Source organism: Brachyistius frenatus, unplaced genomic scaffold (genome assembly GCF_029030835.1).
Source record: "Brachyistius frenatus isolate BFR_SWC_R1_liver_20210118 unplaced genomic scaffold, ASM2903083v1 Contig_46, whole genome shotgun sequence".
NCBI classification, from domain to species: domain Eukaryota; kingdom Metazoa; phylum Chordata; class Actinopteri; family Embiotocidae; genus Brachyistius; species Brachyistius frenatus.
Genome location: NW_027210645.1, coordinates 2,585,467 through 2,657,555, shown reverse-complemented (window position 1 = coordinate 2,657,555; position 72,089 = coordinate 2,585,467). Strand labels below are relative to the sequence as shown.

The window sequence follows — 72,089 nt, the reverse complement described above, 5'->3', positions numbered from 1 at the left end:
TCCTTCATTAACTTGCCAGACGCTGCACTGCGTTAACCAGACGTTGCAGTTTTCAGTGTTTGCTGTTTGGTGCTAGGCAGGTAGCAGCCGGCCGGTTTATCAAGACTAGAAAAACAACTGCTTGCTGCTGAGTCCCAGTTTGATGAAGAGTGGGAGACTGAACCAAAGCAGTAAGACCCTGTGTCCATCAAAGCGTGTCCGCCCGGCTGAAAACGTCAGGCGTGCTTCTGAAAACGTCCAGCAGGGAGCGCTTGTGAGCACTTCGGCGGTGCACTGTTTTTTTCAGCTGACCCTTTGCTTGCTGCCAGACCAAATATCCGCAGAAGTAAAGGTTAATTTATGCGTTGCAAGAACCCAATTTTTCAGATAGTTTGTGTTGTCAACAAATACTGGGTGTAAAAAGGTCAGAACAGAGTAGAGCCCTCGCTCTGGATGAAGGCAAGACTAAAGTTTGTAGGGAGCGAGGATGGGCCCGGGGGCCTACGTGGGTTCATGAGAATTTGTGTCTGAGGAAACAGCTCGGCGAGTACCATCATTTAATCCAGGAGCTGCTTGGACGAAGCCCGGTTCAATGAGTGCTTTGGTGTGAGCAGGAAATCCTTTAAAGTGTTAAAATTTGACCTTTCATTTCAAGGAAAGACACAACTTAACGCGAGGCCATCAGCTCAGAGCAGCACCTCTCTTGTTTGTCTGAGGTGTGTGCAGAGGTTAAAAAGATTTAACGTTCACCTTCATTGTGATCGGACATCTGGTTAAAAAGTGACAGTGACGAGCGCAGTGTTTTATCCAAAGTTCAATATTTTAAACACACAGTGACCGGAAAAAAAAAACCCACAAAGTTCAGTGCTCAGTGCCTCGTCACGCTGCCAGCGTTCCTGTTGAAAAACAATTTGAAAAATATGCTCATGAAAATACGCTTTGGTGGATACGAGCCCGAAAGCTGTGAGCCGTGAAACCAAAACAACAAGCTGAAAGACGTTAAACATGCACAGTGGCACTGTTTGGTGTTACCGCAATCATTTTCGGTGACCCCTTTCACATTTCACGCAGCCATTTGAGGCTTTGTCAAAATAAACTTTTTGAATAGTGCAGCTTTATAGAGTAAATCATGACTACAGCTGCTGCTGCTCTACTTTTCACAGACCGAACCTTTTGAGCGTGTTGCTCCCGTCCTCACTCCAATCAGTGATGTCACAGCAGGGGCTTTGCCTTTGACAGCTGATGGAAAGCCCCAGCTGTGACATTGATTTTGGGGTGTGGTGAAAAAGGTGCACCGCGCTTCAAAGTTGGGGCCCGGGGAGAGGAGTGCTGAGAGTTTTCTTGTCTGTGTGAATATTGTTGACGAAGCAGTCGTTAATAGACAGATCAAATACATCCAACACCTCCAGGATTAAAGTAAGCATTTTAATTGAAGCCCACTTGCACTGAGATTGATATTTACATCTTTTTTTTTTTTTTTAATTTATTTTTGTACTCGCTTTCTGGTTAAATACAGGTTAACCAAGTGAAGCGTAATAGTGTCGCTTGTGATTTTCAGCCAACGGAGGGGGAAGTTGTGCGGATGCCAGGCCGATGTTGGCATGGCAATCAATCAGATGGGTGTGGAAAATCATTGCGATATGTTATTATTAGAACAAAATAGCCAATTTGTCACTCCATTATTCCGACACACACACACACACACACACACACACACACACACACACACACACACACACACACACACACACACACACACACACACACACACACACACACAAGCACAGAGAGAGGTAAGTCCTTTTTTTTTTTTTTAAAGATGCCTGTGTTGTCTCGGTGTTACACGCTGTTGTTTGCACAGCAGAAATGAGATCATTCCCGGATCCCCCCGGGGTCACACTTCCTCAAGAGAAGGGCGAGAGGAAAACATGTGGATGAGAAGCAGCGCGCTCAGACTGGGTTTTTTTTAAAGTTTTTTTTTTAGTTTTTTAAATGTGGCTGACGAGGGAGGAAGGAGGGCGAGTGCGTGTTTGGAGAGTAAAGCATGAAAATAGATAAGAAGGGGAGAGCAGAGAGAGGAGGAGGAGGAGGAGGCAGAAGAGTGGCGGTAGAGAGAGACAGGCCGCTTGCCCTGTTGCACTTTTATCAGGCCTGCATTGGAGTCGCCAGGGGGACGGATGCACGGTGTAGTAGACACAATTCACCATGCAAGGACAACTTGTCACCTTATCGTCCGTCTCTGCCCTTGTGTGCGCCTGTTCTCTTCGCCCGCAGCTTTCGTGTCTCTTTATCCTCTCGTTTGCTTGAATCGTTTAACCCCTCCACGTCCCTCCTGTCTGCAGACAACAGTGCTGCCTTGAACCCGAATAAGACACCCTTATTCGAGTGTTTCTTGTATTTTAATAAATATCCTTGGTTTGGTCTTGCACCCGTGAAGACATTCATGGTTGAATGTGTGTCCTCTCTCAGGCGACCTGCATACGTAGTTTACAGGTCAAGCTTTGGACGTCCATATTTTGAAATCCTCCTGAAAAAGCAATATGTTTTCTGAGTCCTTATCTGGCCTTAAAAAATGCTAAGAGCCGCAACACGTGCTGGATGTAACATGAGTGCCCCCTGGTGGTCACATTCAGCACCTAAAGGAGGTGGTTGGTGCATAATCTAGTTTTAGTCTTGTTTTTTTGTTGATTATTTGTATCAGTCCATATTCTGGGTGTCATTCATTACAGCTGAACTTGAAGTGGGTGTTTCTGAACTACGACCCCTGACCATGCAAATTCAACAGATGAAGCACAACGCAAACTCCTTCTCAGCTCCTCCGCTCATCACTCATGTCTTCCCCACTTGAACAGGGCTTCGTCTCCATATTAATTTGGCTGGAATCAGCCGCACTCGACTACCCCGAGGTTACAGAGCTGCACTATCACCGGAACTTTCTGATTAAAGTCCTCCTCTGTCTCCTGCTTTGAAGTCAGTAATGATATTCAAGCCGACCTGGATGACACTGAATGAGAATTATAATGAAGGTGAGATCTCAGATTGGCTGGGGGAGTTTAAGGGGGGTGTCACTATGAACCAGGACATTTAGAGTGGTGCGTTTGAGTGCACACATTTAAGATTAAAAGAGAGGAAATATTTTTAAAAAAATCTACTAGGAATACAAACAATACTAAAATGATTATAAGAGTCAGATATTTGACAAAATGCCACATGTTCACAGTGTACAGTACTCTTTGAGGAGAATTTATGGACTTACTGTGATTTCAAAAGAGGAAGGGCTAATGGATAATGTGACAAATTAGTAGAAATAAATCTTTAAAAAAAACAAAAACATTTTGGGGTTTGTTAAATCCAAAATTCATGAAAATATGGTTAGCAAAGAAAATATATAGCAGCTTTTAAAAAAAAATCCACTCCACCGAAACAATATTGAGTAAATGCGTCGACATGAAAAGCAGAATTGCAGTTATATTTTAATTCTATTTCCTGTCACAGTATTTCATTGGTTGAAAGTCACTGAATACATTTACTCAAGTACATCTCTGTACTTGTACAAGTATTACCATTTTCTGCTGTTTACTTCTCAATATTTGTCTTTAATTTCCACTAGATTGATTGTATGTCTATAGTTAATAGTTACTTTATCAGATTATGTTTTTACCCACAAAACATGACCAATACTGTATGTTGCATTATTACAGATTAAATAAGAGCATATTAAACCGATAGATTTGCTCCCTTGCTTCAAATGCTGCTATCGTGCTATTTCATCATTAATAATAACACAATAACACGGTGCATAAAACAATATGCCAGTTAGAGAAGAAACCGTTTTACTTTTTATACTTGAAGCATACTACGTATGTTGCGTGTATGTTACTAAATACACTTCTATTCTTTCACCACTGTGGATGAAATGCTTTTTTTTTTTTTTCCCACCACTGCCACATTTTCACTTCTCTGTTGCCATCTGCAGTGTGCAAGACCAAATGACATCTTAATATCGAGCCCCTCTTCCCTCTGACTGGTAGGTGGCAGCAGATACCAACATCTGAGTGTTACACTCACTGGGGCTGATTTCCACTGCTGTTTATATTTGTAATTACAGAGTCATTAAACGCGGAGCCTCCTCCCTCAGCTGTCGAGGCAGACTATTATCTGCAGATCAATAATGCTGCGTGTGTGTTGAGGGTAGAGCGAATACTTGGGGTTGACTGCGAGTAATGGGCCATAATTAGGGGTGAATGTTGACACACTCGCACACACACGAGGACGTGCACACACATGCAATAGCCCGAGGTAATTTGGCGGCACTAAATGAGATTATCAGTAGCGAGGTGATTAATGAGCATCCCTACTGCAGAGCTTTATAATCAACAGTCACCGCGCTGCTGTGATTCACACTAGCTGGAGCTCTGCGCAGGTACACCATACCCAGCACCTGCTGCTGCTAACATCAGCCTCTCCCCGCCACATCAACCGCACCAGGCTCCACGAACAAAGCTGAAATCTGAAACTGATCTCTGGGGTGCCGGGGAAACTTTTAATTGCATTATTGGGTCGTGATTGAATCCACTCACGTGCCCCAGTGGTGGATTTAATTCAGTTTATCTCTCTGGAGCTTAAATGAAAGTGATCGGTGTGTTGAAATGAGGGAGGCGGCTGAAATTTGATCTTTTTATGGTGAATCAAACAATTGAAATGCCATCCCAATCACAAAGCATACAGTAGGGGGACCTCCAACTGTAGCATTATAATTCATTTTAGCGTTCATTTTGAGACATCAGTATAATGACAATTTTTTAAAAAAAAATCATCACTGACAAGGCAGATCATCTCGACATAAACTCTTTCACTGTGTCCATTTGTGACAAAAACTGCACATTTTCTGATAATTTTACTTTAACTTAACATTAAAAAAAAAAAATTGCCTTTTGTGCAAAGTGAAAGAAAAACATTGTCGTTTCTACAGTAAATTAGAAGATTTATGGGAAATGTGTTATTTCATTTTGAGGAACATAAATACTATCCCAACAAAGACACAAATGTCCAGTTCTTATTTCACTTATCGGCTTCTACCTGTAGTGTTATTGCATGAATCCACTGCAGCGAACAAGCACGGATGACCTGTAGCCTCTACGGGACATAAATGAAACAAAATGTGGCATTTTACAAACATTACAGGGAATTATAGGGTTACACTTTTTGAGCAAATACAGTTTTCAATTTGTCTCAGGATTAACGTCAACAGCTATAACAAAAAATCGGAGGAAATTTTCTCACACCTGGTGCTTCGAAAGAAATTACAACTCCAATAAAAATAGAAAAAAATACACCGCACTCTGTCTAGGTTCCTACGGTAACCTGTTATTAAGATGCAACATTTAGGTCAGTTTTTGTCATATTTCAAAGGTCCTCTGATTGTTAATTAGGGTGTCCTCTGTGTGCTCGTCTCTACGAGCAGGAAAGAATGGAAAGATTGAAAAGCCAATCCGTTCCAAAGTCACATGCAAAGTGTGTATTCACTTCCATAAGGCAGAAGACAATTGTCACAGAGGAGAAGGAGGAAAGGGCAACAAACTCATACATCTTCCGTACTACAGTTAATTTCAGGGTTTATGGGAAAGTGGTGTTTATTTTGAAAAACATGAACTAAAAATATAAATATTGTCAGGTCCATTTCTGTAGCAATCTATATCATGTGTTGTTACTGATCCAATTTAGGACTGATATTTTTAAATGTCTAATATGGCCGAGCTTAGCCATCATATTTTCCTCTCAGCTCGTCCTCAGCGGTGGACTGAGCTGTTTCACCATCTCTGTGTGCAGACACCTAGATCAGATAATGCTCTCTAACTCTCTATAGTGAGCTGTTTGAAGAGGCTCCAGTGAACCGCAGCCCTCCCCCAGCCTTCGCCTCTTGTTCCGCGAGAGCGGTGCAGTGTGTGCGGGGTGACGGGGTCAGGGTGACTGGGTCCCCTCCATCTCCATATAGGCTGTAGGCTACAGCTGCTCCTATGAGATTGGCACCTCAAACACGCAGACTGTGCCTTAGATGTCCGCTGCATGTGTGTTTGTGTGTGTGATAAGGGCCAGAGGATAGAGACATCTTCATGGTGTAGGAGTGGGAGGATTATCCCATCACCGCTGTATTAAATACAAAGACGGGGATGGTAGGCCAGTTAACCAGGTGCTGCAGTACCCACCCTGACTGTGACCTTTCACCTTTACGACAGCAGGCCTGGATCTTCACTCTCTTTAAAATCCTCTCATCATGTAAGTTTTCACTCCTACACTACATACATTATACAGTACCTTTTCCTATCACTTTCTAAGAAGGCATACATTATAACAGGGATTTTAACAGAGTCATTGTTTTAATGTTACTAATCTACCAGTCCCTCCAGGAGTTATTTTGTGATTGCTATGACCAAAAACGTTTGATTTTACAGCAGCTTTTCTAAAAAAAAAATTATGATGCAATTTGCAGAGATTTATGTCTTATATTTTGGCTGTAAAATTGCGGTAATTGGCAAAAATTGCAAGTCAGGGAAAAGTACATCAGTCAATTACCACACTACCTACTAAACAAAAAGTCGTATGTAATCACTTCCCGTGATGATACAACTCTTTCACATCATAGAAATATGTGGAAATATTTTAATTCTCATCTTTTATGTTTTGTATTTTCTGACAAAGAACCATGAGCTTAAAGGTGCAAAAAAAAAAATAGAATACATAGGGTACATATTTATTAAAAACTAATTGCTTTAAATGCTTATTCAATTATATTAATTGAACCCATATAGGATGCACTAAAACAAAGTGTAATCTCTTACTACTCTAAAGATGTATGAAACTCATGTATTTGAACACATACTGTATTTTAACACGATTGGTAGCATAATTCTTAGGTTTAGACCCCATTTCTCACAAACCCTGCTTTTTGTTTTTCCAGTTATCCAACATGTGGTTTGTTTTGATGAGAGGAGAGGTTGACTGTAAATGAGGACTTATTTTTTCAATGAAGCAAGTTTTGTTTTGAAAGGCTGACTTTGTCCTGTAATGCCTGCAGCAAAGCTTCTGTTAAGGACCGTAACTGCAGAGAAATCACAGGAATTTAGCAAAATTGCAACCTCCTGCAAATACTGTTGAATTTGCATTAGTTATTGCAATCGTAATATCTATTTAAGTCTAGTGGTATTCGACATTCATCCTCTCAACAAATCCCCCACGAACATGGATTGATCGCGCTAACAACTATCACTTGTATATCTAAAACCTGATATGTTTCATTCCTCCACCACGTGACCCCTGTTGGTGTCCAAAAAACATTTACAAAACTATCAGTAGACCACGTGTTACACTTGCGACATGTTCCTGGACACAGGCACTGTTTATTTTGAAAAATCTACACACACATCCGGTTGGTGTAAATTCTAATGGAAGTGTGTTTTAATCCACAGTTGAAAATAATCCCCAACAAAAACACCATTTACGTCCGTTTGAGTAATGTTTACTAGAAACTACTAAAACTACTACCTTCTTAACTTTACCTTATTTATTCCTTGTTCTAAATCTATACAATATTAATAACTGATTTATGAACTACTTTTAAAACTATTGTTTTCAATTTACAAACCATTCATGAAGTAATTCTTATTAGAAAATGGTTCATTTGTGTCTTTTGTTTGTAATATTAAAATGGAATTGAAGAGATTAACATTTAATTATGAGCTTTTGACAAAACCTCACATACAGCAAATCATAGTGGGATGGGAGATGATCACAAATATATTTTTGTTAGATTTAGTAAATCAGCAGCTTTAATTGTTGTAGTTTTGTTCCTGCAATCCATCACACATTTCATCATTGCAACAAAGTATGTTTCAATGTAAAACACTATAGTGTGAAAAATGTATTCCAACCTCACAGTGCTTTAAATAAAGGTCAAATTAGTGATCAAGACATGAAAGAAGCATCATTCAGAGGCCAAACATATTCTGCTCAAACCTCAATATTTCAGTTCTCCCAAAACACTGCTGACACTGTCACAGTTTCTAAGTTGTGCTGGCCTGCAGCAGAGCCACTAAGTGATCCCAGCTCCAGAGCAGCGAGTGAGAGTGTACAGTCTGTGTCTGTGTGTGTGTGTGTGTGTGTGTGTGTGTGTGTGTGTGTGTGTGTGTGTGTGTGTGTGTGTGTGTGCGTGTGTTCTCCACATTTATCATCCCAGCGATCAGCACACGACTAATATTTACCCCGACCTCATCACTATTTATCCGCTGATGCCTCAGCGTCGCCGGGTTTTGATTGTTTATCATCCTAAACAAACATGTGGTGTTGAACAAAAGAATGCATACGGTGGGAATATGGAGCGCTCTGGTGCTGCTTTCTGAATCAGTAACATGTGAGAGGGACTGCTGTCCACACAGGAAATCTGCTGATGCCGGTGTCTTCCTAAATCTGTTCAATATGCTTCCTTAAATCACAGAGTGACAGTCTAATGACACAGCATCATCAGCGCTGTTGTCACTGCACAAATATGTGCTGTTGCATGTTGTTTACAGTCATACGTTGATTGTTTGATCCTGTGCGGGTGGAAGTCAGATTCTAAAAATACCACAGGACACTTCATAGAGCATATACGTGCATTTATTTACCATATACAGTGTCGTACTGTCGTGGTCTTGCTCTTTCCTCCTCCAGCTCTGCCCGTGCAGATTGCCATTTAAAGTGGTTGAATAATTGAGGAGTAACATTTGCGTCAGCCATCCTGGGGTGTGTGTGTGTGTGTGTGTGTGTGTGTGTGTGTGTGTGTGTGTGTGTGTGTGTGTGCGTGCGTGCGTGCGTGCGTGCGTGCGTGCGTGTGTGTGTGTGTGTGTGTGAGAGAGACAGTTCTTCGAAACAGGTCACAAACACCTGCTGCAGTGGCTGCAGCTCAGCAGCCATTAGTTGTGTCATTATCATATCACACAGAGTAGAAATTACACCTCTGTATGCAGAGTTAATTTAATACAAACTGAGGCTTCAATGGGACATTACCATGGATATTCTTTTGTAATGAATAAACAAACAAACAGGCAAAAAAAAAAACATCAGTATTCTCAAATGCATTTTCTTTAAGATCCCAAAGCAAACACATACAACAGGAGAAGGAAATCGTTGTTATATAAAACAAAATATTATTTAATCTTACTTTGTCACTCAACCCAAAGCACCTAGTTTCCTACTGAAGGAATAAATCCTCAAAGGAGATCTTTTATTTTCTATCACATCATTTTTTTTTTTTTTTAAATATTCAAAATAATTTTCTTAAACTTTAAGGGAAAAACTTTCCCCTCAAGCTTTTGACAAATGTAACTAAAATAGAAATAAATTGTGCATCTATGTGCTACTATTTTCAGCTGTTGAGGAATACATTCACAGAGTCAGGTTGATTTATTTGGAATGGGCACATTTTTGTGTTAATAGTTTTTGGACATGAGTAGAGGTGTTACTTCACTTAGGAAGTTTATTGTTTATCAGTTTATTGTTGCTTGTGATCTGTGTGATTTGTTAAGAAAACTTGAATGTTGCCGGCCTTATCCTTCAAAGGAAATATAAGCATCCTAGTTAAAAACGTTCAAAAATTAACAATAATCATCATCAGAACGTAAAGAAAAAAACAGGTCTGACGTTATGTGAAAGACGTCAATGCACGCTCAGCAGCTACCCCGTCCCGTCTCGTAATACCACCCTGCACCTCAGGGGGGCGATAATGAGTCACTGTAGCATCCATTTCCCTCAGGCCAACATCCTCTCATGTCAATTAATAGAACAGTAAAGGCAACGATGGCTGAAACCCTGGACAAGCGCCCATTACCACCAGCATGACCGGCAAATGGCAAAATACCACTTTCGGTGGAAAAGAAGTGATAGAAATATAGGCAAAACTAGAGTTAGCATTGGTGTTGCTCTCCCTGTCTAGAGAATCGTAAGTAATATTAATGTAACTCATGTTGAATATCAATTGATAGCTTACATAAGTAGCTTACGTTATAACATTACTGACATTGCTATTATGTAAATTTAGCTTTTTGTTGATACACGGTTCAGACTAGTTTTAATAGCTGGATGTGACTAGCTCGGGCTCATTAGCTGCCAAGCTGAGGCAACTTTATGTAGCAAATAAATCAGGCTTACTGACCTTGTTGGGACTCTTCAAAACAGCCAATGCAGCTAATGACAACACAAACTATACCAGTAGTGTTGACAGGATGTAAGATGTGGCTGTGGCTGGAAAAGATAACCAAGCTGGAACGTAAATAATAGGCCACATCTGGAACTCTTAAGATAGCAGTTTTATCTCGAATGTATTACTTTTCAGCTTTCTAACTTTCCAACCTTGTCTCAAGTCATAACAGTAATGACAAGTGATTGCAGCATAGTCAACCGATCACCAATATTTCAGTCAATCCACGACTGTCTCTAAAATCTAACGTAACAATAATCAGTTATTAAAAAACAAACAAATAAAAATCTACTAACAGCTGGAAGGTAAATTGCAAAATTCAACCAAACAGCTGAAACTCTGAGAGTCAGACTAAAGGCAGACTGGTCGCTAAAGTGACTCACTATCGCCTCCTAACATACAAAGTGGTATTACAACCCAGGAGGTAATACTGACATAAAGCACCTTTAACCCACAGATAGTAATTTAACTGTGACTTATTTCCCCTCTGTACAGGATTTTGATGGTGGTAATGTAGTCATTCAGAAATGATTCATTTCATCATGGGATTATTTGAAATTTATACAATTATAAAGCTCTCTAATTTCCCTTGATCCCCTTCAGTGAAGTTCCTTCATCCCTGAATCCCAGTTTGAAAAATGTAATTACACGAATCCACAAGACTTTCTGTTCATTATTCAGCGAGTGTATGCCGCCATTTTGTGTTTCTCTTGTCACAGTTCATAACCCTCACCTCTGAACCTGAGCGTCTCTAAGGTAACTGAGGCCAACCCCGAGGATTAATCCCCAAAATGGCTGCCTCACCGAGCTGTTTATCCACTGACCTTTTATTAAGAGAGGGTCCCTAACCTGAACGAATACTGTTTCACTGGCAAACACAGGCAGACCCAATTAATCAAAGCCCTGTGTGTGTGTGTGTGTGTGTGTGTGTGTGTGTGTGTGTGTGTGTGTGTGTGTGTGTGTGTGTGTGTGTGTGTGTGTGTGTGTGTGTGTGTGTGTGTGTGTGTGTGTGTGTGAGGGTCAGATTTCAGGCCGCACACCTCACGAATGTGTTTTCACACTGCACAGTGTTTCTTTAACCTCTCGTAGACTCCTCAAGGCCTCACCAGGAAAGGAATCACAACAGACTTAGGTTACACATGTCCTACAGGGTGTGTGTGTGTGTGTGTGTGTGTGTGTGTGTGTGTGTGTGTGTGTGTGTGTGTGTGTGTGTGTGTGTGTGTGTGTGTGTGTGTGTGTGTGTGTGTGTGTGTGTGTGTGCTGCAGGACCCTTAAAATTTAACAAGGATTATCTCTATATTTTCCTTTCATCACTTTTCTGACGGATCCCCAAATATGTTCAGAATCAAATCGGGACAAGCGGCGCCCTGTGCGGATGTTTGGCCGGTAAAGCCCCTTCTACCTGAGCGGGTTTGAGGTTGTTGAACCTTCACTCAACAAGGGACAACACCCTTGCCCACACGCACCCGAATGTCCTCTTTAAATCATTACAATAATCCCCTTCAGTCCAGTCTGGGAGCAGCGCTGGGACTGTTCGAACTTTCGATTAAACCAGACGCTGGCTAACTGCAGCTCAAACAAGGGGCCACAGCAGACCACCACTGTAGAAAAAATAACGCATAGAAGAAGAAAAAACATGTGGGGGCTGTGCACACCTTTGCACACACACACGCACGCACGCACGCACGCACACACACACACACACACACACACACACACACACACACACACACACACACACACACACACACACACACACACACACACACACACACACGGGTGGGAACGTAGTTATTCTTCATGAAATGTACAGTTGAAAGCTCCAGCAGAAGCTAAAGCCGAACAGTGAGCGTGCATAATGGCATTTCCATACTGTGTCACACAAATGTATATTGACAATGCACACGCACACACATGCTCAGAGATGCGGGGCCACTATAAAAAGCTCTTTATATCTCTCCCATTCAAATCGATTTGTTTACGGTCGGCTGCCAAAGGGACCAAATCTAACTGTTTCCCCTTGAATACATTAGACTGCGAGTGAGGTTAGGAAGCGATAATGACTTCCCCTGCTGCTCTCCCTCTCTTCTCCTCGTCCTCTCTTCACCCCCCCACTCCTCGTCTCTCCATCTCCACTCGTCTGCATCTGTGCCTCAGATGGGGATTTTGACTTGTACTCGTCTGATTGAAGCCGGACAGACTCCATCTCTCTCTCCACCCCTCCTCTCTTCTGTCTCTCTTTGGTCCCAGCCACAAAACTGCTAAGTCAAAGCGCTGCTGTCTCTCTGCTGTCTCTCTGCTGCCTCTCTCTCTCTCTCTCTCTCTCTCTCTCTCTCTCTCTCACTCCCTCTCACTCTCCCTCTGAAGGAAAAGGGCCTTTATCCTTCAGGCCAGGACGCTGTGGCTGCACACATCAGGGCTGTGCACTGAATAGCTGAGGGGCCAAGAACCCTGAACACATAATTTCATCTGTCAGAGAGCTGCTTTCTCTCCGTTCTTATACACTCAAGTTACAGTTTGCACCTGCACACACTGTCCTGTTACTATTCGATTATACTTTTTTAAAATTTTATTTTAAAGCTCCACATCACATATTTGCTAGCAAAGTATGACACCTCCTATTCTTAATTAAACCCTTAATTCAGAAAAGGATAACATTCACAAAAACACTTTAAAAAAAAGAGAAATATTAGGAAGCTGGGAGCAAGGCAAGACAATAGACTAACAACATCAAAGTATTTTAGGCAATTTGCAAAGGTTTTTAGAGAACAATTATTCTGCGTTTTACACATGATTGTATTCTTAACAGGAAACAACATTGAGGTTAAGACATGTATATGAAAGAGTTTCTTTCCTCTCTCTGAAAGAATTAGAGGTTCTTTTGTCAGCATAAACCACCCAGGCGGTCGCCTCAGATGCCACCAAGTGGAGGTGCGCCAAAGTGGAGGAAACCATATTTTGTAATTGCATCTGATCTACTTCTGAAAGTCTCTTACTAACATCCAATACATATAAAACCACCATTGAGAGATAGATTGTAGAGGGAAACTCTGCAGGAGGCCGACTCTGCTCCATGCAAACCTTAAAATATGTTCCACACTGAGATAAATCGCAGTCAGGATACAAATAATACCATTTGTGCGTAGGTGTGTCCTCAACCCAAGTAAGTAGTCTGTATTTTGTTCATGCTGAGGTCAACTAAATCTTGTCCAGATGTTCCTGCTGAAGATTTACACTGACATCCTCACACTATGGGGTTTTTCAGAAAATACTGTGTGGAAATATAGGAAAGAAGCATGTCATATTTTGTACATTGTAAAGTGTATAATTCTGTAAAACAGAACTAAAACCAATGTTTTATAAAACATGGTCATGACTACCATAAGTGGAATTTACCAGCAGTGGCTGCACCCCAATAGAAGAATGTTTTTATTGTGCAATGTCCAAACTTTAACCACAATAATGTAAGAATCATACACAGAGATGAATAATCAGATTATAACATCCTGACTGTAGCTAAAACCAAGATGGTAACTGGGACATGTAAAGATAATGACAGATGATGAAACAGAAGTTCAATAAAGTTACATTTGAAACGGAATCATTTTAATTGTAATAAAGTATTCAAATAAAAAAAAATAAAAAAAATTAGACCCTCAGGGGTGCCAGCGGACTTCTTGCCTAGGGCACCAAAATGTCCAGAAAAGGCCGCGGACACTTACATCAAGAAAGTGACATTTAGAGCGAATGGTTTGACAGTTAGATTTGACAGAGGAGGCTCGGCTCTTTGAGGGAGCTCTCAGAGAGTCTGAGCAGCTCCGAGGATTCTGCTCAGAGAGTCAATCCCCTACTAATAAACACGTAACATGGACATTAGATCATAGTAGATCCAAACTATGTTTGGATGCTAGTTGTGAGCTTGTGGCTGAGGAAGTGATTGTGGAGTGTTTGGAGTGAAGACTATGAAATAGAGAGAAGATATCGAGCAGCTTCCACAACTCTAGATTAAACTACTTTCATTCCAAAAAAGTCTTCCTTTTTGTTGAAAGCCACATTAAATATATCTATTTCAGCTTGGATGAAATTGTCCACTTATTAAAACTGATATTATATATTTATGTTTTGACAAATCCTAAGATCAAAATCAACAGTTCATAGTACGGTGATTAGTGAACTTCTCAAGCCTCTCTATGACACTACCTAAACTCACTGTTTATTATTGAAGGAAACAAATCATTAAAATAATGCGTTACAAACTTGGAGTTAAGTTTTTTTGATCAAGGCTGAGCACTATAGTTTTTGGCAAATGTTACTCGGACCGGAGTCAATAATGTACATGCTAGGGACTATTTTCAGAAGTCTGTTCGGTTTCCCAGGGCTTCACCATAAACTGTGTATAAAACTTGATATAGCTTTCGGGTCTGAAAAGTGAGGCCAATGAAAAAGCCTTGAGTGCCTTAAAGTGTAACACCATTGAGGGCCACCAGGGGCTGGCTCCAAAAAGCCTTTGGCTCCATAGACTCCCATTCAACTTGTCTCATGAAATACAAAGTTAATAAAAAAAATTCAACTAGTGAATATGATGTTATTCACTAGATTCCGCACTTTTGATCAGTGGTACATCTGGAAAAAATAATTAGATATTAGTCCTCAAAGCGATGTATATTTGGAGGCTTATCTGTTTGATTGACAGTGCTGTGGTGCAGTCAGTTTCCCGCTCTAAGTGGGCGGGTGTAGTGTCCTCAGTTTCTCAGTCAGACCGAGTCAGATCCACTGGCTCCTCCCTAGCTCGTCCAAATATGGTCACTTCTGGCTCCAAAATAGCAAGATGGCGATGGCTGAAATGCTGAACTTGAAACTTCAAAACGCAGCTCACAAACCAAAGGATGACATCACAGTTGGTCACTGCTTGGGCGTCACTTACTGCGGTTTTGTCAAAGTCCGCTGGCCTTAGGTTTAAGCACTAAAACTACTTGGTTAGGTTTACAAAAATAGCATTGTTTGGGTTAAAAGAAGTATGTTAGTAACGTAAATAATGTCATGTAAGGTACTTTGTGTATGTTACGTACGTTACATATGTTCCTTATATAGGTTACTTTAAATAAATACACATTTACATTTGCTTCCGCCTAAACACAAACCGTCTCCTGATTTAACTTCCTGTGTTGGATCCATCCAGCTACCCCGACCTCCTCCCTCCACGGACTTTTTCAGTCTAAAGCCTACCTCATCTGACTTCCTTCTTCGAACTGGACATCACAGCAGCGATGACAAAGGGCACCTTGCGAGTATATTTGAGACGCGAGCGGTCTTTGACAAAACGTTATTGCCAATATATAGTATGTGCAGGATATAGTTTTAGAGACCTTGGCAACGAGAACGAGCTATTGCAGCAGCAGGGCACTGCATGTGATAGTCAATAATTTTTGGATCACAGTGGAAGATGGAGGTATGCCACGCCTACACCATCACAAAACAGAACTTATTACGTTCAGTACAGCTTTAAGCTTTTCGCAAGATTTGTTGACATATAGTGAATTGTCCCATTTTCCATCAAAATAAAATATCGGTGGGATATTTTGGCAACTGGATATTGTATTGTATTAAGCAGCATATATATGAAGGAGGGTTTAATTTTTGGTGTGTTTATGTGCAGGTAAATACACTGCAATATGGTCATTTTGGTGATCCTGACTCTTAAAATCCAGGAGCAAGCAACACAAGGAGAGAGGCAGAGAAAGATTGAAAGAGACAGAGAGGACTTATTGTACCAATGTTAGCAGATGTACAGCAGTGGGATGTGTGACCAAAGCTCTGTCAAGCCTGCGGGTATCAACACAATGGGGACAGACTGTCATCCCCCCCTGGCTATTAATATTACATTACTGTCACTTCAGACCAATCTCTCAGTTAAAGAGAGAGTGTGTGTGTGTGTGTGTGTGTGTTGCGTGCGTGCGTGCGTGCGTGCGTACGTGTGTGCGTGCGTGTGTGTGTGTGTGTGTGTGTGTGTGTGTGTGTGTGTGTGTGTGTGTGTGTGTGTGTGTGTAGGAGCTGTGGAGTGTGTGTGCAAATAGAAAAATAGAGTAAAATTTGCAGCAAAAGCCAGATTATTCTTTGATCCATTATGCAGGGAGGTAGGAGCTGGGCCTCCATAAATGAGTGTTGAATTATGTAAAGCAGCGCGTGTGTGCGTGGGGAGCCCTTCGTGGGGAGGTGACTATCAGAGGTGGAGATCAGGTGGGACGCGGTGGTGATGATGACACGCGTCGGCCGCTGAGGTCATGTCTGGTTCTCAGGGAAGCACGAAAACGCAAGAAAATATCATGTGACCAACATGTGGATCTGGTTTGATGCTGGATTACTGCCTCTCGCAGAGCTTCTACACGCTGTTTGTGTTACTCGGTCTTTTGTTCTCGCTTCTATGTGGAGTGCAGATCGCGTGTTCATGCTGTATTCCATGTTCTTTTTTAGAGTTGACCAGTTTGTAGACTGATTTATCTGTTGGCCGATACTGGCCTGTCATACATGTATTGACATCGGAGTTTACATATGGTGTCTGACAACTTTTTTTAATTTTATTTTTATTTTTAAACAGAACATTTTACTGAAAAAGATTATTGTAGTAAATTAGAAATTGCTCTAGTTGTGTGCGTGTATTTTAATTTATAGGTTGTTTTTTTTTTACAATTATTACATTCTCAGTATAATATAATCTATACTTGAATGAAGTTCATCATTAAGCTGTATAATATTCCGCCTCCATTACGTGTTTTTCACAAGAGTTTCATCACCATATTTTGTTTGATATATAAATATCAACTTTTTTTACTTCCCAATATCGGTATCGGCCCCAAATATCCAGCATCTTTTCGGCTCTAGTTTTGAGGACAGATCCAAGCTTCCCATTCATTGTCTAAACTCAATGTTTTAATTGCTATATTTTCAAGTAGCTTCTTAAAAGCTTATTTTGGTTATTTGCTCCCTTTTAATTCCATTTTTCTGCATCTTTTAGGTTTAATAAATTCCCACTGTTAGAAACTCAACCCAGGATTACTCAGGAATTAATAACGAACACCATTAATACATATTTATGTGGAGTCTGTTCAAAATGCCAAATTAAAATTCCATTTAATGTGATAAAACAGTTTAGACAAGCTGTCAAGGAGGAACTTCAAACGTGTGGCGCCAGAGAAAATATCATGACCCAATACTTACATAGCATTTAAACATATATAAAGTATATCAGTGATGGCAGAAGGATTATATTATATTTCATAGTATGCACAAGAACCTCCTGCCAGCTTGTATGCTACCTACATATGTATACGTCCACTCAATGAGTGAGAGAGCACGCAAGATAGAGAAAGACTGATTCATGTTTTTTACAGACACATCACCATAAAACTCTGATCGGACTATTTGCATCATGACGTTAGTGAGTGGAAGCAGCCAAAATATAAGAAAGGATGCGCTGCTACGTTTTACTTACTTTGTTTGTTCTTTTACTAAAAAAAAAAAAATGCTTGTGCTGTTACATCACCAATTATGTTTCCCAGGAACATTAGATTTTTATTTGTCTAAAAATATCACCACAGTATATTATAATAACTGCAGAGGATGACCGTGATACCAGTTGGGAAGGTATAACTGAAGCTTTTTGGTCCCCTCCTCCTGTTTCAACCTATCTTTTCCATGTAAATCAATGAAATCGATGTCTTGCCGAATGTGACCTGATCACCTGTCACACACGGTGAAACTGTCAAAGCTTTTTAGTTGTCTTGATGTTTTCTTGCTCTGGTGCTTTGACTGAGGAGACTGACGGGTCACTGCCACCTGCTGATGCTACTGTACCTGCAGACTGAAGCTGGAAGCTGCAGCTGCTCCCACCACTCAAACACTGGATCGATTTAGAAGCATTTGGGGCGCCTGCCACTAAAGCTATTGTGAAATGTGAAGACTTTGAAAGGATTCTTGGGGGAATGGAGAAAAGCTAAAAGGAGAGAGGTATAGTTGGGTGAAATCAACACCTATCTTAAAAATGATTCTGTATGTGTTTTTCTTGCAGTCCATATGGGTTGGTAAACCAAATTCCAAAAAATCATAGAAATTAAGAAAACTTCCAGCTTTTTTCTTAATTAAATTCTAAAATCATTTTGACCTTATCCGAATCCATTCGTGGCGACACAACGGCTGTAAAATATTGCATAAGGACTGCCAACTTTTTCGGTGAGGATGTTCTTGATTGTTTGTTGATGTTTCAAAATTAAAAAAAGAAAAAGTACTTGTTGAAGTTACACAGCAACACAAGGTGTTTTAAAAAATTAGACTCCCCAAAGAAATCCCACAGATCTTTAAAAAAGAAATGGCATTACAGCACACGCAACTTTTCAAGAAAACTTGCAATACAGATAAGCAAACAGACTGACACACACACACACACACACACACACACACACACACACACACACACACACACTGACACCGAGCTTTGTGGGGAATATGGCTGGAATGCGAGATCGTCAACAGAGCATGTGGAAAGGGAAGAGGAGGCAGCAGCCTGCCAGAGTGTTGTTATTCAGGTCCACACGCCTCGGCATCTGTGTCAGCTAATGAGAGAAACTCAGCTCTGTTTCATCTAGTCTCCCCGGACCAGGAATTAGCATCTCCAAAGACAGACGCAGTGAGAGGGACGGAGGGAGGGAGGAGAGAGGGAGGAAAGAGTCGCAGAGAAAAAGACGGGGAGAGACAGAGAGAGAGAGAGGGAAAAATGTGGCAAAAAATAAGTGTGATCGACAGAAAAAGGGGGGAGGAGGGGGAGCTGGCTTCCGAGACAGGGAGGTGAATATAAACACAAACTCTCTGTCGCTCTGTCCCTCACACACATGCTGCAGCATATTGACAAGGCAGAGTTAAGTGAGGTGGCGGAGTGTGAGACAGCCCTTAATAGGTCCCTGATGGACCCCTGAGATGAGAGGCCAGCCTCACAACACAGAGCAGGGAGAGAGGTGGGGAGGCGGGAGGAGGGGAGGGGGTCGAGGGTTGCAGGTCAGAGGTCAGTCAATCATTACCACCACCACCGCCCCCACCCGTCCCTCTCCCACTTGACTGAACAGTGCCTAATGATTATTAACACGTTAAAACACTTAAGGAGCAGTGGGAGCAAACGCACCCCCAGAGAGAGTCAGAGATGAGAGGGAAGGAGGGGGAGGGAGGCACAGTAATGATGTGCTCGCGCATGATTTGCCGGATAGATATCGCTAATCACTTCGTCCCTATGGTGACACCGTTGGGACGCGCTAATACAGACTGTACTTCCACACAGAAACACTGATATCAACCTAATAAATATTTCTCTTTTGCATTTTATTTTTTTCAAAGGCATGGTGCATATTTAAACGGCTGCTCATTAGCATTTGTGTGCATGTGTGTGTGATCTAACTGTGTGTGTGTGTGTGTGTGTGCATAGTCAAGTGCATTTTTGCAACCTGAATTTTGTTCTTGCGAGTGTTCATGCAGCCGGTTTGTGTGTACACAAGTGTGTGTGTGTGTGTGTGTGTGTGTGTGTGTGTGTGTGTGTGTGTGTGTGTGTGTGTGTGTGTGTGTGTGTGTGTGTGTGTGTGTGTGTGTGTGTGTGTGTGTGTGTGTGTGTGTGTGTGTGTGTGGAACAGCGGGGAGCCCTCTCATCTGTGCTTAGCCCAGTAAATGGTGAGTGATTGAAGGGTTTGATGTGGAGTGATTCAGCTGGGAGCTCGTCTGTCTGCGTTGAGCCCCACAGCTCATAATCTCGTGTAGCGACGAGGCTCTTCGCCGCTCCGAAAGTGAAGCCGGCAGAAATATTTTCCCAGTCGCCGAGGATGAACTCAAACCAAAGAAACCACCCACAAGAGTTTCCCAAAAGGAACGGTACCCTTCAGCGCAGCGAAATGGGCTAATGAGATGAGAGTGAGAAGAAAGAGAGAGCGAAACAGAGAAAATGGTGAATTCTTAGCACTTAGAAAACAAAGATTGTAATGAAATCCTTAGAGAGCGTTACAGAAATACAATCTATTTAATAATTTCCTTTTCAAACATTTCAGAATCAGTGTAGCTTACCTGCTTGACCTTTTACTGTCACCACCTCTAGCAGTTCCTGATGCTGTCCTGCATTTAATCAGATTTGTTGAAGTACCAACACTTCCTTCACTGATCCAAGTTTACTCACTGCAAAGGCAATTTCTGAACCCCAGTGAACAATGAAACTGAGAATAGTTACAACAATGGTCATTCTGTCGTAATATGGAGAAAGAAATCCGCTGTGAACCAGTATGAAGATGAAATAGCACTAAATTATTTGAGCAAACTCATTCAGACTCCTAATTGCTGGTCACACCACAAAGTAGTGTAAGAATAGTATAAAATTCAGCCATGCATCTGTGCAACAAAGTGTAATAAATACTACAATATCCATGAGCTTCAGCTGCTGTTGCCATGAAGAAGAATCCAGTCCGAGGTGAACGAGAGGTTCAAATGCGGCTTTGAATTCAGAGCGCTTTGGTGTCGGGAGCAGTGTTTGAAGTGGAAAAAAATTAGTGCCAGTATACTCCCCATATATTCACATGTTGGAGTGTGTATGAGCAAATCACTGAGTTTCACATTTTGAATTTCTACTGAAAGATACTCAGACATTGCTGACGTTCCTAACATGAACTCATTTAATTAAGGAGACAATCATTTCAATTATTGGCGTAAAAACACTAGGTCAAAAGCTACAGGTATTTGGCCGGACCGTGTGTGAAAGACGCTTAAACGGCTTCATTTGAAATGTGGGCTTTACATTTGAAATAAGAGCCTTTAATATAAACGGACACAGTAACTTGCAGCATTGTTTTTGATATTCACAGCAGACAATGTAACATCAACAGGTTCTTCCCTGCTAACAGTGGCGCGAACGTTAGCTTGCTGCTCTAGTCCTGCATTTAGTACTGTATTTGTATGTAGTGCCTTTGAAGCTCTGCTGTGCCATCGTCTGACTCTGTTCTTGTTCTCTTTGTGCCCAACATTACTGTAAGATTGATGTAATGTTACTTAGACTAGCTGCTAAAGGTTGAACAATTCAACTTTATTTTTTTCATTATGACAGAATCGTATATTTTCTTACATGCTGTTGTTGTTGTTTTTCTTTTGTGTTAGTGACTTAATGGAGAGTTTCAGTCTTACCAGTCGAAGCCATTCAAATATGACTCACTTTGGGGCTTTTACCTCCAAAAACAGGGGTGTCAAAGTAGCGACAGCAACTCCACCACTCTATACTGTTCTCTGTACTGGTCACTTACTATACACTTGGCATTTCATCTAATAAACAGTTACTGAATCTGAAAATAGCCTCCAAGCTGTCAGGTCAGTGAGCTTGGTCACTAACGAGACAGTAAACTCACATAATTAATTCAAAACACCTCTTTGTACCGCTGAATCCTGTATCGTAGCTGTTTACAAACCATCCCTCTTCAGCCCTACAGTTTACACTCTGAAAGAGATGTCACACAATAACAACAACAACAACAACACACAGTTAAATTTCTAACTCTCCAGCTTTAAATTCCCCAACATGTCAATTGTGAGTGTGAAGAAAGCTCACTGTTGATCACAAGAGCAGATTCGATGACAAAGTTCACCGGAGTTAACTTGAACAAATTTGTGCAGGTTTACGTCTTTGTGGCTGAATTCACAAATCTATTGGAAGTAATTGATTGATGTGCTTTTACTTCTCGACTGACGCTCACTCTCAGCTCTTAAACTCTGACACACAAACTCACAATTCAACTCACTGAGCTCAAACTTGAAACTACATTTCCAGTTGCTTTCACACATGAACTCACACTTCGCCTGCTTTCACCAGCAAGTCAACGTGTCCAGACGCAGCCAGGGTGAATTTCTGTGAACAGATCCGGTAGGTTTCAGTGTATTATTCCTCCTGTATAAAATAGTAAATAGAGCCGTATATATGACTCAAGGGTCAACCTCTCCATCTGTCATAACAGGCAGCATTTCGGGACTGACATGAAGCATTTCATCTGTTCCATCAGACAAGGTGTGTGTGTGTGTGTGTGTGTGTGTGTGTGTGTGTGTGTGTGTGTGTGTGTGTGTGTGTGTGTGTGTGTGTGTGTGTGTGTGTGTGTGTGTGTGTGTGTGTGTGTGTGTGTGTGTGTGTGTGTGTGTGTGTGTGTGTGTGTGTGTGTGTGTGTGAGAGTGTGTGTGTCCCCGGGGGGTGTATTGTGTCAGTGGGGGGTCAGCTGAGCGGCTGCTGGGGGAGGATCCGCCAGTGAAGTGGTCAAGCAGCCCCAGATGGGTTTCTAATAGTCTTAATCCAACAGGTCATCGTGCTGGGCTCTGCCTCCACATAAACCTGGTCTTCCTCTCCTTCTGCCTCCCCTCGCTGCCTTTCAACCCTCCTCTGCTTATCTAACCCCCCCTCCATCTACCCCGCTCCTGTCTCGCTCTGCCTGCCTTTCCAGAGAGGCAGCAAGAAGCTAATGAGGCTTGGCTGGCGTTTATCCAGCCCTCTATCCCCTCGTGTGTCTGTGTGTGTGTGTTCTTGTGAGGAAGCAGTCTACATATCTCCGGGCTAAATGTATTATATTTATCTGCTTCAAAATAAATATTAACACAAATCACCTTTTTTTTTGCATCTGCAGACAGACTAATGCAGTAATAAGGACATAAGTGGAATGTGAAAAGTAAGCAGGAATGAATCGGGAAACTGCTCCGGAAAGACAGGTAGTCACAGGCGGTTTAGAAAATGGGAATTCCAAGTTGGACTTTCAGGGGGCAGGAAGGCCGGTTTTCCGCCCCATTAACAGGTTCCTAGCGCCGGGAGATGCGCTCCACCTCGGATAAGACGGTCCCCTTATCTCTCCACGGAGCAGACAGATGGGAAATCATTCCCGCTTTTTCCATGTGTCCGTGAAGCACCTGCCTGCTTTCCATACAGAGGGACTGCTGCCTGAGAAACAAACACTAAACAGCCTCCTGGCGCATCGCTTTGATGCTCAAATACTGTTCCCGCCCTGAGAATATCCTCAATCCATCATTAACTCCCCATTGCTGGAATTTTACAGACGCAGCGAGCTAATGAGACGCATTTCAGAGAGTAGATTTCAAAACCGGTTCACAGTTTGACAGACCGCTGCGACATTGGTACACATTTGATATAATTTACAGAGAGCAGCAACAGATAGGAAAGCGAGACGCCGCAGGATCACGTGTGATGCTGCTGCTGCGAGGATAGAGACGGAGAGGAGACCTGTCACACACACTGTTGTCGAAGTCATTAGTGCTAAGTGACAGTTTGCGGTGGCCCTTCAGTCAGCTGGGTAAGCACAGGGGGGAGAGAGAGAGTGTGTGTGTGTGTGTGTGTGTGTGTGTGTGTGTGTGTGTGTGTGTGTGTGTGTGTGTGTGTGTGTGTGTGTGTGTGTGTGTGTGTGTGTGTGTTGTGTCAGGGAGGCGAGACAGCAGGATGTAATGTATTATACCAACAACAGGTTCACTCCAGCACCCCAGCCAACGTGACAGTGTTAATATTGCAGAATTATTATTCAGCCGAGCTGAGCTGAAGGTGTGATGACCTGAGCAGGTGACGGGACTAATTAACCACCGTTTGACCCTGCCTGCCTCAGACAGCTGCTCTGTCTCTGACTCTTTGTGTGTGTGTGTGTGTGTGTGTGTGTGTGTGTGTGTGTGTGTGTGTGTGTGTGTGTGTGTGTGTGTGTGTGTGTGTGTGTGTGTGTGTGTGTGTGTGTGTGTGTGTGTGTGTGTGTGTGCGGACTAACTGTGAGCTTAAGAAATCATTTTATATTCCTCTGCCAGTGAGGGTGAGGTAATTGTATGTGTGCATCCACCCGTCCGTCAAAATGTTTCCGGCATCAAATTTCAGGTGGTATCCCACACATGACTTGATTTGCATAGGAAACAAATTAAATGATCTCGCAGCTGTTGGCAAAAAAATAATAGAATTTTTTTTTTTTTTCAACAATCTGGGTTTCAAATGCAGGATTTGAATCAAGTGTTAAGACTTAATGCTGCAGCAGGCAGTCAATCAATCCGGGAAATGTTCTCTTATTTAATGCACTGGGGTCTGCACATCATCATTAACATCGACAGCCACCGTCCATTTCTATGTTTGAATGACTTAATAACAGAAATAAGAAGCTGGAATACACTGTTTTTTTATTTTTTATTTACCTCAATTATTCAATGAAACTTCTGAACCTTCTCAATGAAACATTACAGAAAAATATGAGATAAATTGTTTTAAAAATAGAGGAATGCAGTATAGTAAAGGGTTTTTCCTATATTTCTGGAGGGCTTTGGTGCTGTGTGAGCATGTGTGTGTGTGTGTGTGTGTGTGTGTGTGTGTGTGTGTGTGTGTGTGTGTGTGTGTGTGTGTGTGTGTGTGTGTGTGTGTGTGTGTGTGTGTGTGTGTGTGTGTGTGTGTGTGTGTGTGTGTGTGTGTGTGTGTGTGTGTGTGTGTGTGTGTGTGTGCATATTTACATAATTTAGGCTTATTATCATGGCAGTATTTTTTGGAAAAATGTGCTATGCCATAACTATAATAATCATTAAACATTGGTAAATCGAGGTTTATAGTGAATGGATTTTAACAGTAATTTTCTCATCCTCCCAAAGTCAGTCTGTATCCAGCAGTCAGCCTCAGAGATGAGGATGATTCAAGTTATGTTTTTTTATCATTTTTATTTTTAAGTACAGATTCAAAACAGGATTTATATTTGAAATATGACCAAATATTGTTTCTACACCAGCATCAGTATTGTTTACAACAGCAAAGTCACTGTAAACTCAATAATATCTCACTAGAAGGAAATCTAAAACTGTCAATAAAATAAATAATATTCCTGAGATCAAAATACTGAGTGAAGTTTAGAAAGAATGAAGAACATAGACATCAGTCAGTATCAGTCTTCTCTTTGCTGCAGATAGGGGGTGGGGGGTTTGTTTAATGAGGAGGGCGGGGGGGGGGGGCTGTCATCTCAGCCAGCAGGTAACTTTAGAAGAGTTTGACTAGTTATAATAAACATTACGAACTAAGCCGAACTCAGCAGCCAGACATTTGCCCATTCTCTGTATCAGAGTGGCTTAAATTGTCAGTATAATCAGAATAGGGGCTCCAACTTAAAGGTCAGTCCACGTTCAGAGAGCCTGCTCAGGTTAGGTTAACGTATTGTCAACTTCGTGGAAAACCTCCTTCACTTTACTGCACACTGAGAGGTGGGACAATAGTCCACTCTTCTATGATGTGCAAATCTGCAACAGCAACCACTTAACTGAGGTTCATACAAATACTACTATATCTGGATATACTTGCAATTGTGGTGATACTACAATTGTACTGCTTCCATTTCTGTCCCTTTAAGATGTGTGACATTTAATTAGCCAAACTCCCCATCTCACAACATAAAGGTACGAGAAAAATTGTTTGTGGATGCACCTTGAGATTTGGGTCATCTCCAAAATTCACTTGATTCTTCTGTATAATCCTGTTGACAAGCAGACAAACAAACCAGGTGATAAATAATAAATGACGTTGACTTTTGTTTTCACACGAGACATGAACATCAGTCTCCTGGGTGAAAGTCCTGTGTTTGATCCATCCAACCACTTCCAGCCTATACTTCCACCTGACTACTGCTCCCATTATAACTATTATGAGCAGCAGAGGTTGCATAAAACATAAATAGGATGTTTTAACACCCTTCAACAATCATTTTCTGTATGAAATGTGTTTTTCTTTAAAGATGTTCATACAAAAATAGTTAAGGGTTTTAAGTGATGTTACCACTAAATTGACACATTTGGGATATGGGCTTGGGATCTGTTCAAAACACGTTTTATATTCAGTCTTAAAAACTCTCTGGTACCAGTATCCAAGTCTCCAGTCATCATCAGGGTTATATTTTCAGACGTAATACTTGACAACAACAATGACGACAGCTTCACTGTTTTATCAATTATATTGACAATAAAATGTGCAATCACAGACAAAGTTGGACAAGAAAAAGTTGTCTTCAATTCAATTCAATTCAATTCAATTCAATTTTTGTATTTATATTGCACCAAATCACAACACAGGTTATTTCATGGCACTTAACACATTAAAGTCCTTACAGCAAGACGTTACAATATTATACAGAGGAACCCAACAATTCAACAATTCCCACATAAGCTAGGAGGGAAAAACTCCTCTTTAAAGGAGAAAAACCTCCAACAGAGGGAAGAAAAACTCCCTCTTAACAGGAAGAAGCCTCCGACAGAACCAGGCTCAGAGGTGGGCATCCATCTGCCTCGACCGGTTGGGGTGAGAGGAGAGCAGAGAGAGAAAAGGACAACATAGAGATCCAAAACATGAACTGTTGGTGGAGACGACAAGCGCAGGGCAGAGACATGCAGCTCCATGACGGGACATCTGCAAAAGAAAGAAGAGAAATTACTCGAGTGAGGGAACTGAATGGAGGCAACAGACAATAAGAAGAAACTATGGGAGAGAAAAAGATGGTCAGGTATGAGTCAGTTAAAGAGTAGGAGGAAAGAAAAGAAGCTCAGCATGTAACGAGGTCCCCCAGCAGCCTCGGCCTATAACAGCATAACTAAGGGTTGGTTCAGGTCTACAAGAGAAAACCCAACAGGTTGATTTTAGTAAATAACATCCAGGGCTAACTATAGGCTTCATCAAAAAGGAACGTTTTGAGTCTAATCTAATCTAATCTTCTTATCCTTGCAGCCACACATAGTCCATTGTAACTTGCTAGTCTACAAACACATTACACTTCTGTTCAGTGTCCTGTTGCTCTCTGTGGTCACTTATAACTGTTTTAATACAGCTAAATTCACAGTTTACTCATTTACATTCAGTATTTTTCTGTTTCTGTTGTCGGATGACTGAACACATAAGAAACTGTGATTTAATCATGGCCCACAAACACACCAGCACTCACTTCCAATATTTTTTATTTTTTTAATCTCGCCCCTTGATCGTCTGACAGGATCAACATGAATCCAATTAAACAGTAACTTCTCTGCTTTCAATTCAGCTTTGTTGACATTCAACATAACAATCAGAGTGAAAGTTAGAGATGACTCACTGTTGTCTTTGACTTTACTGACCCTGTGGCATACAGCCCCCCAGCCTGCAGTGATTTGGCTTACATCATAGTTTTGGAGAAGCTCTGTTTACCTCTCACATACTGAAACACATTTACACACTCTGAAGGCTGTTTTGGAAAAAGCTTTGGAAAAATGCTGTTTCTGTCTGGACAGAGGACTGAAACTTCAAGGTAAAAATACATTTATCAGTCCTTCAAAAATGTTACACGTAAAAACAGAGAGACTTATTATATAATATACTGGCTGTTACTTAAAATAAAAAATAAAAAAATCAGTTTGAATCAAGACTAAGGTTCACATTAATTCCTATGCAACACACATCCTTGATTACACTGTAAAATCCACATTGTTGGGCTAATTTAATGCCTTACTTTGCCAACAACTGACTGACCAGGTGAGGTGTTGTAGTACCACAGTTGAAAACATATAACGTAGTTATTGATTGGCTCAAACAGGAGCTGACTAATTCATGGAGTTTTCTTGGACTGTTTCAGTCCCAAGTTTTGACCTATAAGAGAAGCCAAAGCAGACACACACACACACACACACACACACACACACACACACACACACACACACACACACACACACACACACACACACACACACACACACACACACACACACACACACACCGAGGAATTCTTGTGGGCCCCATATGTACCGCACACTCTGGTCTTTAATGACATGGTGATGATAGAGTACTCTTGACCTCCAGGTTTTTTTGCACTCAAGCACGTACACACGTTAAATCTTTGCGGCTGCTTTCCTCGACTCATCCGTCGTATCGTTTAGCTTCTCAGCGCTTCTACAGATTGGTGACTTCCCCGGTTCAACTCCTCGACAATAGGTCCAGGTCCTACCCGGAGCTGGGGAAAGCTGGCCCGCCATTGTCCCGACTGAAAGCCCAGTTATTCATTGCCCGCGAGTTAAAGAGCTGACCCCGGTGTAACACTGACGGAGCTGGCTAACAACACTGAGGTCCTTTGTCTCGCCCGGCCTCGTCTCTGATCACCCTGTAATGAACTGAGAGCTCTGTCGAAAATTTACAGCCTCTCGCCCCTCTTTTCCCTTTCATCCCCCTCTCTGCCTTGTCTTCATTTTTAGTGCTCCTTTTCTCGACAGACATCATTTTAAAGCGTTCCCCTCCCTCCCGAACGCCTTATACAATAACAATGCTGACAGTATGAGATGGGCCATTAATTTCCTCTCAATGGGTCCCAGTTGTTTCCCCCTCTTCTCCTGTCTTCCCTCCTTTGTTTTGCTTGCTGTGTTTTGTTCACCTTCTCCTCTATGGGCGATGTGGTTTCTTCATCCCATAGGGGTCCATTTGACACATGCGCGCACACACACACACGCACGATTACGCGAGCGTCCCTAAATGAATCACCTCCTACTGTTCTGATAATGGGGAGTTAAATGCTCTAAATGCTTTACGACATTTAATCATTACCTCACAGGAGCAGAAGACACACACACACGCGGACACACACAAACTGTTGCTGCAAACCCTTATCTATTGAAAAAAAAAACACACAAAAAAACCTTCAGGACATATGCAAAAATGTCTGTGGATCCAAGCAATGCCCAAACATTTTTTTTTTTGGTCTGGCTAATATCTTTCTTTTTTTTCTCCCCTGAAATATTTCCTCAATCTGGAATTGGTGATGGATTTCTGTGAACTGCGGATGGACCTGCTGTAATAAATCCTCTCCTTGAAGTGCATGTGAGTGCAAGTGCATGTCTGACTGTGTGCGCGCGCGTGTGTGTGTGTGTGTGTGTGTGTGTGTGTGTGTGTGTGTGTGTGTGTGTGTGTGTGTGTGTGTGTGTGTGTGTGTGTGTGTGTGTGTGTGTGTGTGTGATATCCCAGGGTAAATTGTTTCCTCCAGGCTTTGAGAGGTGGGCATTCAACAGCCTGCCAAAAGAGCTATAGGCGATAATTAAATGATTCCACGCTTGAAAGGAGAAAGAAACAGAGACAGAGAGCGGGTTAGAGAGAGAGGAGAGAGAGGAGAGAGAGGAGAGAGAGATAGTGAGACAGGGAGAGGATGGAGGAGCAGAGAGAGAGAGAGAGAGACCTGGATGGAGTTGAGGAAGGGAAACAGAGAGAGAGATTTAGAAAGAAGTTGTTGTTTTTTTTGCCAGTGTGGGACTGTATCACACTCTGTTGGCCAACACACAGCCGATCCAAGCCGGTGCCTGAAGCCAGCGTGGAGATAAAGAAACATCATTAGTCAGCCATGTTGGAGGAGTCTAAACCAGGGCGACTCCTGTCAGGCGCCAAACCAACACGTTTAATTCCAGCCACAGTTGTTCTTACCTTTATTTTTGCGTGTCTCTTTTAGCGTCATCATTTTTCAAATCAGCACATTTCTACAAATACAGTCCAACCACAGTTCAGTGCCTTGCTCAAGGGCAGCACAGAAACTGTTACTGAAGTGCAAAGTGCTTCTCCTTTATTTTTTTTCATGACTCTTCCTTCAATTTTCTTAAAAATTTTGACAACTTTAATCCAAAGAGCAATGAAAACCAGTCCATATTTTTCTGCAGCTCCACATTTAAAGGTGACTAAAGTCTTTTGATACTTCATAGGTCTTAAATTCATAACTTGATAATCATTTGTTGATTAACCAAAAATGTCAGAGATTTTGTATTGATCTTTCATAAAGTTGGGGGACAAAAAGAACGGCTAAAATTGAAGCAGCTGACGTCAAGATATTTCTAGTTTGGGTTCAATTCCTTATGATGCAGCTCAATAGCGTTTCTTCTACCTGTTCAATGCAACTTTGCTCAAACTCAAAGCCCCAAGCTTCATCACATGATGTTGCTTTTTTCTATTTTGTATGGTAGTTCTATTTGTGTTTCGGACAGTTGGTGAGACATACTGAGCCAATTAAAGACATCACTTTATTTTACTTTATTTGCTTTGATATTTCATAAACTGATGAAAATAATGACAACAAAAAGTGTCAGCTTTCCTATTTTGTTGTCAGCTATGCAATAATATTTGACCAAATCTTGTCACTCATGTAGGACACAATTTTCAAGTTTTATCTTTAACGTTTTTACACCTGAAAGTCTGGACCAAGGCCCAACCAAAGTCCAGGTTTTTGTTAGCTTGTATACATTTGATCTGATTAGTTTCGCAATTTTGGAGTGCACTAAAAAACTTTGAAGGACATACCTTCGCCCCGTCTTCATCTCCTACTCGGGATGAGTCTTGCTGTACTTGACTGATTAGTTTGTAGACAGGTGTGCGTTTCACATCGGCGGGTTGTCAATTCGGTCAGTTGCCTTTTACGTTTGAATGGCGAAAAATGTGATTCATACTGTTGCCAGTATAATTTCATTGTTATAATATTACTACAAGCACTTACTTTCTGCTCAGAAGTTATACATTTCGTCATCTTAATGGTTTTTTTTTTTTTATTTAACTTTTAATTCCTTTGTCTCTTTCTCTACATATTTTTATTTCTCTTCTGGTTCTTTTACTTCTTATATTGTGTAATGATTGACAATAGTCTGCCTCAGACTTCTGTAAAAAATTCAAACCATCCAGACAGTGTTTTCACACTGCAAAGAAAAAAACAAGTCATGCTTCAGTTTAATCCGGACCGAGACCACCTCTTTTGATTGGACCAAATTTTGGTCCTTTGGTTCGGACTGTTGTCCTTTCACACCTGCTATTTCAGTTTAAGGCCAAACTGAAAATTTCAAGGGTCCGGACCAAACAAAGTCTGACGTTCATCTTTCCTCACCTCCTACCCACCACTTTGTGAACTCAGGATGTGAACCCCAGTTATGTTACCAAACTCCTGCACTTTGTAACATGTGTAAATATGGCATATTTGTAATTATATCACATATAAAACAACATCTAACGTGAGAATTCAGATTTAGGGAATTTTGGACATTAGAAACATCCTTCGGACGTATGATTTTCATGCATTTCAAATGCAAAATAATATTTTTTGGTTGCAGTAACTTACATTATATCCTACATTGTCTGTTTCTCCACCTCTCTCACCTCTTCTCCCCCTCTCAGGCGATCCAGTGGTTTAATAGACACTCATTTACATTTCTCAAACTGCCACTCACGAGCAGACACACACACAGAAATTGTTGCTGTATGTGCCAATTTTTCGAGACTCAGAGCATTCAGTTCTCATCACTTGACACTCTTGAGTTGCTCAGGTTTCAAATAGAAAAAAAAAACCTCTCTCTCTCTCTCTCTCTCTGTCTCCTCTCTCTTATTCTCTCGCTCACTCTGACAGTAGGTGTTGCATACTAATGTAGTGTGTGTCTCAGGGGGGCGAGATGAGGAAGTCCTCTCCCATTACTCAGTGCCCACCAGCTGGGCAGGGGCAAGGGCTACAGCAGCCAGACAGATGGTACTGTCACCCCCTGCTCACACACACACACACACACACACACACACACACACACACACACACACACACACACACACACACACACACACACACACACACACACACACACACACACACACACGCACACACACACACACACACACACAATAGTGTAACAGTGAGGAGGAAGTCATTAGCTGGGAAAACCACAAGATTCCTTATTGAACGGGGGGGGGGGGGGGAAGAGGGGTGAGGAAGATATAAAGGGGGAGAGGGAGGTTTTATCCTAAACTCAGTTCTGCTGAGGCAATCTGTCATGGTTGAAGTAATTGCCCTCGTCTTGCGTGAATGAAGTGATCTGTCATCGGGTACTGCATTACTGCCTTAAGAATTGCTCTGACACACACACACACACACACACACACACACACACACACACACACACACACACACACACACACACACACACACACACACACACACACACACACACACACACACACACACACACACGGTCAGAAAGCCGTGACCCTCCTGAACGCTCCAACTAAGACGCAGGCAGCTGTGACATCTTGAATAAACCGCCCTTTCGAAATCTTTCGGGGGAGGGGATAAAAAATGGAGGAGGACACACGGCAAGTCTCTCTTCTTCCCCTCCGTCATTCATAATCAATCGTTGTCTGCACAGAGGAAGAGGGCGGCAGAGAGTAAAGCTCTGTTTTATCAGTAAGAGTAGAGCAGACTTGGGTCTCATTAGGTCAACATCCTCTAGGTCTTATATTGACTTTGACTTGGTTGATACAATGTGTTGAATGAGAAAACAGAGGGGGGAGGGGAGCTATAATTGCATTTTAACTGCTGCTATTGGACTAATATTTGTCCAAGTGGTGAAAAGAGGCATTAGTCCCATTAATTAGGAGTCATTATTGGACTGAGGCAGTGAGCTGAGCTGAATGGCTGCACATGTTGGTTGAATGTTGGTTGATGTGCACTGATGCACAGAAAGTTTAAAAAAAATTATACAACTCATGCTACTATTTTTATATAAGAATGTTTAAATACAGGGATATAAAAAAAAAAGCTAATACATTCATCTTCACTGTATTTGTTAGTACACAATTAGTTGTATACGACATCGCATCAGACTCTCGATGCTTTAAACCAATCTCACATTTTGATGTGACTGATCTCACATCAAAATGTTTAGTAGCTACGTTGGTCTGCAGTGCAAAACGTATTTGCGTCACAATAATTGCTCTAAAACTTTGAGAAGCCTGCGATTGAGACAGGTTTGTTGAAGAAGGAAGTCATGTGACGGAGTATAAAGAGAGACACTGTCTGCGAAGGAAAGAGTTTGAATTTGTCGGATAGATCAAAACGGGAATTTCACGCAAGAGACCGATGTTTGTGTCTGAGAAAGAAAACATCGATGTGGTTTTATTTCAAATAATGTAAAATAAGTTACGCAATGTATACCTTAACTTGCGTACATCTTGTTACTTATATAAAGGACATATTAATGCTAATTTAAACCACGACCTTTTTATAAACCTAACCTAGTTTTAAAAAGAAAGTTTTGATGTACACCTAACCATCGACAACTGTGTGACACGTAATACAAACCATGATTTTTTTCCAAAACCAAACCTCAAATAATTTTGGCACCTAAGGCACCTTGTGTTTCTGCTTGAGACGCCAGCAGGCTTTGGTGGTTAATCATGTGACATGAACACATGCAGGACAACGAAAAAGAATAGGCTGAGAAAAAAATACACATCTCACTATTTGTAAGACATCATGAAACTAATATGTTTTGTGGACCAACTTATCTGCTACACATTTTCATGTTAGACTGGGTTGTTTAACGCTATCAAAGTTTATTATACCCCATTTGTTTGACAGAACCTTTGTAAGCTGTAAAATAGCTGCAATAGCTGAAATGAGAGAATTTCTCTATCCCTCTTCTTACCACAGGTCAAAATGAACTCCCATTATCTCTAGATTATATTTGGGGAGGACTTTACAAAGATTACTCCGAGCGTTATGAGCGACATTAATGTTTAAGTTAAACAGCATGGATTTTTTTTGAGGACTATGTTTGCGTTCCCTCGCAATATGTTTCATAGGAACCCGATGCTAATGCATTCGGTTGCAATACTTCTGCGCTCCCATGCAATACTTTTGTGTCCTCCAAAAATTCTCCCTGTCACCCTGCGGGGACTCAGGAAATGTCAGTATTTGGTGTTTAAAACCAAATACTTTGGCATTTTTGTAATAAGTGTTGTTTTGCAATTACTAAAGCAGAAAACCCTGAATAGTTCAAAATCCTGCCATCCAAAGACTCACCATTTTGTTTACTGTTCAGTGCCAATACAGTGTGTCAATCCAGAGAAGTAGTGTGCTAATATGTGCAGTAATGACGTGGACATACAACATAGAGTGACAGCATCACACCTCACCGTGCTGACTGATGCTGTCAAAGCGGACACCGGTTTTACTGTTCATGCAGAAGAAGGCGAGCTGATGCAGGGAAATACAACACTGTCATATCCTGACATGTAACACCCATCGTCATGAAAGTACAATCAGTGTCTGTCTGATGGCTTGTGTACACAGAAAACAATGGGTGTGGAGGATCTTGATGTGCGTCACATGCCGCTAGTGTGTGTTGCCCTTATGGGTGTGGAGGATTGGGCAGTGGACATCTGACTTAAATGTGGGAGACCAGGTTTTGTCTCCCATCACAAACCTTTTCCTATTTTTAACCAAACGTCGTAGATGCCTTACTTCACAACATCTTAAAGGAACACTGCAGCATTTATGGGGAATGTGTTTATTTGCCTTCTTGCCAAAAGTTTAGATCGACACCACCTTCGTATTGTTCTGTTCAACATCAACTGATTCAGCTGACAGGTGGCTTAGCTCAACGCAGACGTAAAGCAGCAGGGAATAAACATCGTAATGATATTAATTAATATGCATATCTCATATGTTCTGGTTTTCTTGCAATGTAGAAAAGTCTCTACATTGATCCTCTCATCTAACTCTTGATAAGCATGTAAGAAGTGCGTTTCACAAAAATGTTGAACTGTTACTTTTATCTCAGTTTACTTTCTGTGATGTCACTCAGTTTTTTAGGAAGAGTGGTTTTGAAGCTCAGTGTGGGTGGCCTCGACCGTCGCCATCTTGAAGGAGTCAGGCACTGACTCCCCCTAACGCCTGACTAATCCAAAAATGGGCTAAGAGGTGGTGCATAGGTAGAGCTGAGGCAGGCACTTTTCTTTTTTGCAGAAAGTAGCACCGAAGAGAGTATCAATCTGTATGGTTATGGCTGACAGTCAATGGTGAAGAATTGAAGGCAGCAAACAAGATGCACAACTATTATTCAAAGAAGCCCCGCCCTTAATCTTTCATAACTTCAAGTATTAATACTATATCACCCAACCATACGATTATTATTAAAGGGAAATAAGCTAATCAAGTTGTAGATTGTACTTCGCTGTAAACAGCAATGAAAGTTGGGCATTTTAACAAATGGGTCTTTGGGGACTGACCAAGCTGCAACCAGCTGTGACGTCACTGACTGGTTTGTCAACTGGGACCCTGAGGACAGTACGTCCACCCACCTATAGCGGAAACCTGACTGCCCCCCAGGCCTGTCAATCAACCCAGACATGTAATGATTAAATTATTTTCAGATAGGCTACCAGAAAACTAATCAGAAAAAATGAATTTAGTAAATGACACAATTATGACTTGTGGACACAATTTATTGACTTTGTATGTCATGAGAGAACTTGAGTTGTAGTCTATAGAGCCAAAGGCTTTTTGGATCAAGCCCCGAGTGACCCGAGTGGTATTGCACTTTTTGGCACTTCCGCATTGACTTCACTTTTCAGACCCGGAAGCTAGCCCTACTTTTACATTCAATGTAGGGGACTGACTGGCTTTTGGAGCCCGTGTAGCCTTTAAGGGAGCTGCACCTTTTTTTTTTTGGCACCAACGCATTTGCTTCATTTTTCAGCCCTGGAGGTTGGAGCTTCGTACCACTCCTTGCAACAGTTGGCATGCATTGATACAATAGAGAAAAGTCACTTCAAGATCAGGTGAGGCCAAATTGTCCATTGTTAATGTTAATCTGTTTCAAAAATGTCTTTACGTTAATGACAATAACAACTACCAAACAAGTTTAAAAGAAACACTGGTACATCAGATGCATTGCAATTATAGTCTCGTTGTAAATTCTACTTTTGTGCAGTTTAAATTGTTGGAGTTTTTTCTTTTCTGTATTGAACTGCATATTTTGCACAGGTGTTACTGTGTCCACCCCCTGTAAAGTGCCTTAAATTGCAGATGCACCCCCACACGCACGCACACTAACTCACCATCTCCCCCATCACCTCCACACATGCACACTCGCACAAACAGACGGTCAAATAGACATACAGTCTGTCATATTTGCGGCTGGTAAACAAGCGCTGAGAGGCTGTTAAAGCCGGCAAGCTGAGTAAACCACAGACAACGGTGTGCTTAATGAACTGGGCTGCCTCCCAGCACAACATCTCATCATCACTTGGACTTAAACAAACCACTCAGCTGCTAATTGGCCGAGCTGCATGGAGCCGCTGTGAGGAATGTACGCTCCCCACCTCCACTGTTGCTTCTCAAAGGCTTGACAGACAGCAGCAAGACAGGCTCTCTGTTATTGAGTCTTTGCACAGATATATGACAGTCTGGTCTTGCGTTGGGTTCGACTGTACATCTTCAGTCACTTCGTTTATTTTTCATCTATAATTGGTATTGATGTACAATTTCTCACTCCTACAATGTATTTGAGGTTAAAATTTCCACTACACTTCACAGAATGCACACGCCAGTCAAACATCACAACCCGTGTGACATCTTTCTTTTGGACATTTCTGGTGATCGAGTACGTGTCGCTGCAGGGGTACTGCTCTGTTCATCAGTTCAGCTGATTCAAACTATTCACTTATTCTTCTTCTTCTGTTAAATCTGAACAAACACATAAAGCCCATAATTTCCTGTGTGCCAAAGGATTTCGCCCAGGAAAGCCCTACCAGACACCAGGTGTTTAGATTAGCAAATGCAAAGATTCATAAACTGGGTATAAGCTGAATTATATTATTTGCAAACAAACATTTATTTATATGAAATGTTGCAGATTATTCCTTCATTCGTATTAAATCCAAACACTCTTGCTAGCTACGGTACCATTTGAGTCTCCCCACATGCATCATTAATCATTTTAAATCACTTTTTTTACAGTTTTTTTTTGCAGCATTTATACCCATCATATCATATCATATGACTTATATGTTGAAGTGTTTAGGGGGGATACCTCAGCAAAATACGACAACAAATTTTGTCAAGAAGTATTTGAACAGTGAGCACTTGTGCTGGAAGGTATTCTCAGTTGTTCTTTGGAAGGTATTGGTTTCTCCTCCAGTTTCAGCCTCGCTGCAGGGTGGAGATGTTTCGAGCGAGTGTAGGGTTTAGGAGGAAGTTGATAGAGCTTAAGAGCAGGAAGCACACCCAGCGGCACATCTTTGTAGTTAGTTCAAGTTCACGTATCTGTTTGCTTTACTGTGTCTGAGGTTTATTCAGGGAGTGTGCAGATATTTGTGACAAGGATATGAATGATGTAGATACTGCGGGTGGAATTGATTGCTAACAATACTCAAAGCTGATGAGGAGCATGTTTATGGCAGAAATTTCCCTTAATTATAATATTATATGATTTGAAAAGATACATATAATTGAAAGTTGATCTGTGCAGAGGATGGCCATAAGATCTTTAACTACTAATTTCCTCTCCACAAAATAACAAGAAGGGCTCTCGGGAAGAGAAGACCTCTGTCAATGTTCTATGATATGAAAATCTGCAACCACGACAATTACATAAGTCTGGTTATATTTATAATTGTGGTGAAGTTACAAATGTACAGTTTCCGCCATCGGGCATACTGACAAAAATTCATGAGAGCCATCATATCGGCGGGACAATAGACTTAAAAAAAAAAATAAATCCATAATTTGTTATTTTATATGCCTGTCACTCAGGGTGCAAACATACAAACAAACAAACAGAAGCAACTAAAAACACAACTTATTTTGCGGAGGTAATAACCTCATAAAAACAAACCCATTTCCTAGAAGTTTGATTGAAGGTTGATATCAGTTGAGTTCAGTGGAAAAAGTGGTTTGGTCGATGTCAATGTGACATACTGTCGCTAAGCTGGAGGTGCTGGTAAATCGTCTAACAAAAGAGCTGGTTGCACCAAACTTGCTTTATATGTTGTATAGTCTTAGTAGACTAGCTAACACAATAAATGAACCCTACCTGCAGCTTCACTGTGAGGAAGAGACTTCTGGAGCACAGCTGAGTGCAGTCACCAGAGCTAACGTGAAGCTAGCTGCGAATGGTCAGCAAATACATCTAAACCGGAGGCTGGTGCTTGTTGAACTGCAAGGTCTCATTTTATATTTCCACACTTGTTAAATACAGAAGATGTGGCATGTTGGTGAAGGTTTTGGAATCCTTTAAAGGCACCTTTATACAGCTCCAAGTAATATGATGATGATGATGATGATGATGATGATGATGATGATGATGATGATGATGATGATAATGATACTGGTGATACTTTACTGTCGGACCACTCTCAAATTTGTATTGCATCATAGCAAGGCAGTATCACAAAAAAAAAAAATCATACAAATTAGGATAAGAGACAAAAATACACACATTTGAAATTATAATCAGAAAAATCATAATCAAGTCAATGTACTTTTGATATGGGCTTAAATTCCATATTTATTTGACTGGTGCACAAAAGACTGCTTCAGTCTCACCTTGATAAAACCTTGTGTCCCTGGTTTGATGGTAATAATTTATATTCACTGTTTAGGGCATGGTAGGGATCAGAAATATAACTATATAACAGAACTATCAATGAGCAAAGCAATGAGTAATTGATTCATTAATCCTCCCCAATAGATACAAACTGTTACACTGTCGACCGGGATGTCCCAAATTTTAAACCACAAATTTAAACGTCATAAAAAGAGAATTTCTTTTTTTTTTTATAGCTTTAAGCTTTTTATAAACACACAACAGCACCGCATTATACAAGTGAGAAGCTTCAAATTCAGTATGATGAAAGACAATCACAGACCTTCACCATCTCCCTCCTCACTAGCATTTAATAGGTGATTAAGCCCCGCTGCAGACAGTGGGCCATGGGGAGCCAATTGATCTGACCTTAGACCCCTCTCTCTGATGGAAGGGGTGGCAGGAGGTCAGGCCTGTAAGGGATACCCTCTTTATCCTTCCCCCAGAAAGGCAACTCAAAGCTGGGGGAGGCACCCAGCCAGGATCCGAGGGTCTCTTGGGTCTCCCCTCCACCCACCACCACCAGCAGCATCACATTCATATGGTCAATATGAGCCAAAGAGCACACACACCTCTGTGGCCTTGTGATGCTTTGACCTGAACTGAGTATCTTTGATTTTCCCAAGGGTACCTTACGTTAGCTTCCAATAGACTGTTATTAGATGAACAGAAAGCAAATATCACAAATAAAACATACAGTTAAACAATATCTATTTCAGTGTCTTGAGTCAATCCTGCTGTAACTCTACCAGCACGGTGATCTCTGTCAGTTCTCAAATGAAGACTGAGCTGTTCCGTCTCTCACTCAAGGACCTGTAGGGGATTTTCAGTGGAGAGGGCTGTGTAATGCCACTTCTCTTTGAGGTATCCATTGAAGTCAGCACTATTGCATTAAGCTTACTGGTCTTCCTAAGGGCACCTTTTCATCACAACCCACACACACACACACACACACACACACACACACACACACACACACACACACACACACACACACACACACACACACACACACACACACACACACACACACACACACACACACACACACACACACACACACACACACACAGACACAGCCAACCACACACACACACACGTCCGTCCCTCAACCGCCCCCTTTTAAGTTGAGGTATTGTCTTTAACAGCATTATAACGGTATCATTCCGCTCCCACTGTGAACAACAAAGACAAGAAACGCCAAATCCGAGAACACAGCAATCTGTATATGTGTGTGTGCGCGTGTGTGTGTGTGTGTGTGTGTGTGTGTGTGTGTGTGTGTGTGTGTGTGTGTGTGTGTGTGTGTGTGTGTGTGTGTGTGTGTGTGTGCGCATGCATGCGTGCTCTTTAAAGCAATGCTAATGGGCCTAAGAAGCATTAAAGTGACCCCTACTGTAACAAAAGAGTTAATAATCCGTTTAGAAAACAATAAGATCCCCGGCCATGAGAAAAGCCCCCCACTAAGTCTCTCTGTAAAGAAGAGGAGGAGGGAACTCACCTCTTTTTTTTCAGTCAGCAATCTTGTTGAACATCGCTTGTTTTCATCGCTCTCTCTATGGGGAATGATGGAACTGTATTTAACGGCAGCTCTCGGCTGCAGTCGGCGAATAAAAAAAGACACCACGGTGGGGTTTCGCGGCCATTTTTTTAAGGGATCCAAAGTGACCCCGCTCGCCGGAGGTCGCGGTCTGTTATCAGCCCTTTGGACTTTTAAAAGATCTGTTAACAAACAAACGCTGGCTCGCCCGTTAATTGCTAATGACAGGCTCTTTGTCGTGTGTTTCCCCTCTGGGTCAAAATGTTCGACCAGCAGGATCCATCTCCTGTCAGGTCACACTGCCACTGATATAATAGGTGATATAAGCCATTAAGAAATGACATTTCCTCTGTTGTGTCAAATATCGCATTAATGAATGAAAGTGTTAGCGAGTGATAAAGTAAATGCGATATGAGAGAGATCATTTGACTGGGTAGCTGGATGTATTACCTCAGGCTGGCGGGCTTATCTGTCATGCATCAGAGTGATCCATCTGTTTTAACATCAGGTCAGAGCTAAATCTATCACTGCTTATCTCTGCTGTCAAGTAGGTGAGGACAGGGTTTCCCTTTATCTCCCGGCTGCTTGTCCTTCCTTCCCTCTACCTTCTCCGCAATCTCTTACATCCTGGATACTGATTACAAAGCCTGAAAAAGACCATTTGTTTGGGCAAAAATAATAAGCGGGATGAAGAAAAGGCGACAGTGAGGAGAGATCATTTTGCTTCTCTGCACAGCCTGTCAGCTCTTGTCAAGTGTCACCGTCTCATATCTCTTTGACTTCACAAATATTTAGAGTTTACAGGACTGTATGAGAACAGTTACCTTTCACGTATTACTCGTTGAGCAACAAGGCCTCGCAAAAGTAAAAGTTGCAACTTAGTGTTTACTTTACTTTTGCTATTCAGTCTAACAACTCCAAACCGCACTCACGTTAAACGCACGTAGAAATGGAAAGAACGGGATGTATTTATTACAATTAACAGCCAGCTTACCGTTAGCCTCGTTGACCGCACGCAGCAGTAAAACCCAAGTCTCGTCCTCAGAGTGAAGCTGTGGCGTTCACACCACCTGCACACACGCCGGGAGTCACAAACACGTGTGTAACTCAGGCATCCGTGTTGATAAAGCAACGTAAAGTTAGTCGTAAATGTTATAGAAATGTGCTCTATTTCTGCTGTCAGAATAGAGAAAGTTGACAAACAATCTCGTCATCATCCATATAAACCAACAAAGGGATAAAATGGAGCCCAAAAGGTCAATATTATTTGAATGCTACATTATTTTTATTTTATTACTTTTCACCACAAACGCTGCATGTTAAGTTACGTCAAACCTTATTACTTGAACTCTCATAAATCTCCCTCGTTGTTCCCAGTTCAACAGGTGGATTTCGTCACTCAGAGGTTGGAACTTTCCCGCTTCAGAGTTGGTCATAAACACAACATTTCACTGCTCCCTATATAATACACATTAGAGGACATGGTGAAATATTCTGATGGTGACAGCACGGCTTTACATTGCATTCAGAGGGAAGTGTAAACACAATGCAGCAGTTTTATTTGTTTTGATCGGCCATTTGCAGTATTTCAGCCGTAAATATAGTATCTAAGTTTGCAGTAAAGTTGTAGCATTAAAATCCGTCACCAGCTCGGAATACACACGGTATTGTGAGCTGCAAATTGAGATTTGAGACACTTCAAGTCATAGCACTAGAATTTTTGTTTCTATAAAATGCAGCGCAATTGCATTGTGGGATTTCTTGCAGGCTAGTAGCACAATTGCCATTGACACTTCTATGTTTGTTCCTTTTTGATCGTTTTTTTTTTTTTGCCACTATTTAGAGCTGAAATATATGCTCAGATTTCAGACACTAAATTGAAACAGTTATTCGTAAATATAGTGGATTTTTATAGTAAATAGAGAATGATTCTGGACACGCCCAAAGACAACTGTGGAGTTACAGCTTGGAGCTTTTCTCCTATGCTGGTAGAATCACCATATCCCCACACCTCCAGCTTTGTGCCAAGCTAACATGTTTTCCATCACTGAAATGGTATCAACCCTTCAATGAACGTCTGGTAAGATAAGACAGCTCACAAGTCGGCCTCCAGAGTGTTAACTGTAATTTAATTACCCGTATTGAAATTGTAATCCCTTGCACTATTTTTGCTGTAATATTACTGCTCCTCAGCGCTCGAGGGACATTTTTCATTTATCTCTGTTGCAGATTTAGGACAGAATCTATGACTAGCAAACAAGTCAAGACTTTAAACCTTATTGCATCACTGCTGCCACATCTTCTCTGTTGAAGTGTTAGCAAATGCACACACACACACACACACACACACACACACACACACACACACACACACACACACACACACACACACACACACACACACACAAAAATCTGCTTTATGATGTTTTTGGGGGCATCCTCATTTACCAAAGTGCAAATTACCCAGGAGGAAGCGGCCAGTGTTGAGTGGATTGTGGGACTTTATTTGAATGTTTCCTGCGGTAAGTTATTCCTTTGTCTGGGCCGAGCTAATAGCAGGGAATGGGATTCAAATAGAGTCAAGCTGCCTCCTGAGATCCCTCAATCCACCGTTGCCATAAAAAAAAAAAAAAAAAAAAAAAAAAAAAAAAAAGAGGTCTGAGGCCAGTCTAAATATTTGGTAGTCTTAGCAGGTTCATGTTAAAAGACACACACAGGCGCACGCGCGCACACGCACGGCACACACAAACACACGCGGTGAATGCACAAGCAGGCCGAGGCTGTGAAGTTGAATGGCATAGCTCAAAGCCTTCCTCCCCCTATCCCTGCCTCTTTCTCTCTCTAAACCGCCAAACCATTCTCCCCCTTTCTCCTGCTCAGAGGAATTCATTAACTGCCTCTCCACAGAGACACTATGGAAATCAGGCAGCTACAAAGGCAGAGAGAGAGGGAGAGAGAGAGAGAGAGAGAGAGAGAGCGGGAGGGGAGGGGAGGGAGGGAGAGAGGGAGGAAGGGAGGGAGGGAGGGAGAGATGGAGGGGTGGTGGTGGTGGTGATGGTGGTGAATGGGGCTATATTATCCTATTAGATGGTGGATATGTCTCGTTTCCCTCCCCTGTCATGAGAAAAACATTAATTTTAAGTGAGAAACGAGACAGAGGGAGGGAGAGACAGAGAGAGGCCGGGAGAGAGAGAGAGAGGGAGAGAGACAGTGAGAGAGGGGGGGGAGGGGGGGGATGGTGAGGGTCTTTAACATTGCTCTTTTATCGAGCTGAAATGGAGAGTCCCCTGGCTCCATTTACCTTGGCAATGAGGATAGAGCCGCTCTCCATGAATGCCATTTAAAATGCCATGGAGATTAAGCATCCTCTCTCCCTCTCTCTCTCTGTTTCTCACACACACACACACACACACACACACACACACACACACACACACACACACACACACACACACACACACACACACACACACACACACACACACACACACACACACACACACACACACACACACACACAGCAGTGGCGGTGGCGGGGCTCGTCATAATATGTGTTTAGGAAAACAGCTTTGAGATTCATGAGTAAAGCCCTCTAGGTGCCAGCGCTGAGGAGGGAAGAGAGCGCGGAGAGAGACAGAGAGAGGACCATCACTTAGCTAGAGTGGGCTTTAAGCACTGTAATTAAATCATTAGACCCCCTCCCTCCTCCATCCATCCCTCCTCCCCTCCTCTTCTCTCTCTCTTTCTCTCTCTCTCTCCTCCTCCTCCTCCTCTCTCAGCTCAGCCAAGCTCATCAGGGGCTCTGAGTGTGAAATGATGAATCTGAATTTATGGGGATGGAGTAATTACACAGCTAACCTCTGAGGGGGACCCAGGAGGGCCACAGGGCCACTGAGCAGGGTGCAGGGTGCTCAACCTCATTAGCACTGCCCTGAGTGTGTGTGACAGAGTGTGTGTGTGTGTGTGTGTGTGTGTGTGTGTGTGAGGAGGTGTGTGTGTTCAAAGGAGCAGATTGAAGCTGTTTTGATAGCTGAGACCGTTAATGGGGAAACATCAATCTGCATCCTCCCATAGATTTATTTTACGGCAGGTTTTGCTTGCATCTACTATCTCAAATAGAAACTTTTACCCTTCTGATAACTCAGGCCCTTAACAGTATACAGCAGTCCATTCTTCTCAGTAAACATGTCATTTTCCACTCCACGGCTCCTGCATATCTCTGCTATCTCTTGTCCTCTCCGAAATCTGTCTTTACCTCCAGTATGATTTTGTCTTTTATTTTGGAAAAAAAAATAGCTATGCTCCGCTGACTTCCGTCGATAATCACGGACATTCCTCGCGGGTCTGGCAGACCATATCGATGCCCGCCGGCCCATCTGCTGGCCAGGAATGTCCCGGCATACCCTGCGAGTCAGCGGTCAAATCGTGGAGGACAAATTACACCTAAAATATACAAGAAAAAAGTTTATATTATTATATTATTATTATTATTATTATTATTACGGTATTAATTAGTCCGTATTTAATCTAAATTCGTGTAACTGTTATAACATTGTGACTGTGTTAAAATACAGAAAGACTGTTGGTGCATTTAAATCACGTCATACTGACCTCAAAAAGACGCACATACACGTGCACACAAACACACGTTTCTTTTTCTACTGTGAAAACTGTTGAAATTAAATCACACACATTAACACACACACACACACACACACACACACACACACACACACACACACACACACACACACACACACACACACACACACACACACACACACACACACACACACACACACACACACACACACGCACGACCTAGGCTAACCAATGCACTAATCGCCTGCCCCGGGCATAGGAGGAGCTTGGTGCTTAAGTAGGCTGCCAATCAGTCAGTCAGCTCCACATCCAGAAGCTCCCGCGGCCAGACGCACGCATCACTCCGCACTCGAGGTGCCAAACTGCGGCTCTGTCACACAACTCGGTGGAAGAGAAGTGAAGAAGCTTGACAGTTTCTCCCCAAAAAAAAAGAAAAAAAAAAAAAGAAATAGGGGGTATCTTGTGATTTAGACATCCCCCCCTTCATCCTCTTCTTCCATCTGGGGATTCCTACTTCTTTTTTTTTTTTTTTTTTTTTTGCTGCATCCTTCTTGCTGTTGGTGTGAGTTTGACTTTGGGGAGAGATTTACTGCACGCGTTCTCCGGACATGGCTTTCCCTCAGCTGGGGTACCCCCAGTTCCTCAGTGCCTCCCATGAGGTGTACGGGAGCGAGCGACCGGCCTCTGCCCGGGAAGGAGCCACCGAGGGCGGCATGAGCTCGTCCGCGACCGCCGCGGCTGTCGGCTCCATGCTGGGGATGTACGGGAGCCCATGGGCGGCTCACAACTACAGTGCCTTTCTGCCGTACAGCGGAGCCACAGACCTCGCCCTCATATCCCAGATGGTGAGACATGAGACTTTGTTTAAAGACTGAAGCTGCTCAGCTCTTCATGATACAGTACTGCTATAGTCAGGCTTCTTTTTGGTTTCTTTTACTCTAATGCGAAATTAACAAATTAGCTAGACCACTCAGGCTGATGAAGATATTTATATATTGCAAGATCATTTATTTTGTAGAATATTTTCAATTATTTTTTTTTTTTTTTTACAGTAAATCCTCTTTAACATTTTATTGTTGTTATGTTTGAATTATGAATATGTATAGGACTGAACTGCAAAATAATAAATTATGTAATAGAAGCATCAGACTAAACTTTACATTTTAAATTTCTGATTTATTGTTTTCTTTTCTGTAAATTGTGGAAATTTTAGGAAGTGTTTCTGCTATTTTAGATATCCTCTTTTGTATAATACAGCCTAGATGTTGTAGAAAGAACAGCATTTATTCATGAGAAATTGCAGGTTATAAAATATATTAGATTACATTTGTTTGTTAAATCAAAACAAAAATAATATATATTTAATATAATATAAATAGGCAGCCAGTTTAGAAAATAAATGTGTTGAAGGCTATTTTATACATTTAGGATATGTCTAATTCCTGATTTTCTGATAAATATCCTATTTGATGTCAAATTCACAATCTGTTGAAACTTTGCCAAACCTTTTGCAGCACAAGTATTCATTCAGAAGTTGGCTTTGACTCATTTCTTGAACTTGAAGTGTAAACAACTTGATAAGTCGCGCAACAAGTTGTTACCTCTGTCTTTCTAACAACATTTCAGGGCTCCCAGTACGAGCTGAAGGACAGCCCGGGGTCCCACCCGGCTTCCTTGCCTGTTCACACCGCTCAAGGCTTCTACCCATACGGCCAGTACCCGTACGGGGACCCGTCGAGGGCCAAAACGGCCACCAGGGAGACCACCAGCACCCTGAAGGCCTGGCTGCAGGAGCACCAGAAGAACCCGTACCCCACCAAAGGAGAGAAGATCATGCTGGCTATCATTACGAGAATGACACTGACACAGGTGGGTGTCACGTGACACTTGTGACTTGGGGTCAGAGGTGTCTAAAATGAACCAGAGCTGCTTATTAGAGGCCCATGGGAACGTTTGAAAGGAGGCACGCCGCCAACTCAAGGCAACCTAAAATAATCTTATAGTGGGCATCAATCTCCATGTATCAGGATGATAAATTATCAATCGATTGTTTTTAAACCTCCCAGAAGACCACTGCTTAGTCAAACCACGTGTTACATTAATTATTAGGATAATTTAGTTGCCAGTTGTAGTTTCAGAGAATGAAAAGTCTCCATCCAGATTTCTTATCTCAAAGCTCTATAACGAATTATAGAAACGGGCTGAATATTAATGGGGCTTTTTGCATATTTAATAATTTCTTCTCCACAGTTTTCAACCCTATAGCTTCAAACCAAACCATCTGATTAATAATGTGTAGAAATGTGTGTTCTTTTTGTAGGTATCAACGTGGTTCGCAAACGCTCGCAGACGCCTAAAGAAGGAGAACAAGGTAACCTGGGGCCGCAGCGCCGAGGACCGGGACGGCCGCATCTTCAGCAGCGACAACGAAGACGAGCATGGCAAGAACGGCAGCGACGACGAAGAAGAAGAGGAGGAAATTGATTTGGAAACTGTCGATATCGAGAGACCCGAGGAGCAGCGAGGAGGGGAGCAGAGCTCCGGGAAGGGGGAGGGAGAAGCAGGCCTGTCCGCCACGGAGCAGGCCTCGGAGTCGAGGAGCTCGGAGAGCAGCAGGACGCTTTCTGTGGAGGGCCTGAGAGGAGTGGAGGCTGGTGTTTCTCTCAATAAATCACCTGGTCTCAAACTCGCGGTGGATCATTCACCCAGCAGACAGGAGTGCCAGAGACCACCGCAGAGCAAACCTAAAATCTGGTCTCTGGCTGAGACTGCCACGGCCCCCGACAGCTCTCACAAAGCTTCCCCCGCGGCCCACGCGCACCACGCGGCTTTGGCCTCCGCCGGCCACCCGGCCTTACTCCCGGGTCATGGAATATATACATGCCAAATTGGCAAGCTACACAACTGGGCCAACGCGGCTTTTCTGAATGCCAACTCTCTTTTGAACATGAGATCGCTGCTCGGAGGGGCGCCGGCCGGACACCTGGCGCTCCACGGCGCGGTGCCGGCTGCGCGTCGTGACGCACGGCCGGCGGCGGCGGCTGGCACAGGAACGTCGGGCACGGAGGATGAAAGCGATGTAGAGTCGTCAGGAAGCTTCAGTCCAAAAAGAGATGGTATGGACTACAGTTCAATGTCTGCAATTCATTATTGTTTCCTAAGTGGGCCTCAGTAGTCACTCATGTGGCACCGAGAAATGATCCAACTAAACATTTGTTTAAAGGACAATAAGCTTCATTTGAAAGGGAATTTGTGAAGTTAATTCTAACCCATAAATTATTATTCATCTGGCTCTATTATTTCTTTTCACAGATGAAGAGAGCGACCACAGGCCCGAGTCTCTGAAGTCCCCATTTCAGCTGATCACTGACAGGTAACCTCGTGCATTTTGAAATCAATTTGGCGCAATGACACTATCAACCTCAATTCCTCTCCACACGTCTTCTGCCAAATGAACCTTAAGGCAGAGGTAAACACTGTCACACCTGACTGGGTGGGAAGGAGGCAGACCCCCAGCACATAAATCATGTGATTGAGTCTCCACTTTAACGCCTCGTCAGGCAGCGGTCTTAATATATCCTGCCCCCCACCCCTCCTCCCAGCCATCCCTCCTACCCCCCTCAAACAATGAGTTATCGCCACCTATGTCATTTAAATAATCTGCCGCCGTTTATTCACGCCCCCTCAGTGAATGAAGCTAATGTATGTCAAAGAAAGCGCTGATAGCAACATCATGAATGAAGTGGAGCGTGAAAAGACATAAAACAATTTACCTATAGTGGATTTTAATTTGCATAAAAAGAGTTTAACACAGTTTTAGAATAAACAAACTCAGAATTGTTTTATTATTTTAAGACGTGTTTGATTGAAGACATGTTTATTTAAGAGGAAAAACTGGAACACAGTTGCCTTTAAATTACTAAATAAATGTCCCAAATATAATATAGCATAATGTCTGACATTTGTTTCTTTTTGTCTCTGCAGACCTCACCATGGAACAGCATCACAGCGAGTTCTGACAACAACATTATGAGAAGACAAAGTTAAAAAAAAAAAAAAGAGAAAGGAAACATTTTATTTAACGCAGAACAGTTTAACGAAGGCTATTTTTGGACTGGGCCACCTGTAATAGTATTACTGTTTAGCTTCTACTTGCAACAGAGATGGTTGTTTTTGTCACAGATTTGCTTGTATCTCTTTTATGTCCTTTTTTTCTTTCTTCTTCTTCTTCTTCTTCTTCTTCTTCTTCTTCTTCTTCTTCTTCTTCTTCTTCTTCTTCTTCTTCTTCTTCTTCTTCTCCTTCTTCTTCTTCTTCTGCTCTTCTGTTGTGAATGGAAACCTTGAAAATTGTAAATACAGGATATGAATTTGTCTTTAAAGAATATATTTTTTGGGAACTAAATAAATGTCATTATAGTCATTTATTATTGAAGACTTTCCCCCTCCCTGTATTTAATTAGAAGTTGGTCATATTTTGTTGTGAAAATCAGAGGAAATGGGGATGAAGAGGCGACTAAAACTTCACGAAAGAAAGCAGCCACCATTTAATTTTCCGAGTGTTTATCTGCCTTTAATGGAGATTTTTTTTTTAATAATGATAATTCACAATATTTTTTATCTGTCAGTTTTAATGTGAGCAGTTTAATTAATGTCAGCATATAAATTCTACTTTTATTGTTCCTCCCTTCAAGAAATAAAGTGTGAGGTCTCAGATTAGGTATTTTAAGGCTAATTATAATTTATATTAATATACATATAATACATATATATTACAATTAATTTCCAATTGACCCTTTCGTCCCTGTGTCTAGTTTGTTTTATATCTCCTTGCTAACTAAACCATGCAATGTCAGCCCTTTTTTTTTTTTTGGTTTGCACGTGAAAAAGTCCTTATTGAAATCTGCACTCTCGCCAATAACCTGTCGACTTCTGCCAGCGCCTTTGGAAGCCGATGCAAACGCTGCGGAAATTGAAATTGAAGATTTCCAGGACCTTGTGAACCTGCGTCTGTGCTTTCAGCCCAGGCCTCCTTGCTTTAATGTTGGATTATACCCCCTCAGTGGCACCGCTGCCGCCTCTGAAATATGGATCAGACGGCAGGAAAAGGCCAGTAGCCGCTGCGGGGGGGCGGCCGCTCAGGAGGGGAGGTGGATGGGAGAGGAGAGGGGGTTGTGTGTGTCACTCTGTGGCATCCTTGACGTTCACAGGCCCAAAGACAGTGGGGACACACACACACACACACACAGAAAGACAGTGGCAGAGGGGGGTCTCAGGGCTGTTAGTGAGTGTTTTTCAAAGCGGTGGTCTTTTACTTGGTTTAGCAGCATGTTTGGGGTCCTCAGGCCTCTCAAGGGTACCAGACGGCCTCAGGTTTACTTACAGATAAAATTCACTTTTAATTTCAAATTTTAAACATATATTGCAGACTACATGAGAAATCTTTAAAAGGTGTAGCCTATATTTGCACCACCTAACTGAATAGTCTAGTGTTCAATCGACTTCGACAAGGTGTACATAATTTGTGGCCTGTAAAATGTTTGTTCAATTTTTGTTGATCAAGTATTGCTGAAGTCTGTAGAGCACTGAAATAGTTAGAATTACATAATTTAGGTCAAGAAAAGTCAAGTCTGCAAAATAATATGTGTCGAGGTGATGAACAGCTGCTTTTTGTCATCCAATAGCTTCATATCAACAGTTGATAACTGAGATGAAGTGTCTCTTGTGTATTTACTTTGATTAATTTTGCTAAACTTTGTTGATAGAATGGACACTGTTATAGATGAGGGCTGGACTGAGCAGATGAACAGATTCAAGTGAAGTCAGGTGATGATTTGAGAGTGCATCATGCACTCAAAGACAAAAGAATCAGAGCCACCATCCTCACGGACTTGGAGATGTGACTCAATGCTGCCACCTGACTCTCACAGAAAGTAGGGCAGAATTGTACCATGAGGACTGTTACTGCATCTGCATCCCCTCTGAGGTACAATACTCCTCTGCAAGTCTACTATTTGGTGAAATTTCAAAGACATTTTTTGGCTCTTTCTGCAGAGATGTCATTTGAGCTGACAGATTCTGACAGTCCTCAAACTACAAGTGAAAACCACTGATTTCCAAATTTGGTAATTAGTAAATCTATTTGTTTTATTTTTTTTGGGGGGGAGAGGCACTTTTCACATGACCGATATGGAGATACATGGTTTTCACAGCACATTATGCTGCTAATGATTTATTCTATTCATGCTTCTGTTGGACTCAAACGACCACAACATAATGCAGTGCCAAGTAATCCCAAGTCAGGCTTCATATAATGGCTTTATTGTAAAGTCCAGTTCAGCTTTAATTAGTACAAATTTGTCATTTTCATGCAAGAAATTAATTTGCGTCTTTGCAGAAGATCACATCTCTTACAAAGGCCCGGAATGCACCACTCAGTATAAGTGTGTGTGAGTGTGTGTGTCCAAAACACGAGGTTAAAAAAATTGTTATGTGTCATCATATTTTTTAAACTTAATATCTGATCAGATGTGCTGGGATTTATGCTGTGACATCACAGTTTGTTTTGTCAAACTAAAGGCTGATCATATATTCCTGATATTTTAATCTATTCTTAAATAATGTATAATATTTTCTCATTTGTTCCAAACTAAAAGTCTTAAAACCCAAACTTTATCATGACATTTATGCATGAGTCACATTTTCACATTTGGACACTGACATGCACTAAATTCATTTCCCTCGAGACAACCTTAAAAGAACATTTTAGGAGGTGTGATTATTTGATGTTTAAAGACAGAAAAATTCCCATAAAAAACAAAACATGTCATTTTATAAAAAAATCAAAAATCAAACAAATAAAGTATCAAATGTGATGTAGTGAGTATTAGAGGCAGATTTAGTTGCATTTGGAAAGAGTCAGACGCTAACAGGAAGCTAACATAGACTCGTAATGGTGCTAACAAATTGCTTTAAACCTGACGTGTGCGTATGAGGTGGGAAAAATTTGAGTCGTGACTGGAGCATCTGTTTGTTTTTCCTCATTCAAAAGTTTGTAAATAATCCCTTCATCCATCCCTTTGTCCTCACACATGCCCATTCAACAGAGAGAAAGAGTCCGAAAACAAGCGACAGAAAGAGCACATTTGAGTCTAAAGAGAGCAAATGAGAGCGGGGGAGATGATGCAGTGAGAGCCGTCATTGATGTGAGAGCAGCGTGGAGGGAAGCCAGACACTTGAGGGCCATTTTCACTTCCTCTGCCAGCGCTGACAGACTGCCATGAGCACCGCTGAGAAGAATATCGGCCGCTCTTTCGCTCGCCCGCTCGCACGCACTTCACTTTTTCTACACTTCGTCCCAGCCAGATCGCGCTGCTCTTCTTCCAAGTGCCCAAACAATATGTTATTCTTTCAAACTTGGAAATCAGTGAGCTTAGCATGATGGAGCTGAAAATGACATCAAATAGCTGTTTTATCAGCTACACAGCGTGTCCCCAAACATGTTTTGGTTATGAAAGGAGCGGAAAAAGCTAACAGATCCAAAATATGATTAGTGTTTTCTGGCGGGTGCCGCCGCAAACTTCTTCAGAGTGTCAAGTTTCGGCTTTGTGTTGGCTGTTTGTTGCCTAAACTGCCCCACAACTTTGGTAGAAACTGGTGCACGGTGTGAAAAAAAAAAGAAGAAAAAAAAAAAAGAAGCCAAAACTGAGGAAAACAAGCATCGATAAGAATCTCTCCGAGGAGTCGTATCAGCCCCTCAAACTCTCAGTGTGAGCAGTGTCTTCATTGGGGCTTTGGTATTCTGATAGAGGCTCTTCGGTGGGTTCTAATCCCTATTAAAGAGGCAGATTATGGAAGGGATTTAGCTTTGATTTGCCAGTCCCACTGCTCTTTTCTGTCTCCCTCTCTATATACGTCTATATCCTTCTCTCGTCTTCTTTCTCCCTGCTCCTGTGTCGTCTTGATGGGATGGTCCGGGATCTGAACAATGATTGCCTCCATGTGTCATCCCCCTCACACTCCCACCCTTCAGCCATCCTCCTGTGATTATGGCCACATGTATGAGGGCACCCGGTCGCCTGAATAGATTTGTTAAAGGCCCCCAGTGGATGAGAGAGGTCCAGGCCCCGTAGCCCGGCCCTCGTGTGCGCATCTATCCCCTTTCGAGGCGCTCGGCATGGCGGTGAACTCCCGCCTCCGGCAGCGGCTGTACCCCTCCTGCTCTTCTCCGCTCCTCCGCCACGCAGAGATAATCAGGCTTATGTAAAGACGACGTGCTCTTTTGACAGTCATCAGCTCATCGGTGATCCAATCAAGCCCCAAATCCGCCATTGTTCGCCCCTCAAAATGTCTCAAATCCGCTTGTGCAGGAGAGAGGCGCTGCGCTCTTTATCCTGCCAATCACTCCTGACATTCCTGCCACTGTTGCCATGGCCTGGGGTCAGAGGTCGTGAAAACAGAGAGCATGAGCTGACTCGGGAAGAATGGCGAAGCACTAAAGGAGGGACTCTGCGCTTTAACGGTCCCATTGGTCAGCCAACCCGGGGGGTAAATGTAGACAAGTTAGGACTCTATAGCCCCGCTGAGAGAGGCCAACCGGACAGAAAGAGACGCGGGCATGTGAGGAGAGAAAAAGGGGGGATGATGGTGCAGAGAATAAGGGCCTAGCGAAGAGAAAGAAGGCAACAGAGGTGTGTGTGGAGAAAGAGGGGGGGAAGAAAGAGGGGTTAGGGAGGGACAGCGTTTGATTGCCAAACAGGCTTTATGGAGCTTGACCTCGAGGGGCTTGGAGAAGAAAAGGCCTGACACAGTTAAAGTCTATAGAGAAGAAATAATGAACATGAGAGTTCATATTTTGAAGGATTTTTTTTTAGTGTATTTCCTGCATGTAACACACTTTACCACTGCAGCTCAGGAAAAAAAAAAAAAAAAAAATCCTGTTTGTGTGTGTGTGTGTGTGTTAACTGCTGAGCTGTAATTTGAAATGGAAATGTACCTCCCAATGCAATGAAGCTAATACATGTCATTGCAGGATAAGCGGGGCACTGGGTTAAATCTGTTGTAATGTTGTCAAAAGAATAATTTTCTGTACCCAATGTATACGTAAGTGAGCAAATGTTTAGCCTCGACCAGATATCATAGGGAATTTATACCATTCACTGTTTCTTCATAGGGATTAGTGGAATTAAGCGTTTTGCACAAAAGCAAAGTATCAAAACTCATGAGTAATTCAACAAGCTCCACAATACTGAGTTTACCGAGTGCTGCTGCTTCGCCTGCGTTTATTGTGGCGATGCAGCTGCGAGTACCGCACAGACAAACAGCAAACACTGTCGCTGCTTTTTTAAAAGACACAAATTTAATATACAGGGAAAATACACAGAACAACTCCTATGAAAGGGTGGGAGTGATAAATCTTCTCTCTTGTTGTCCACCCATTCATGGCAATAATCTGAGGGAAGAAGCAGATTAGGACGGAGGGCGGGTTTGCGGTCGGGTGTTCGCATCGCTGGCTCCTTTCAGCCATTTTGAAACAATGTTTATCCACTGGTTTGTCATAGCGTAGCAACTTAGCTTAGCGCACTGCTGGGAGAGCCCTGAGGGGGCTGAGGACTCGCTGCGTCTTTGTTCAGCGTCCATTGAGACACACCGTGGCGTGTCAGAGCGGGGCGGAGAAGCTGCACAAAACGAATTCATACGCAATCTCGGCTATTTCTGCAGCTTGGGTCCTCAGTTTGTGAAATGTCTGGGAAATGCTGCGGGGAATGCGCACTTTAAGGTCTGGCTGAGGGTTTGCACTGCCACTGTTTGCACGCGAGGAAGACATTTGACCCTCGGTTGGACTTTTCTTGCGAGCATGAATCACCTCGGTGGCACGCCATTTTTGTTTATTATTAAGCCGGTGCAGTCCTGTGTTCTTAAAACAAGAAAAAAAAAAAAAAAAAAAAAAAAGAACCTTGGAGGAGTTTTCAATGCAAACAACTGGTTTCAGTAACTTTCTAGAAACAGCAGCTGAAGGAAGGAGCGCAACGCAGAACTACCACCACAAAGGTTTAATGGTTGCTGCAGGTCTCCAGGGAGGGCCGTCGTAACACATTTATTCATTCCTAACTTCCCGTAGTGCTTTAAACTGGTTAAAAACAAAAACTACCGACGCCTCCTTCGGTCTTAACTTTGCTGACAGTTGATTATTTCCTGTTTTTAATGCCTCTGTGCCGGCGCTACGACAGCTGGAAGCGTCGTGTTTTAGTGTTGCCCGTGTTTCCGCACCAACGTATTTATGTTCGTCTCATTTTCGTGAACACAATATCTCACGCACGCCTCGATGGAATTTCTTCCAACTTGGCACAAACGTTCACTTTGTCCCAAGGATGAACTTATTTGAATTTGGTTGCTTAGAGGTCAAAGGTCAGCGACCTCACGTAGCCCGAGAAATCTTACGCTAATTATGACAACATTTCACACAAACGTCTAATAGGATAAAATGATAAAGTGATGACATTTTATAAATTCAGCTTCACTGTGTCAGGAACAGAAGAGGAGATTAGTATATGTCCATATTTCACATTTGATCGAATACTGAATTGGTGACACTGATCTTGTGTGTCTTGAAGTATTGTGTACTGTTAATCAGCTTCATTAGCCGAGCGTGTCGACCCGTTTGGATTCCTCCAAAGTCTCCCACTTACAGCAACTATGAGTCGGGACAAACATGGATGGAAACTGCCCAGTTGAAGGAGGCGTACAACTGGTTCTAGTCTAGTTTTTTATGAGTCAACCAACCTCGCATTGCTTCCTTCATGTGTACATACATGTGTGGAATTCTGTGTATTATGGTCTGTATTCTCACACTAAGTTAAGATGTAAAAGACAGCCTTTTAAACGGGCGGCCACTTCTCGGACCAACGCAGCTGCAGAAGGTCGTCAAATTTCAGACTCTTTTGAAAAAGATACTTTTCCCAATGAGACTCCAGTTAAAGAGTATAATGAAATGAAGAAAAAACACAAAACTAAAAAAAAAAATGAACACGCTAAACAACAAAAAAACCGTCTAAACATCAGCTTGCTCGCGTTGACTTCATGAACACGTTAGTATGTTGACGCAAGCGTTTACCAGCTAGCAGCCTCACAGAGCAGCTAGCTGACACCAATACAAACTGAGCTGTATCAAGATTTTTCCAGATACGAGTGTCAGCATATTGAAAGCAAACATTTTTTTCATTTTCGGCAATTCTTGACATAAATTGGTTTGATTTAGAATCTGGTTGAAATGATGTCTTAAGAGAAGGATTCTGTCAGTGTACAGTAACGCAGGGTGCAAACAGCCCTCCTGCTGTCTTTCACTTTGTGGATAATGATAGATGACTCACGGGTCACATATCTTCACAGTGTAATTACACATGAGATGCGTGCGTGTGCACGCACACACACACACACACAAACACACACGCTGTCATTTTAACACACACACAAACAGTTGCAGCGTAATGTGAGTCCTCATTCATTTGCCCGAGTCGTTTAGGGTAATAGAGCTTAATGGAGTGTATTAACCCCGTCCAGCTTGCATTTCCCCCTCAGATGTGTGTGTGTGTGTGTGTGTGTTCATGCACATGCACAGAGAGAGGGGAAACCTGCCAACTGTTTATCTGCAAGGGACACACACACACACACACACACACACACACACACACACACACACACACACACACACACACACACACACACACACACACACACACACACACACACACACACACACACAGAGGGAGCCGAGATCTGGTTTCCCACTGTCACAGATGCTTACCCGCCTCTCCATTAGTGATGTGATTGGAGTGGACATAGAAAACCAGCAGCCTCGTTCCCATAGGGGCAATCGGAGGAAATTATTGCCCAGCTCCTCTCTGGGGAATGTCAGCGCTGCAGAAAAAGAAGCACTTAATCGGCTACTATCACAACTTCCCTGTCAACCGCATAGCATGAGTTTGTGAGCATTTGGTGTGGATTAATACTTTGCAAAATAGTCTTTGATGACATGTGATCAGTCATGGCGCTCAGTGAGGAGCTCTGCAGCGCTCTCTCAGATGTGGAGTGAGGAGATTAGACGCTCAGCGGCGCTTACTGGGAAATAGATGATTACTGGAGAATGAAGATTGATATAATATCTGAGGTCTTCTGTCTGTCTTTACCCCTTTTTGCATTTGATACAGAGAGAAAATCATATTGTAATCTATAAAGAACACCCTAATATTTCATCTTTGAGATCTGGCCTGATGTAGTTCTGTGACAAAATCCATACGCTGAATAAAAAAATATTGAAAATAGAGATGTTAAGACAAACGCCACTGGTGGCCAGAAGTCCTGGGAGGTCCAGTCGGAGCTGTAACATGAAATCTGCAACCACACCCGAGTGTGCATGCAGACAAGCAGGCCCACTGTGTTGTCTTTGGTCGGTCACTAAATTGTGGGCGACCTTTTCACCCTGGTCAATAACAAATGCAAGCTGAGCCTGCAGCACCCTCGGGCTAACACCACACATGCACACACACACACACACACACACACACACACACACACACACACACACACACACACACACACACACACACACACACACACACACACACACACACACACACACACACACACACACACACACACAACACTACCACAAGAAGGTTGTAGTTCTTGAAAGCACCAGAGGATGGCAGCTGAGGTCTAGGCAGTGGCTCTGCAGCAGCTGAAACACAAGAGAAAATGTAGCAGTGACTACTCATTTTAATGGTATTCCCCAATCCAAAAATCGAAAGTGAACACACAGCTACAGTGCTCCGTGGCTCCACATGTGTTTTATAGTTTCTTAGATTATTTTCTGATTTATTCAATTGTAATTTCAATTTGGTTTATTTGAAGTTATTTTATATAGAAATCCAAAGAATTCTCGATTATTTTTTAGTGATTTTTACCAAAGAAATATCTCAAAGTCCAGACATTTTTGAATCAACTTAAACCAGATCCCGGACCTTCTTTAATAGCTAAACATACTTCAAACTGGTTCATTATTAAAGGTATTGAAATTTTACAACAGTTTGTCCTTACTGATCCCTAATGCTGGTAACATGTGACATTTAAAACTATATATGTTAATTTATTTGGTACCATAGCATTTTTTTTAAATTTAAATTTCTATATTTATTTCCCCTTCAAATGTGCAAGTATGGTTTGTAACAAAAGGAAAATGTATAACCTAAATATACTTCATACACTCTGCATGTGGTGTTTTAAAGGTCAGAAGAAAAGAGAGAATATTTAAGTGGAATAAAAGGTTGATTTTACAATTATTATCAATTATTTTTATACACACTGCAGTGGGGTCAGCGGGGATGCCGAACAAAGAGGGCGTAAAGCCAACATCCACAAAATGCAAGTTTTTGATAAAGAGTAACTGCATTAAATACTGGTCAGATAGGTGAAAAAAATGTGTCATGAGAGCAGAGAGGAGATATAAATGAAGAGAAATCAAGGCAGACCAGAGAATGTATAGAGAAACAGAGAGGATCAATGGGTGAGCTAAGGTAGGTTAAGGTGTTTGTTAAAAGCTGTATCGGTCCCTGCGGACTGAGGCTTGCAGAGCTGAATAATGTATGTCCGCTCTCGGAGTAATGAAGTGGAAGTGATAGGGAGGAATATGGCTGGCCTCCCAGGGCTCAACGCAAACTGTACACACTCTTAAGAGCTGCATGTAGCCTAAACCTGTCTCCCTCTCTGCTTCTGTCTGTCTGCGTCTGCCTCCTTCACACACACACACACACACACACACACACACACACACACACACACACACACACACACACACACACACACACACACACACACACACACACACACACACACACACACACACACACACACACACACACACACACACGCTGCACATTGGCTAAGAGGGTTAGCTTGTCTCTGTTCCTGTGTCTTACATCATTGATGAGGACGGCCAGGGCATTTATAGTATCCCACTCTGAGTTGAGCAGCTCCAGATCTTCCAGCAAGCTCTTATTAGACGGGAGCGGAGGAGCAGCATGCAAACATAGCATGGCTGCTGCTCGGTGGTCAGACAGGTTGCTCGGTGTTGGCAGTCTTGTTTGTGGATCAGATTGAGCCTGGTTTGCACTTGTACTTGGTTGGTGCCATCGTGCTCGACATGAGGCAGCCACTGTAGGCCGTGTCTCGTGGTGGAAAAGAAAGGGCTATTTTCTTTCCTCATAATCCATTTATTGCTCGTCCTCCTCTTCCTCCCTGAATGTCCCTCTTTTTTACTGTCAGAGCAGAAGCTGGACAAAGGCTAGAAAAGTTACCTCATGTAATCCCGAAACATTTGCCTGACGGTAGAAGACTGCGCAGAGAAAGTCTCGCATGGAATCAAGTTTTCTCTTTGTTGTGTTTCACTTTACCTCAGACCATTTCAAGATTTCTGTTTTAGCAATGCGAATGGTATCTGAAGAATTGTCCTATTTTTTGTTGTAGTCAGACTCATGAAGAGGATGTTTAAGAAATAGCCAAGAGTCAAGTGTTAGATCAGAAAATTGGCATCATTCTCATCTATATATCTATATAATATAATTCGACAGCCAGCAGCTAGTGAGCTGAACTTACATAAAGACTGAAAACTGGGGGAAACAGCTAGCCTTTCTTTTTCCACTGATACAAATTATTATTATCATAAACCATTAAGCCCTTATTTACCAGGAAGTCCCTTAAGATTAAGATTAAGATTCTTGTTTGAGGGAGACCTGGTCAAGTCAGTGCACCATTACAAGGTTTCAGAAATTCTAAAATCAAACAGACATGGGACAAATAAAAAAAGAGCATGAAGTTTTTGTTTTCATCAGCTTTGCACACTCCCAGAAAGACAAAATTGTGCTGGTTATTCCATGACCAGGGCACAAAATAGGAGAAAGCTGTTCCACAAAGTTCTTAGCATATCCTGTGTTTCCTGCAGAACAGCTATTTAAAAGAGAAAAAAAATCATAACTGATGTTAGTCAATGACAGAAAAGCTAAACAGATGAAAAGGGAGTTTCCCTAGTATAGCTTTGTATATATATATATATATATAAAATATACCAATGCTGCTGTCTCTTTAGGCCAAATGAAGGCCAGGATGTGTACAGGACAATGAGTTGGATATAAAATGTTGTGAACTGTGAGACACTGTCCCTAGGCAGCTAATAGAGGAGGCAGCATGGATAGGCTAAATAATACCACCGTCATCTAGATTAGTTAACAACGTAGCTTGTACAAGATTTTTCACAACTACTGAGTTAATATGAGGCGTACTCTCAGTCATAAAATTAGCTACAAGCTTTAGGAGATAAGGATCCAGGTTATCTGGTCCAGATGACATTTTGGATCAATGGCTTTCAAGGTTTACACACTTCCACACTTGAAATAGGTCTTAAAATAGGTCTAGGTGAGTCGGTACATTAAATAGAGTCACAAAATTGGAATTAGAGCTCAGGGACCCTACAACTTGAAAATAGACCCAGCTGATAACAAAAATGCTCATTTAACTGCACGACAATATCAGCATATTGTCCCTATGAGTACCTCTAAAGTTATCTATCTATCTTTGTATTATAGAGGTTTGGGTGTCACACCTTCCTGGAGTCTTGTCTCAGATGTTGCCAGGCGTCTCGTGGAGACTCCACGAAGTCGCTGTTCCTGGCCAAGAAGTAGTCTGACACATGATATACCACTAACGTCCTGCTGTTCAAACTGTAAGTATACGCAGCCAGGTGGGAAAAACTATTCATATTCATTCACCTTTAAAACATTGATCAAAGTCAGGGATATTAGAAATTTCTGATAACCCTAACTAGCTGCAGAGATACCATCACTGGCAGTTACAGCTAAATAAAATCAGTTGCTTCCTGTCATTTAAAAATAACTATACACAGTTTATATGAATGTGGTTTTACTTGCCAACAAACTGCTCAAAATACATAGACTGCAAAAGCTGGAATAATATGAGATTTTGCTGACATTACATTTTTGTTTTTGTTGGGATTAAACAAATGTTTAATAGCGAGCTTTAAAAGCTTCTGTTCGATAGAGTTTATTGGCTGACGAAAGCACACAAGCTGTTTCCCCTGGTTTCCAATATATTTGTTTTTAAAGTAATATGGCATTATTTCATTTCCACTCTGGCACTAAAACAATAAAATCACGTTTTCAGTCGGGTTGTTAGCAGCACACTCCCTCCACTTTGGGTCCTTCAGCACAACCCGCTGAGATCCTTTTTCAAGGTGAAATAGCTCGAACCAAAATGAAGGCTCAAAAAGCATCTACATGTTAAACAGCGATTAAAATTGCATAGATTTCCGACTTTAAGGTGGAAAATGTTCAAATGCGACGTGCTGTGATTGAAAGAACTTGTGATTGGAGTTGTTTGGGCCTTTCCTGCAAACACTTTCTGCAGTACTTAGCCCTCCTCCTCTCACATTAACATGCTTCTATCATTAACCCCCACGCCCCACCTACTGCATAATAGCTAGAGCTGCATGCAGGATGGAGGAAATAACAGTGTGTTTCCTTTCTCTTTTTTGTGCGGAGCATCTTGAATGAATGATTGATGTGAGGGGAATGAAATCAGAAAGATATAATCACGGTCTAACGAACGCAGAGCCTTAAGAAATATATTCTGGAAGAATGCTATAAATTTATAAACAGACCCTATATTAATATATAAGTAGCCCATTGCATATTCAAAAAGAGGGAAATAACATAATCTATGCATCTGTGCAATGCATCCTTTATATGCATTCTTTGTTGAATAGCCTGGAAGAAGGTAACAAAAGCTTTGGAAGTTGAATCAGGACTGGTCTGTTCATTCATCTATAACTCACAAGTTATTTCCCCACGAAGTGTACAAACACAGTCATGTTCATTGTCAGTGGCTAAACAAATTGCTATTTTCTTTGAGTGACATATGTTTTGTGCGAAGATGTGCGACGCCACAGTGCGCGGAGATAACTTAATTTCCAAGCTTTGAGCACAGATGAGGGAGAGACAGTCAGTCCATGTTCGGTATATGAGCACCTTTCACAGGACAAATGGAATGTCAATCAAGCTCCGGTACACAGATGCTTTCTCCCCGGTGGGGACCGAGATGCTTTCTGGTGATGCAGCTCTGTTGTTCCAGCCTTACTCCGGGTGCACTGGGAATATTTTGTCCTTTTACCCCTCCACATCCCCCCGCTCCATTTCAGATCCCCTGGCTATTAACGATTTCTCCAGCTCCCCAAGTTTGCCTCTTTAGGCTTTGCCTCTTCTTCTCGTCCACTTCTTCATGTTGGGTTTTTGCATATAAAGGTTCTTACCTGACTTTCCCTTTGTTTTTCATTTACTCTTTCACTCTTAACTTCTCATGGATTTCTACCATACATGTCTTCCAATATAAAAGACAATAGATACCATATCAGTATTTCCTTTCAGCTCTCCACTTGACTTAGAAAAACCTAAAATACCCTTCCAACATAATATATTACAAGAAATCTTAACATACAGCTGCTGAGTAAACAGTTATCACACCCACAGAAGGATTGAACTGGGGAAAGGTAGCAGTTCATAGATGTTGATGGACCAACAACCAAACTTGTTTCCTAGATTTTATGTTTATAACTAATGGGCACAGCAACCAAAGAATTGCAATACTAGACGGATACAATTTTTACGAACATAATGAGGAAATGTTTTTAATGAATGGCAAGTCTAGAAAAATGGTTACGCTGAACATATCAGAAAAATGCTAACTGACAACATATTTCATTTAGCCTGGCTTACTGCTCACGGCTTCGGTCTTCGGTGTGATTATAGTCTGGATACCCTGTTCGCATTAAGGTTCACTCAGTCACTCTGAAGTACGGACCAGTAGGGGTACCTAAATGCAATGACGTTGAAGTATCGTTCCAACAATGGCAGGAGTGGCAGAGCTTTGGTGCACAAAATACGGTATATAGTGGTCAATGCTGATTATATAAAGCCTACTACAGTCGTTCCCAAATTAACCAGAGGTCTACGCCCATTATGATGCAACCACTGGGAACAATCCTCAGTGGAGTGTGGTGAGAACCATATATTCACGTAGTGAATTTGGATCTTATAATACCAGGTATATTTTATTGTTTTCCACCAAAATATCCAGTCCTGAAATACATTATCCATTTGTAAGAGATTACAGCATTATTTACTTTAACCATTAAGTTGAAGAATGCTGTCGTTAGGTTAGGCTAACGATTCTTCCAAATTAGTGCCCCAAGCTGTTGCATGGAAACATAGCACAAATATTTCCCCCTGTGTTTGTTTAGATTGAGACACATGAGAAACTTGGTTAAGCTTAAGAAAAGAAAATATTGGACCGTTGTAATCATTTATGCAAAAATAAACATGTGAAACATAGAATATTGTTTTTTAATGGGAAATTGAAAGTCCAATGTTTTGTCAATCCATCCATCCGCCTCAACTTTCTGAACAACAACATCAACTCATTTCCTCCTTTGGTCTTCCTAATGGCCACTGGTTAGAGTTAGGAAAAGATTCATTCTTAGAAATCCATGTTGTTTTCTCACAGTCTAACCCTGGACCTAAACCTCCCTACTCGGACTTCATCACTTTTGTTCTTTGTCCAATGACCTTTGTCACATGACCTCAGTCCCATAATCTCCCTTTTTGACCGTGGTCATTTGTGTGTACTGTTCGTGCTCAGGCGAGAAAAAACGTGACACTGACACAGTGTCTGTTGCATGATACCAGGTTGACATTATTGTCTGGTTTAATACAGAAAAAGTTTACAAGAACCTGAGACACAATGTGGTTACTCACATTTAACCACAATCTTTCCTTTACCTTAACCAAAGTGTTTTGGTTGTCCAAACCAAACTACAGATTGTAGTCTGGTGTCACAATCCTGTGCTTGAATCTAGTGCCTCAATCAAAAATAAATATCTTCCTCTGAACAAAATCCTGTTTGTTACAACAACTTCCAACAATCTGGAAAAACAATTTTAGTATATTGTGAACTTATAGAAGACGTGGTGTCAAACTGCAGGCCACTTAATACAAATGTACATGAATTAGGTCAGATGATGGTAGGTATAGCTATGATTTGTTAGATCTGATGTCTGACTGTGGCTCAATTCAATTACATGTTCCAGAATCCCAAGATGTGATGGAGACGTTTCTTATGGAGAGCGTATGCATGAAAGCTATGTTTCTGATTTCTTTCTGATTGATTTGATTTATTAAAACATTTCTTTATAATAAATTTCAACAAGAAATAACTAATCTTATATTCGACAAATTTAGACATTCACACTTTCCTTACCCTCCGCAAAAATAAAACATACAAAATCTGCCCCCCTCTCCCATCCTAATAACTTTCATGCAGCTCCTAACTCCTCTCCTGTTTCTCTTATCATTCAACCATCCAAACATTTTGGCACCACAATACTTCCAAACATTTCTCAATCCCCCTTTCTCACCCGCTCCAGTCTTCATCCTCCTCCTATAAAAAAATTATAAAAAATCTAAAGAAAAAAATGAAAGAAATATTTCCACTTCATCGGGGCAGCTTAGGACTTTGTTATTAAAAACATGACAAGCCATTCAACTGCTAAAGGTGCTTACTCAAGGGAATGCATGGAGTGTTTATTCTTTGATTAATTTGCTCGGAGGAGACCTGAAATTTCCCCACTCATGAATATGTGGGTGACAGCGAGATTTCTCCATGGTGACAAGTTATCTAAACTACAGGGCAAAACGATTATGCTAATATCAGGTTGTAGTCATCAATCATCTAGTGTCAATGTGGTGTCAACGCATCACGTCCCTGATTCCCCCTCTGGCCATATACTGCGCTGTGTGTGTGTAGATATGTGCGTGCATGTATGCAGCTTTGTATGTGCGTGTGTGTGTGTGTGTGTGTGTGTGTGTGTGTGTGTGTGTGTGTGTGTGTGTGTGTGTGTGTGTGTGTGTGTGTGTGTGTGTGTGTGTGTGTGTGTGTGTGTGTGTTTATTTGAAAAGGAGAATTGATCACATTCTCTTTACGCCTGGGGACTGATGGGGGATTTCACTTGTGCTGCGCAGAGCTGTTCCCTTGGATAAGAGCTGAAAGAAAACTGGGAGGGAATTAATTAGGTGAGTTTCTCCATCTTGATGTGAACACCGGGTTTCACGCACAGTCCATCCTGACGTCAGAGAGACGCGCCTTAAAACCAAAGAGCGCATCAGAGGGAGATGCATGGTTTGATCACACACACATACACACACACACATACACACACACACACACACACACACACACACACACTCGCTTTGGATTGTAAGATAGCAGAGACACTGTAGAAGCTGAAGCAGCTGTAGCTGAATGAGACGGAACTGCAAGTGAAGCCAAGAAGTTACTTTTAAAGCCTGTTTATCGCGGTGCGTAAAATGAAAGTGGTGCGTAAATGTCAGCGTGCCCTCATTTGGACAAGGTGGTAAACGATATTCAAATGGTAAAAACTGGAAAGTTCGCTGGAAAACTATCTCCAAACTAGTGTCAGAGGCAAAAACCCGCGTTTGGCACGGATGCTGTTGGATGTCGCCCCGCGTCTGCTCTCCTGCTTTTGCCTCTTTGATCTTTTTTGAACCATGGCTTACTCTCAACTGGGATATTCCTACTCCACCACACCACAGGTACAGTAAATGTGTTTTTTTTCCTCGAAGTTATCGTATGCAAAGTAAAGGGAACAATTAGATTTCTAATTTCTCAAAATATTCATCTGCAAGTCACTTTATACGCAATTTGACTCGTCAGAAATGTGGCAACATCAATTCGTAAACGTTGTTTCCCCTCGTGCATTTTCTATTTTATTTATGTGGTCAAAGAAATAACAGAAATAAGAGTTTTAAAAATATTTTTTTCTTTATTGTTTGTAAAAAGAAAATTGAAAAAGTTAAAGGAAACGCGTATTTCAGCTCTAATGTGTGTGCTTTAATAAGTGAAATGTTTTTCCAGTGAAAACTACTTTATACTCTGACTTTTCACTGTTCATAAGTGTGTGTGAGTCAATTTCATTTATGGGACAAATTAAGTTAGTTTGATACATTTCTCCATAGTTTCTGATGACCTCCGGCTCCCTGGCCGGCTGCCTGGAGCCGGGAACTCCTCCGTCCCACTCGGTGCTGCGCTCCCCGGGCCACCAGCTCACCCCTGGAACTGGAATCGGGGTCTACAGCAGCCCTTATCCAAAAAGCCAAAGCTATTACAACACCTGCGCCAGCGATGCCACTGCTCTCTATTCCAGAGTGAGTGTTTTTACCTATTCGATGCGTTTGTCATTAATTTAAAAATGTACAGCTGCGCAGAAGTCTATAACAAGGGGAAGAACAGGTGGATTCTTTTTTTTTTTTTCAAAGAATAAAGTTAGAATATTTTTCTCGATCAGAAATGTATTTATATAATTTACTTTTCAATATTTTCAGGGGCCACTAGATCCTAAAGAAGGAGCTGCATCTGTGCATGTGGGGACATCTCAGCCTCCTGCTTATTATCCTTATGAATACACATTTGGACAATATCCTTATGACAGATATGGGTAAGTCAATGAGTGCTTTTATCACCAAAGCCCATTCTCTCATCTGAAGACATAATAATATCATAATGATTTCCTTGGGACTGCTGAAAATGATTTTGAGGGTGTCTGTGGTATCTGTGGTCTATGTCTGTGACCTCATATTATTTTATGTTTTGGTATTACACCATAACTATAATGTCCATATTGAGATTTAGTGTCTCGAACTGGTTTATACAGCAGTGTTTTGAGGGTCTTTATATGTCTTCCGAATCATATTCGTAAATGATTTTATAATCAATAAATTGTGAATTTTTCTTTTCATTGCAAATATCTTTCACTTACTTTTGGTTTGAGCTCACTATTGATCGATTGTCACCATGTGGCTTAGGTATTCATGCTCAGACAGTGCTTCACGTCGTAAAAATGCTACTCGGGAGACCACCAGCACCCTGAAGGCTTGGCTGCAGGAGCACCAGAAGAACCCGTACCCGACAAAGGGAGAGAAGATTATGCTTGCTATCATCACCAGGATGACCCTTACACAGGTGGGATTTTGCAAAATATTTCACATTCAAGGCCTCTCTTGAAGACTTATGTCTTAAAAGTTAAGTTGGAGGAAAGGTCTGTTGGATCTGAAACTTATTTTTTCTCAATTATTTTTCTGCCTTTCCCTCCTTCATCGTCTCCCCGCTCCTGTATTATGTCCTTCTTTCTCTTCCTCATATGATTACAAGTTCCTCTTTTCCTTTCCTTACCCCTTTCCTTCCCTCCCTCAGGTGTCTACATGGTTTGCCAATGCACGCAGGAGACTGAAAAAGGAGAACAAGGTGACGTGGTCACCGCGGGCTTGTAAAAGCTCTGATGACCGATGCTGTGAAGACGACAGTGATGAAGCTGATAAGCCGCTTATAAGTGACAAAGACCTTCCTGGTGAGGCCCAAATTAATCTGTCGGCTTGTTTTGCTTGTTTTGTGGTTTCCTCAGGTTTGATTAGCATGCACACACTCACTGTTTCCTGCATCACTTGTTCTTGCAGATCAACAGTGTGCCGACCTGCAGAGTGATCTCGAGGACTTTGACCTTTTGGAATCGGATGTTTCCGACTGTGAGCCGAAGCCACAGTTTCTACCTGAGGACAACGAAGCGAACCCAAATACGGATCTCCCGCACGGGCATCTCACGCACAACTCAGACCCACTACACGGAAAAGAGAGACTGTCCCCGGACTGCCCCAAACTCACGCCGGTCCAACACCAGAACACCTCCTTCTACCTTAATCCAGACCTTCGAAGCACAGACACCAAGCCGAAAATTTGGTCCATCGCACACACTGCCGTGTCTTTGGATGGCAGCTTGCAGCCAGAATACCCTCCCTGTATGCTGTCGTCAACCGGGTCCTCCTCACCTGGGTATCCAACAAACATGGCGGTCACCAAGGCACAAAGGCAGCAGGAATCTCCAGTCGCCACGCTCAGAGAATGGGTGGACGGAGTTTTCCACGGTCCTCCTTTCCAACAGCCCAAACCTGCCGAGGCGTGGAAGGGCTTAAATGATGCCGCGATAGACAGCAGGACACCAGGACAGTCCTTTGAAATTGTTCGATCTTCGTCATCTTTGTAGTCCGCCAACTTGTCATGACTGGAACATTTAGACCGCTGGACTTAAAACAGAAAGTACCTTGTTTGTGTGACATGAACAGTTGACCGTTCGTTAAGCGCCACCCTTCCTAGTTGCTACGCCTGTCGAGGTTTCCATTCTCGTTCTAGGCAAAGATAGACGAAAGCAGGATTGCCATAGACAACAACCACTGACCCTAAAGTCTGGAGCAATCAGTGTAAAAGTTGTGGAGCCAATGTAGCTGCTTAAATGTTTGTGTATGTTTTGTTTTAAAACAATAATCTTGCAAAAGCATGAATTTTTTAGTAACATTCACGATATCTTGCTAAATGGCTAACGCTCAAGTTTCATATCTATCGAGAGAAAAAAAAAGTCAGCATCATCACCAGTTTATTGTCAATGCAAGCAACATGCTGCCTTTTGGGGTGGGCATGCTAAGGATTGCAGCTTAAGTTGGAGCAGTTTCAGCTATCCTTACACTTTTTTTTCTTGTGGTTTTGGTTTAGAAAAGTCTTAAGAAAACACACCACCCTCCACCTGTGGTGCAGAGTATCACTCTTCTAGCCTCATGTCCACTGAAAATCGTAGTCACTGCTTACTTACAGTTGCTAAGTTATGTCTGGAAAATGGTCAATCGACGGCGGGGTTTAGCGAACGGTCAATTTGCAGTGTATGATCCTAATTTGGCGAATGGATTGTCCCTCAGTCTCTTACAGGCTCTTATGGACTTCGTGGATGATCGGATGTCTTGGAGCAAAACAACTGTCACCACACACTTCCCTGCAGGAAGGTTGTACGGTTCACACACATGAAAAATATACAATATTGTACACTTGCACTATAGCCTGCACATGCACTGAGTCACAAGAATAAAAAGTGTATTCCGTAGAGTTGGCGAAGTTCTCTGAGTGTGCCCTTACATTAGCTGCCCACTGTTGTAGAACCGATAGTGGAATCACTTTAGATGATATAAATCCTGTTCAGGAGCGGTGGAATATACCACCGCAGCTTTGGATATGCGTGCGTGTGTGCGTGAGAGATTGTTTGTGTGTGTGTGTGTGTGTGTGTGTGTGTGTGTGTGTGTGTGTGTGTGTGTGTGTGTGTGTGTGTGTGTGTGTGTGCGTGTGCGTGTGCGTGTGTATGTGAGAGAGACTGTTTGTGTGTGTGCGTGTGTTTGGAGGGAGTGAAAAGGGGGGAAAGTGGGTGGTATTCAGCCGTGACTAATGGAAACACACAGAGGAGGGTGCTGCTAAATTGTTAAATCGATGCCACTTCCACCTCAGCTCCAGATATAGCTGCAATCAGCGATGCGTCCCTTTTCATTAGGCGCCTTTTGACTTTGTCAACCTGGGACTGCAAGAAAATCCACCATGAGCAAAATGCCTCATAAAAGCTCTTAAGTAATTTGAAGTAAGTGTCACATCTTTATCCACTTTGGGGATTTTTTTTGTTGTTGTTTTGTTTCATACAGGCGGCAATAAGGAAACATCACAGAAATAAACAGAGAAATAAGGCTGGCATCATTAGGCCTAAATGTTTTATTTAGAAAAAACATTTCCATCAACTTTAATTATTAAACAAAACTTCACATATTTAGCCCACAAAAGATTTAAACCAACACTTTCTAAAACGAAGCACAACAGGAAACAGTGAGAAGTTTTTTTTTCTTTTCTCCACCCCCATCCCCATCTTTCTCCTCCTCCTGTTTTCGATTTAGGAACAGTGATAAAGTATTTATCAGAACAGAGGAGGGATCTGCCTGGGCTTTGTATGGAATTAACCATTTCAGATTAAATAATTCAGGATGAATTCAACCGAGAATTTCATTCTGTTTCTGCCTCATAAATAAGTAAGATTTAAGATGATAAATAATGACATCTGACTTCTTATTTCTGTAAAGTTTTCTTTCTTCCACTTGCTGGGGGGGGGGGATCTTATTGTGGAAGGCTGCAAATATATCTTTTATATTTCTGCTCAGACTCAATTTTATGTGCCACAGTTGGTGCAATTTTGTTTCCTTTTTTATTTTTCTTGAGGAAGATTTGACTTCAGAAGAGAAGGTGGTAGTGTGATGAAGGATGTGGAATGGCAGAGAGATAAGAGGTCGGCTCGGTGCTGAGTGGGGTTAAAAGATATAAGGTTATGCTTGTTCTCACCCTGAGCCATTCGAGACATGACTTTTCTCATGGGTAACGAGCATGTGGAGAAAGGTACATATACACTGTACACTGCAGTGTATTGTTGTTAAATTGCATTAAATCTGCTCCAACTTTGGTCTAAAAATGTTTAAGTTCACTTGATTTCAGTGTTAACGAAGAAGTTTCTTGAATTTGGCGTTCTTACCAGTGTTTTTTCAAAATGCACTTGTTTCTACAAGAGTGTATTGAAGAATCATGTATTCATTCACTCTGTTTGTTTGTATTTTATGAAAAAATTAGCGACAAATATTGGTTTAGATTTAAATTCTAAAGTCACAGATGGTTTGACTGAAACATGGCAAACTTGTGAACAAATAGTTTCTTATTTATCTAAGTTTGATTTCACTCCTCTTTTTGCTAAACTCTGTCCCTTTAGCTGATAAACACTCCACTATGCTCACCAGCAGTTTCTGACTTTGTCTCTCAGCTGTTTGATTGTTGTGGTTGGTCTTTAGACCTTTTACATTTAAAGCAGCTGCCTTGCTAAGACTAAAAGCAACGCTGCGAGAGCATTGAGACTCAACCAAAACAGGAGGCAGAAGTCGAGGGCCAGAAAACCAAAACAAGCTAAAAAAAAAAAAAAAAACACAGCAAATCTCTGCAACTGAGGCTAATTGAAGAGTTGGTGATAATTGCCAATGGGTTCATCACTATGACCAAAAGCTGCCATATCACACACAATAATTTGATTCAGGACTTGTGTAAAAAATGCTGATTACAGCTGAAGACTGTAGACGTATTTTGCGCTGCAGGAAGTTTGCATTTTTTTTATTAGCAGCTTAATAAACAGCACGATCAACGTAAACGCCACAAAACCTGCTTCTTAATGTTAAATTATTCAATTACAATGTTTCCCTAATGATTCTTTTCCGAAGAAGGTGCCGTGTGTGAACTTTTTCAGACATGATACTGTCAAAACTAGACGTGGCTGAATTTTAGCCGGTGATTTACATTCGCTTCTTCCACCTCTACTTTTCACTCTGTATCTTGCTCCACTGCCCTCTCATACCTTCACTCCTCCATCCATCCCTTCCCTTCCCTCTCCTCCTTCCCAAACTTCACATCCCCCCCTCCTCCCCCCACTCCTACCCCCACTCCTACCTCCTCCCTCCACTCGTCTCACCTCACCTCTGTCTGCTTTCGACACACAAGAGAACCACTCAGTAGCCCGTCTGACACGAAGGCCTGCTCCCTGGGCCATATAATGTGATTAAGACTCAGTGTGTCGCAGCACAGGTCGGGGAATGTTAGACCCACTGTTTACTTGTCTGGCTCACAGCACCAGGAGTTACTTGGCCCTTCATGCCTTATGGGAGAATGAACACAGAGGCGACAAGCAAGGGGCTTTTTATTTGACTCTGAAAAGTAAACCATACATAGTTTGTCATGATGATATTAAACTTTCTTGTTCATTCATATTTTTCTTTTGCACACTGTGACCCTTTTTCTGAATCACTTCTACTTTTAAAATTTCAGATATCTGCACAGGAAGTATTGACAACTTCAAATTTCTCCTCTGCACCTTCCGTCTGACACCTATTTCCTTTCAACACCGTCTGCGTCTCTGTTGCATACTCAAACACACACACACACACACACACACACACACACACACACACACACACACACACACACACACACACACACACACACACACACACACACACACACACACACACACACACACACACACACACACACACACACACACACACACACACACCTACACACTTTCTGGCTCCCATATACACACTGTTCTGAGTCTCTTGTGTCTCGTCACACACACTTTGGTTTTCCGTGGCTATCAAAGTGCTGAGTGCAAACCCTCTCCTCCAAAAACTGTCACATGTCGCCAGAGGTGTCACGCTCCCTGCGGTAACC

At 41.9% G+C, this 72,089-nt stretch overlaps 2 protein-coding genes across 2 annotated transcripts; both read left to right on the top strand.

The window, feature by feature from the left end:
• Nucleotides 1–45,091: 45,091 nt before the first annotated feature.
• irx1b (iroquois homeobox 1b) lies at nucleotides 45,092–49,208 on the top strand. Its single transcript, XM_069703402.1, has 5 exons — nucleotides 45,092–45,631; nucleotides 46,413–46,655; nucleotides 47,107–47,902; nucleotides 48,099–48,159; nucleotides 48,771–49,208. The coding sequence occupies exons 1-5, from the start codon at nucleotides 45,395–45,397 to the stop codon at nucleotides 48,817–48,819; spliced, it is 1,386 nt and encodes a 461-aa protein (XP_069559503.1). The 5' UTR covers nucleotides 45,092–45,394; the 3' UTR covers nucleotides 48,820–49,208.
• A 16,144-nt stretch (nucleotides 49,209–65,352) lies between these two features.
• irx4b (iroquois homeobox 4b) lies at nucleotides 65,353–68,199 on the top strand. The gene is made up of 6 exons (XM_069703360.1): nucleotides 65,353–65,512; nucleotides 65,936–66,124; nucleotides 66,302–66,414; nucleotides 66,782–66,938; nucleotides 67,170–67,323; nucleotides 67,430–68,199. Exons 1-6 carry the CDS (start codon nucleotides 65,468–65,470, stop codon nucleotides 68,011–68,013), a joined length of 1,242 nt encoding a protein of 413 aa, XP_069559461.1. The 5' UTR covers nucleotides 65,353–65,467; the 3' UTR covers nucleotides 68,014–68,199.
• The last annotated feature ends 3,890 nt before the right edge of the window (nucleotides 68,200–72,089 follow it).

Bases quoted from the DNA above. Each gene is read 5' to 3' on its own strand.
- irx1b (XM_069703402.1), top strand. From the start codon at position 45,395: ATGGCTTTCCCTCAGCTGGGGTACCCCCAGTTCCTCAGTGCCTCCCAT. The intron at 47,903-48,098 runs GTATGGACTACA...TTCTTTTCACAG, and splicing joins CTTCAGTCCAAAAAGAGATG to ATGAAGAGAGCGACCACAGG. The intron at 48,160-48,770 runs GTAACCTCGTGC...TTGTCTCTGCAG, and splicing joins TTTCAGCTGATCACTGACAG to ACCTCACCATGGAACAGCAT.
- irx4b (XM_069703360.1), top strand. From the start codon at position 65,468: ATGGCTTACTCTCAACTGGGATATTCCTACTCCACCACACCACAG. The intron at 66,125-66,301 runs GTGAGTGTTTTT...CAATATTTTCAG, and splicing joins CCACTGCTCTCTATTCCAGA to GGGCCACTAGATCCTAAAGA. The intron at 66,415-66,781 runs GTAAGTCAATGA...CATGTGGCTTAG, and splicing joins TATCCTTATGACAGATATGG to GTATTCATGCTCAGACAGTG.